Raw genomic sequence first — 72,089 nt, 5'->3', positions numbered from 1 at the left:
TTCTTGACAGTGCTTGGGTTTAGCAGTTATGGCTTTGTTGCTTCTGTGTTTCCTAACTTCTATGCTAGTTGGGTTGATTTTGCCCATACAGGCCAGAGAGCAGTTGCTCTTGATGCTTACCCGGCTATGCACTTTATCTATTGTCATGTACTTTACACAACCACTTATTTGGATGTTGTTGTACAGATACTCGGGCTTTTCCTGGAGCTTGACTCTTGCAGGATTTTTTGCCTCCTGCCGATCTTGGGTTGACTTGGCTTTTTTGAGATGGCATTATGTACTGCAGAGCTATGCTTATGTGTATGGTTATGGGTTGATTTTATGGCTAAACTACATATGCTCTTATGACAGATGTCTTATGCTTTATTGTACTGTGGTTGGTTATGTCATGCAGTTGGCTACAACTGTTCTTCATGTGGGAGCTTTTGCATCCTTGGCTGATGCGTTTATGCCCTCCCATCCGTTGAGGTTTCATGAGCCTTTGCAGCATGCTTCTACCAGCACTGATGTACTTGCAGATGATTGTCTTCATGAGCAGGTTCCCTCTGTTGGGATAGCCCTCGACTCCTTGAGCTCAGTGGATGCTATTGATAGCCCTATTCATGATGACTTGGATTCCTTATCATCTTCTACAGGTTCTTTAGTTACAGATGTTGTATGCTTCCATTGTGGAAATCTTGGGCATGTTAAAAGAAAATGTTTTAGATGGATTAGAGGAGTAGCAGAGACAGAGACGGACTCGACATGAGGAGAGAGTCAGCGATGCAGCAGGTGTTACCACTCTTTCTAGTGGTGAGGTACATGCAGTTACCTAGGACGATGCAGTTGGGCATGCCCTCTTGTCATCTTGTTTCCCTACAACTTACTTGCTCAGTGATCAGGCCTATGCCTATGATTGGCTTTTGGACTCTATGGCATCTTGTCATGTTACTCCTCATACAGCATGGTTCTTTTCTTACAGTGAGGTTGATGGATGTATTGATTTGGGCCTTGAGCAAATTTATGCTATTGTTGGTACAAGGGACATACACCTAGCTTTGCCTAATGGGACTTCTCTTATGCTCAAGGATGTTTTACATGTTCCCATGCTCAGTAAGAGCTTGATTTCTGTCAGTCAGTTGCATGATACAGGTTACTCTGTTTCTCTTCGGGATAGGTCATGGAAGATCTGTCGTGGTTGCTTGGTTTTGGCCAGAGGTTCTAGAGTTGGTTCTCATTACCCAGTGTAGGTCTCTCACGTGGGAGATTCTATTGTTACAGTTATTCGAATACCATATGCATTGTTATGGCATTATTGCCTAGGCCATATGCACGCATAGAGATGGAGATCTTGTCTCGTTCAGACTCATTGCTGCCTCCTATGTCACATGCAAATCTTGATGCTTGCCCTGATTGCTCTTATGGTCCTTGTAGAGCCCCTTTGGCTCATGGTGATCATGAGAGTCATGATCCTCTAGATCTTGTCCATTGTGCAGTTTATGGACCTATGCCTACCCAGTCACTTGGTGGAGCTTCGTATTTTGTGAACTTCGTGGATCATGCTACCCACCGTGTTTGGACTTTTCCCTTGGTACGGATTGAGGATGTTGCAATTATGCTTGACATGTTTATGGATTCTGCTAGTTGCAGGCCTAGGTGCTTGTAGATAGATTATAAGAGTCATGCTATCTCTCCCAACTTTTAGTCCTATTGTCAGCAGTCTGGCATTGATTTCCTATGCCCATAGTATTACAGGACTGCTCATGGCATGTGCGTGACTCTACAGGCAAAGGTTGCTTCCACGCTACTACAATTGAGTTATCTTATGGCTCTTGTGCCAATGCCCTTATGACAGCATTCTACTTGCTTAATAGGGTGTCATGTCTGACTTTGGATGGCATTACACCACACAAAGCATAGAGTGGCGTGAGACCCTCCTATGATTACTTGAGGATGTTTGGCTGCCAGGCTTTTGTATGTATGCCAGATATGCCTATGTCACGTAGATGTATCCTCCTTGGTTATGGAGATGGTGACTTTCAGGCTTATAAGTTATGGGATTTGGATGCCCAACAGGTTATACGCAGCCATCATGTTGTCTTTTAAGAGACACAGACATCTCTCAAGCCTCTTGATGCACGTTCAGTGCACTTTATTGTTGATGCTACAGTATGTCAGTCTTCCACTTCATTGAGGCCGCATACTATCTTGAGACCCCGTTGACATGTGTCCGGGATGCTGGCCCTTCTTCTATGATTGACTTTGGAGAGTCTATGTGCTCTCAGCTATCTCCTATGCGCCACGCTAATGCTATGCGCTACTCTGATGCTTATGCATTACAGCCTTGCACTCATGAGTTGTGCTTGCTTCATGAGAGGCATTCTTGGATTGCTATGTTGTATGGAGCTGCGGGATTGCTTATCTCCTAGATATCACGGACTCGGGGATGCTTGACTCTTCTTTCACAGAGGTTCTCGCTTATTGCATAGCTCGCTTTCCGACTGGGTGTTGGGTGAGATGTCATGATTCCTCACCTTGTCTCTTTTCTTTTTTTCTTTGTTTTTTCACTCCTTGGCCCATTGGCCTTTTAGTGGGAGATTGTTGGGGTAAAAGGCCCTTGGGCCTGCCTGTGTACACTGACAGCCTATATTCTTTATTCATATATATGAGATAGTGCAATAAGGTTGTCATATCATTCTTGACATCACCTACATTGTGTGTGCTCTTCTCTCCTGCTATCGTGATGTTATGAGGACACATTGTGAAAAAGTATGGAATGCATCATCATCCGACTTCTTTATTGATCTAGAGAGTCAATGTGATCCGAGCCATTAGTACTAGTGTGAGTTGCATGGATTATCCAAAAATACTAGATTTTTGGATAATTTTAGCATATTTTTGATATTATTTATTGTAAAAAGCCAAAAAATTTAGAAAAAGCTTCTAGATTAGGATGGCATGAAAAAAGCTAGTTGCTTTTTCAACCAATTAGGGGATTTTCACAAGAGGAAAAGATTGACAAAATCACGCGCGTCGCGATCGCTGTAAACAGGCTGAAAACTGCAGATTGAACTGAAAGAAGGAGTGATCTGGGAGATCCGTGATCAATGTCCTAGAGTTTTACCCCCCTTTCAGAGCCAACGAAGCCATCAGATTTGGGTTCCGATCAGCATAGAAGGAGCTGTAATTTTTATGCATGTTTTGTTCTATGAAGAAGCTCTAGGAGATCTAATGCCTGGAGATTGCTTCTGAAGAGTAGTGCGAAGATTCCAGGTTCTTTCAATACATATTGATTCAATTCATTGTGATTTGTCTTTGTAGTTTTTACCACTTGGGTATTCTCTATCTTCTCTTCCATCTCCAATCTCTACTTCCTTCTACTTTTGATCCTCGGTGGATTCAAGCTTTTGACAAAAACCCCTCTGACATTGGTGAACCCGACGTGAAAGGTCGTCAAAAGAAGAAAAGACAAGATGGGAGAATCTTTGAATACATTCTCCAGTGATGTTTTACAACAGTTGATGCAAAATATGAATATGCTTATGCAGGTACAACAACAACAACAGGTGATGCAAGCTTCAGCTCAAACAGAAAGTGTTGTGATGAATGCTTTGCAAGAGCAGTAGAACATGAGGTGAAGTTATTCAATGGCAAGAATGTATCTGCATATATATATATCTATACTCAGAAGATGTAATTCTTTGGGGTGGCTCAATCTGCATGGAGCCGGTATTTTGTACATGTTATTGTTCATGAACTAAAAGCACGGATTATTGAATTATGCTTGCAGGATGCAAGCTAGGTAGCCTTCAAGAAGACACTCAGGGAAGAATTTTACATTGAGGACACCAGTTTGATTACGCACAAGACTTTTCAAGAGTGGGTTTAACAACCCAATAAGGGTCTTGTGGCTACGGAATTGTTAAGAGAATTTAAAAGTTGATTTGAACAGTTGGATCTTGCAGAACAGCAAGCTCTTGCAAGTCAGAAAATTGAATTAATTCTACAGGCAGCTGATCCTGAGCTTCAAGAGAAGCTTGATGATTTGCTGGAGGATCAGACTACAGAGACAGGTTTGAAAACAGAGTGGAGACATGTCAAGGAAGCTGTTACTGCACTTGTGAAGAAGCATGGAAGAAGAGAAAGATTGCATGTCTCTAGCTTGCCCACTATTACGGGCAAGACAGTTGATGTATCTAGTAAGCCATCTACTTCTGTGGCTAACCCTATGGGTGTACCTGCTATTGTTCCCTCTGTTAGGGAAGATGTCTTAGATGAATTGGTCAAAGGCATGCGGGATCTTCAATCGAAGGTTGCAAAATTGGACGAAAAAGGACAAGAGGAAAGGGGACGGGCAGTAGCCCCTAAGCCTAGAAAAAGATATATGTGGTGTGATAGTTTGTAGCACGAGAGAAAGGATTGTGCTGCCTATTAGGAGGCCTTGGCACGACAACTTATCTTTTGGAAAGATGGCAAGATCCATGCACAAGAAACGGGATTGCCTCTCGCTTTGAATTTTGGAAAGGGAGGTATGTAGAAGTTGTTGGAAGACTTGACTGTACGAAATGCTTATGCGACGGTACATGCTTCTACTTTTGGTCTACAGTTGGATAGAATGCATGGCCAAGTGATGGTTGGTCCAAAGGCTGAAATATGGACACATGCTTTACATGCAACTGAAAAGAGAAAGGTCACTGATAGTGAAATGTCTCATGCAGGGCAAGACATTCATGGCATAATTGGTTGGGAATCACCGGTAGATGCATATTCAGTGTATGCATATTTAGCAAAGGTACAAAACACGGATGTACTTGTGGAAGAAAAACGAAAAAGAGATGAAGATATTACAGGGACATCTAAAAGAATGACAAGAAGAAGTGTGGATCAGCCTAAATCTGCAAATTAGCCACCTCCCGAGCATGTTATGGAAGAGGTTAGTCAAGAGCAAAAGTAGGATAACAAACAAGAGGGCAAAAAGAAGGGCAAGCAGCCAGGATATGCAACTAGTTAGTAAAGTGACCATAAGAAATGTGGGTGCAAGTCCTGTGGTTGATGAATTTGCAGAGGTTTTGCAAGCAGAGCGATCTATTCTTTGGGTGATCTTTACTCGGGTTATGATCAATTTCAGCTTGTAATTGAAAGCAGGGATATCACAACCATGAAGACTCCTTTGGGGTTAGTACGGATGTGTACTCTCCCACAGGGTGCAACAAACTCAGTGGCACACATGACCAATGCTATGAATAGGGTACTCAGGGATTTTATACCACAATTGACTATGCCCTTCTTGGATGATGTTCCAATCAAAGGGTGTGCAATAGATGAAAAGAATGAAGAGATGGATGCTCATGGATGCAGACAGTTTGTTGCAGACCATATTGTGGATTGTGAGAGGATTTTGACACGTCTAGAAGAGGTGCATTTAACTCTTTTTGGACAAAAGTCTGTCTTTGGAGTTGAAGAGGTTTTGATTGTTGGGCATATGTGTGGGCCTTATGGGCAAAGGCCATCACCAACAAAAAGATAGAATACAAGATGTATGCACGAATGTATCGGAATCGCATAGATTCTTGGGTGCATGTGTGTTCTATTTGATATGGATTCCTCACTTTGCACATGTAGCCGATGCTCTTTATCAGCTTCTAAGGAAAGGTCAGAAATTTCATTGGGAAAGGAATCATCAGAAAGCAATGAAAAAATTGAAGCAACTCTTAAAATCTGCTCCTACATTGAGAAAGGCTGACTATACACATGGAAAGCCTATCATTATTACTGTTGATACAAGTCCAATCGGGATTGGATGGGCAATTGGGCAAGATGATGAGGAAGGGCAAAGATATGCAATTCGCTTTGGTGCTAAAGTATTGACTGAACGATAGAGAAGATATCCACAGGTTAAAAGAGAATTATGGGGAATTGTGACAGCCCTTAAATGTGATAAGGAGTATTTTATGGGTGCTCATGGAGTCATTGAGACCGATTGTTTGTCAATATTGGGTATGATTACTAGTTGTGATACTTCGGACATTGCTATGCTCCGGTGGATTGCATACATCAAATCTTTGAACCCTGAATTTCAGCATATTGCAGGAAGAGATAACTCGGGGGAAGACATGTTATCTCGAGCACGTTATGAAAATGAAGATGGGATGATGGATGAGGAAGAAGAATATGACTTTCTTATGGCTGAAAATGATGTTGCAAGAGTGAATTTAGCAATGCAAGGTGTTGCTAAAGCATTAACAGAAGCTTGGACAACAAAGACAAGACACTTTAGATGTTTTGTATCTTGTGCATAAGTGTTTCTAGAAGACAAATATGCAGGAGAGTGGCTGAGAATTGGTAAATACCTCAGTACATTAACAAAGAGAGATTAATGGTCAGATGAGGAGTTTAAGAAAATCAAGAGGAAAGCGTATGGGTTTTTTTAAAAAGATGGATACTTATGGAAACATGCTAAAAAGAAATAGGGTATGCCAGTGCGAGTTTTGGGTGACAGAGCTTCACAAGAAAAAGTAATGCAAGAATTTTATGAAAGCTTGTGGGCTGGTCATAGAGGTGTTTGGGGTACTTTTACAAAGATCAAAGAAGCATATTGGTGGCAGGGTATGTATAAGGATGTTGCTCACTTTGTGGAAACATGTACGACATGTCAAATGTATTCTCTGTGAGACATCAGGATGGATTGCAACCCACATATCCATTGTCTCTTCATTTTAAGTGGGTGTTGGATTTGGTCACAATGCCTATAGGTCTTTGGCAAGTGAGGTATCTTGTGCTTGCTCGTGAAGGCTTGACTAATCAAGTGGAAGGGAAAGCTTTATGTACTAAGACAACAAATGCTGTGTGTACTTTTCTCTTAGAATAGATCTTTTGTCGTATGGCTGTGTGGGAAAAATTACAGCAGATAGGGGTGAGTTGGATGCAGATGAAGCTCATGATTTCTTTGCACAGTTGGGGATAAAGCTTGCTTTAACTTCAGCCTATAACCCTGAAGGAAATGGAAAAAGTGAAAGAAGTCACCCACCTATTGTGAAGGCATTGGCAAAAGCATGTGGAGAGAAGGTAAAAGAGTGGCCAGGATTGCTCCCTTATGCTTTATGGGCCGACAAAACAACTGATAGTGCTGTTACAAGATATATGCCTGCAGAATTGATGTATGGTCAAAAACCTATCATGCCAAGATGACAGTCACATGGAATGTGTTACCTTGGGAGGAGGAGTTGAATCGAGAGGAGTTGTTGGCCTTACACATTAGACAATTGGAAAGAAAGTCAGAAGACATAGAGGCAGCAACTGCAAAGTTAAGGGCAGCAAGGATACATAACAAGAAACGGTTTGACAAAAGACATAGACTGAGACCAAGAACCATACAAGATGGGGATTGGGTATTGGTTTATGATAGCATTTTAGATAACCAGCATAGTGCCATGCGCAAAGTTTCCAAAAGATGGTTTGGACCCTATGTGGTAAGACAGGTGTTTGATAATGCTACTTATGCATTAAATGAGTTGGATGGGATAGCCATCAAACTTTCGGTAGCAGGAAAAAGAATCAAATTATTCAAAAGGAGGGAATCTACTACCTATGAGTTGCCAGAATTGGAAGAAAATAGTGGTCATGATATAGGGGCTAGCCAGGAAGATATGGAAGATAAAGAAGTACAGAATATGGTTGCAGAGGATGAGAAGAACTCAAAATCCGGTGACAACTAGGATTTTGGCACATACCGGAGGATGTGTAGGTTCAGAGGGAGCCATTAGTACTAGTGTGAGTTGCATGGATTATCCGAAAATACTAGATTTTTGGATAATTTTAGCATATTTTTTATATTATTTATTGTAAAAATCCAAAAAAGTTAGAAAAAGCTTCTAGATTAGGATGGCATGAAAAAAGCTAGTTACTTTTTCAGTCAATTAGGGGATTCTCACAAGAGGGATAGATTGGCGAAATCGCGCGCATCACGATCGCTGTAAACAGGCTGAAAATTGCAGATTGAACTGAAAGAAGGAGTGATCTGGGAGATCCATGATCAGGTATCCTAGAGTTTTACCCTCCTTTTGGAGCCAACGGAGCCATCAGATTTGGGTTCCGAGCAGTAGAGAAGGAGCTGTAATTTTTATGCATGTTTTGTTCTACGAAGAAGCTCCAGGAGATCTAATCCCTAGAGATTGCTTCTGAGTAGTGCGAAAATTCAAGGTTCTTTCAATACATATTGATTCAATTCATTGTGATTTGTCTTTGTAGTGTTTACCACTTGGGTATTCTCTATCTTCTCTTCCATCTCCTATCTCTACTTCCTTCTACTTTTGATCCCGGTGGATTCAACCTTTTGACAAAAACCCCTTCGACACCGCATCTTCCTCTTCTCCTTCTCCACTGCCATTGCATCCCCTTCACTCTCACGGAAATATGTGGAAGAGTGATGGAGTGAGCCTGCAATTGTAGGGAATAAAATGAAGATGAATCAATATATGCAAATGATAGATGTGAAAGGTGTAGTGGTGTTCACTACCTCAAATGACTCTAGCAATATGTGAAGCTCATATATGTTGAGGGAGGTATCCATGGAATCATGCAAGATAAAAGGGAAAAGAGCAAGGCATATATGAGGAGCTAGAAATAAAAAAGGATAACATTGGGGGTATGGCTAAGACTGGGGATGGAAATGGGTAACTCGGTGCTGGGCAATGCTAGGTGGAGATGAACAATTGGATCTCTTGTGTAGGTGTGACAAGGAGAAGTACATAGAGTTGCAAGTTGAAAGTGCCCTACAAAGAGGGTAGATGAATTGAAGCTCTTAGTGGGTTGGCAGGAAGAGAAGTGGAGCAAATCACTGATGTTGGAGGTCTTAGTGCCATGCGCAGGCTACTATGCCACCCTAGGCATGGTATTGCAACATCAGAAAGCAATTTTAAAGTAACTATTGGATGACCAAAACTAGACCACACTGTAGTTTCACCATCCCCCATTTGTGTGAAAGTTGGAATTTTGCAAACCTCCATTTTTTAGCACCATAATGGCCATGCCCACCATAGTCGGTCATGCGTGTTTTATATCAATGGTGAAATGCATGCTTGGTTGATAGGTGTCTAAAGTCCATGAATAGGATGGAATAAAAGTAGCCAACCATAGTAATAGATGTTTGAGACTGAAACTAATTAAGATAGTTTAGCTATGGTCTTCTGTGCTAAATAAAAAAATTGGTTTAACTCTCAGTTTAACTCTGAAATTACAAGGTCTAATCATTGCAACCAAATATGGTTGGTCATGTGTAGGAGATATGTCAATGATATATGTATGTAGGTATTGGTGGTGATATGGAATGGTTATAATAAATGTTAGCTAAGGCACTTGATTACCTTTACTTTTGTTAAAAACGATGTGAACTTTTGGATAGGGTGATTACTCAATGGTTTGATTTGTTTGATAAACCCAAGGCCTAAGATTGAATTTAATTCTTGTGGTTGGAAAGTGGAACTTTGACTCCTTTCAACAAATTGTAAGTCTTCGTATTATGTAAGTTTAGGGTGCAATGGACAATAACAACCACTCTCTATCCCTTACAAGCATGTTTAGTGTTTTCCATCCCCTTTTATTTGGAAGTTCAATGTGGCCAATGTTTGATCAAAATCAATATACAATGTCCCCTCATAGCTTGCCATCCCATCCTTAGCAACTAGAGTTCATGAGATATCAAAGACCTCTATTGTTCAACCATTTCAATCCATTGTTCCACTTGGACCACCTACTTCATTTTCATGTGCTACTATTACTTCCTTGAGTTTGCAAAGCCATGTGAATTGGTCTCAATATAGTGCCTCCCCATCCCTTAATGGCACTATTGGCATCTTTTCTTGAAAAATTGAAGAGAGAATTTCAAACTCTCAACCTATGTCTCCTTTGCCTCATCACAATATTGATAAGAAAAAATTGTAGCAATATCTTGGGACTTCGCTGCCTCAATATTGTAGCAATCTCTTGGAACTTTGATGCCTCCTACCAATTAGAGGTCCTTGTCTTCAACCACGCCTACCTACAATACAACTACTAGTAGGAATGTCGAAAGCTCCATATGAGATGCCAACACACCAACTAAGAAGAAGTCAAAAATCTAAACTTCTAGCAAAATTTCAAATTTTCTCAATTTTTACGAGGATAAATGGATTTCCATGAACCTTGGGAATTTTAAAGGAAAACATTGGGGTAAAGTTGCTCAAGATGTTAGTGTTAGGTGTGGCACCAAGCTCACGAGTACAAAATGTAGAAACAAGTGGAATAGTACGAAGAAAGCATACATGCAAGAGAAGTCAAAAGAGTCTATCATATGTGCAAAATTATCTAAATGGAATTTTACTTTGTATGAGTGATTTATTGGGCATCACACCAAAGTTCAATGAAGTTTTACTTTGTATAAGTGATTTATTAGGCATCACACCAATGTTTCATGGCCTTCAAGCAAGAAAGTAGACCCAAACAAGAAAGTGGAGTGGCCTTTAGATGAAAGCAATGCAAGTCCTTCATATAGAGTAGTTTGTTAGCGATTGGCTTGACACATTATCTTTGTCCTTAGCATGATCTATTATCTTAGCCTTTACTATTTGTTGTATGAAGTAGACTTAAAATGTCTCATGAAGTTGTTGCCTCATGAAGTTATAGTTATGTAGGTAGCATGGAGAGATATTTGTGGTGTCATTCACATTTTTGGATCATTGCTAATGATTATGACCTATTTTTTGATGGATTCCTATAATGATATATGAGATTTGACAGTGGCATCATGATTCACCATGTTTCTGTCTATTTTTAGCATATTCCCTGTGTTCTATATTTTTGATTTTTTGAGTATTAGTGTTATAGTATGTATTCTCATGTTTCTATGTCATTATTTTTGAGTTTTCTATGAGTTGCCTGATACAATATTCGATTATTTTTTCACTGCATAATGATGTTTACTATATTCTTGTATGAGGTAATTTAGTCCTATTATGCATTCTGCATAGATTAGCGGCTACAACACTTTGGCGATCCTACCATTGTCATCTTGAACCTTTGGTGTGAAGTTTTATGAAAAATGACTTTGTTTTATGGACAAAAAAATGAATTTGCTATATGTAGTTCAAAGAGTTTTTTGTGTATATACCCTGCCATCGCATCGATGTTTCTCTGTGTTAAAACATTAGTGAAAATGGTAAATTTTGAGGGTAGAAATTTGAATTTCGTGTAAGTAGTGATACCTTTCATACAGCAAGATTATGCAATTTTATCACTGCTGCTCTCCTATATCTCTGATTTTACAACATAACCAAAAATGCCTCAGTTTGATGCCAAAATTTGAATTTTTTTTTGTCACAACCTAAAGCAGTGACAATTGTTGAAGTAGTGACATATTACGTGAAATAGGATGATATAGTTCACAGGGTCAATTTTGTCTTTCTACTTGCATAATAGACAATTACTCTATTATCTTTCGTAAAGCAATGACAACAGGAGTTTCAAAAGATTGTAGGAGGAGAAGCATGAAGATTTTCAATCCTGGATGAAAATAAAGACAAATTGTTCATAGAGAACTTTCAAAATGCAAGAACTATTGCAGGATTACCCTCAAACTATTAGCTAAATCTAGTGAGAAAGAGGAATGCAAGAACTATTGCAGGAATACCATCAAACTCTGACCCAAATCTCGTGAGAAAGAGGAATTACTACATTTTTCTTACTACTACGGGAAGCCTATGGAGGATTAACAAGAGAGCATTCAGGTTTCATTTTCAATTCTGAAGTTTAAAATTTCAAAATGATTAATTGCAATGGGTAAATCAAAGGAGAAGAAAAAGAGTTGCAACATTTATTTTGAGTTTTGACATACTTCAAAGAATTGTTTTAAATATTCATGGGTCTTGTGAAGAAGGAAAATCCTGCAAGTATTTTTGCATGTTTGATTTATGTAATGAGTTGGATGGTATCCACAGGAAGTTTCCATCAGCAAAGAAGGATTCAAGTTTGAAAATGGATAAAGCATGGGAGAAGTTGGATTCTCTTGAGGATATTCTTCATGATGCTTCTGAATGGCATAATGATCATGAAGGCAAGAAATTCAGGTCTTGTTCAAGTGTTAAGCATATTGGGAGATTACTTACAGTAGTTGAAAAGCTCAAGGAAAGATATGAATATGTTTTAGATTCTGATTTAGATTTGATTCAAGTTCAAGTGATGATGATGATGATTGGTACTCTTTACCCATGGCCTTGCCAAAGATTGAGGTAAATGGAGCGAGAAAGGATAAGAGCCAAAGAAGCCAAGAATCCTCAAGTGTCCCAAACCCAACAAAGCAGCTTACCAAACAAGAGAGTGGATCATCACACACATTGCATTAATAATTTCAAGCTATTTTCAATATTTTGGTATCTTTCAAACTGTCATAATCAATCTCCAATCAGCTTTAATTAAGAAGAAAACAAGCTAGTAGTTATAAATAATGAAAATGATCAGATTGGTGATCAAAGAAGATCAGTTATGTATTCAAGAAGATGATGATGCTATGGATGATAAGTTTGAGGATTATGGTTTTTGAAATGAGGATGTCATTGTGGATGATTTTCTTGGTTCTCTTATTGATGTCGAGGAAGATAATCATAGATTTCCATGAAGGAACTTTGTAAGAACTTAAAGAAGTGCCACTACTCGTAGTGTAAAATGCACCATCTCTAGATGTATTTATTCAAGATACTCATGTTTCCAACATGAAATATAATATTTCAGATCATTGCATTGCTTGATATGAAGAAAAGTTAGTGTTCTGCTACAAGAATTGCAGAATTGTAAGATTAGCACTGTAATTCCATTGCGGAAAGAGTAAGAGTACAAGATTGACACTCATTTCCTTTGTAGGAGTTGGTTGAATATGAAGAATTGCATAATATAGTTAGTTTGTATGGTTTTTTTGAAGTTTCACATGAGATGCACTCTATGATTCAATCTTCAATTGAGATGATTCATTGGTTTTCTGTTGAGCTTGAAAAGGAGAGAAATGTGGCCAATGTTGCAACAATTGAAGCATTGTCTATTATCAATCGGCTTCAAGAGGAGAAAATATTACTATAGTAGGACTTTCTCAATTGAGGAATGAAAAGGCTTTCCAAGTTTCTCATTGTTTTGAGGAATGCAAAGGCTTTCCAAGTTTCTCATTGTTTTGAAGTCTCTATGTAAGTAAATCTAGGGTACGCATGATTGAAAGAGTTTCTTAGTCCAGATTTTAGGAGCACCTGGTCCAGAAAGAGGGATTTTCACAACTCTTGGATGATACTTTCTTGCCAAAATCAGTGATCCAGGAGCAGTATATTCCACTCAGAATATTGTCCTTGAAATGTCTACACTTTATAACATGTCTAGTATGAGCAAGTTTGCAAAGCACATATCATATTCTTTCTTGATGTGGTGAATGGATGTGCTATCCTTGGTGATAGAGCGGTTGTAAACACACCTTACAATGGTATTTGGTCTGGTTAAATATGTGGTGTATGTTATTGTACATCAATAGGTAGACAACTTCTCTAGTTGTACTCAAATTGTCAATTTTCTTCCAAAGTGATCTGAGGTTGGTTTTCTGATGTTGAAAAATACATCACATCATTTATGGTAGCCCCTCCTAAAAGATCCATGAGCTTTCTTACTCTTTGACCAGGTATTCTATGCAGAAGTGCCCCTTTCTTTTCTGATACTGCAAAATACATCACATCATTTATGGCAGCCCCTCCTGCAACATCAATGAGCTTCCTTGCTCTTTGATTCGGCTTGCCTCCTACATCAATGAGCTTCCTTGCTCTTTGATTCGGCTTGCCTCCTACATCAATGAGCTTCCTTGCTCTTTGACCAAGCATTATGCTATAGAAGCACCCCTTCCTTTCGTGTGATAGGTGCAGCATTCAGCTCCGTTTGGGTAGCTTTGAGCTCTGCATAGATCACCTGCCCTTACATGGCCTACACCAAATCAGAATGGTCAACATGAGACAAATATAAAGATTGTATGTGGAAAATTGTAGTTATAATATTTTCTTTATACAATATTGCGGTAGCTGGAAGGCCACTGTAACTAGAATTTATGCCAATGTGGGTCAAGAAAAAGAAGCAGCCTACATATCTTGTTCCATTAACCCTATTAGCAATTTTTCTAGCAGCAAGAGATTATATCTCTCTCTCAAACACATCATGCTGCAATGTGGTAGTACTATCAATGCTATATAAGCTTTCTTGATAAGTGAGAGGTGGAGAGAGTTAATTGAGTAAGGGAGTTTGAATGCTCACCACTCATCACCAATATTGCTTTTGATATGACTAGAGCATTCAATAGGGTCTCCCTTACTAGTCTAATTTGAGCTCTTTTGAATATGTACGAAATTTTTCTCTTCATGATGGATTTAACACATGTGAGGTAGACATAAGTAACTAGAATTATAAAGGTAAATGATATGGATAAGTATTGAGGTTGTAATCAACACATCTAGGACATAGAAAGGAGTATAATGATAGCATTTTAATGTAGTGATTGGGGGTTGGAGGCTAAACCACACTCAGAAGGGATAACTATTGTGACGGACTACTCAGTTCTACGGACACGTCCTTCCTATCTATGTCTGGTTTGGCATCTCTAAGTATTGAGATGACCTATATTTATGTTGTTTCTAAACTAGTTTAGGTTTTGATTTAAAATGAAACGATATGGAATGATGCCAATATGCTATATTTGTATGTTCGAGATTTAGGATGTAGTAGTCATTCTTCTTCTCATCGATTCAAACCAAGTAGTGATGTAGCCAAATATACAAATGATCGTTAATGCTAACCATGTGCAATTGGATTTGCAAAACTTTAAGCATAGTTGTGACATTAGTGGGGATGTCATCATTAATGCTCATGACATTAGTGGGGATGTCATAGTAGCTAGTCCATTGTCATAGTGGGGGTGTCATAATAGCTGATGACATTAGTGGGGATGTCATAGTAGCAACAATATTGTCCATTGTCCCAAGGCAAGACCATGTAATCCTTCCATCCGTGCAAGCTCTTGAATGAGTTCTTCAAGTTGATCAATGCATATCCCAAATAATGTTGGTGATAGAGGGCATCCTTGCTGATATTTCATATCATTGTTGAAAAATGTTAAGTATTATCATAAGTGCAAACCATATTATCATAAGTGCAGACCATTATGTTCCAATATTTCTGATTATCTTCTAATTATGTTCCAATCATGACAGAAAATCCAATAAGCAATTAAGTGTTCTAATCATTGTCTAAGTGGGTTGTTTCTACAGGTTTCTTCTCTAGTGGTTGGGCAGGGAGCTTTGGGACTAGTGGCTCCTGAGTTTCATGTCAAACATGAGCACATGGGAGATGGGAACTCCAACAAAAACCACTAAGACATCTACACCATAGGTATTTACTTGTCTCCACTTTAGAAATTTGTGATTTTGAGTCACTAACCCTTTTTTTCTTGGGTATGCATTTTCAACTTATGTGCTTATGTTTCGAGCTTATTATGGGTAGGAACAACCCCCTAACACTGTGCCAATGTTGTATCCTGAGTGGACAACTACTTTCTTGGTTTGCCTACATTGATTTTGCAACATTCAAAGTGGGAATCTCTTGTTGTGTAGTTTGCTGATCTTGGATAAGTATGGCAAGAAAGGAAATATTGATTCATATAAATGAGGGTACAGATCAAAGCCATGTTTTGGTATTTTTATCTCTCAAAGAAGGAGGAACCTATAAAGATTTACAAGAGAATATTGTCCTTGATAGTCTCATCTCAAATGACTTTGTCTTTTTGGGAGGTTCTAGAATGCTTCCTGTTGGAGCAAAGCAAGAGGAGAGATGGACAATTGATGTAGAAGAGGTCACCACTCAATTGAGAGAGGAGAGTGAGTCACCATGCAAGTGTCAAAGAGTGAATTCGAAGGGGGCTAGCAATGAGCCGGAGCCATCCATGGAAGCTAGAGCTAGTGATCTTCATGTATCTAGCAATGGGATGGAGTCGACAAGGGATGATGTGTGCATTCTCCAAGATGTTCCAAAAAATAGACTCAAAAGTCTTCTTGCCATATCATCTGAGATAAAAAGGTGGGAGAGAGATATCAAGAACGCTAAGGAAAAGCTAAAATCCATGGGTCGACATGATAGGTTTGAGCTTATGTCTAAGGATAAGGAAGGGAAAGCTTTGTTTCAAATTTGGTGTGAGGAGTGTGAATGCTCTTATGGTCAAGGAGGGCATGATACTCTCTACAATTTCATACACTCGCATATCAAGTCATTAACTCATTTACGAGCTATTGGCTTGGATAAGAAAGGGAAGCAAAGGCATGACATGCTTGGGGTCACACCATCATTGGAGGAGATAAAGACACAAAATAAACAAAAAATAGATGGAGCAATGTTTGATATTTCTTCTTTTGGAAGTGAGAATGATCTAGAATTTCAACTTGTTCCTGAAACTATCGAAGACTACACTACCTTGTCAAAGGTTTTCATAAGGTGTCCATTGGATGATAAGTGGCTACCATTGTTCCCAAAGACAAGTTCTTTGAGATTGTGCATGATAGAGCACATGAAGTCAAAGCTTCATGTGAAAGCCACTACTAAAGGAAATGGTGATGAGCTTAAGAAAATAGGCCGCCCAAGTAAAGTAATGGTCTTGGACAAGAATCAAAGAAATTTGATTGGTTTTTTTAAACCAATCCAATCCACATGTACTTAATTCAAGAAAAGGGTGTTTGTTTTTTTTTACAATGAATTTTTTTTTCTAACTAATAGTTTTCACTATGTTTGATATGTAGATGCTTCCAATATATCAGGTTCTAAGTTGCCACAAAGACCTTCAAGTATACAGCTTTAACAAGTCTTGGTATTTTTTGGCATTATGATTTTTTTTATTTCTTTTAATAATCATTATTCTATGAAGAGAACAATAGAATTTATGTATTGTGCAGAGGAGAGTTTTCTTGCTACTCTTTGTTGGGGATTTTGGCAAGGATCATATAAGTTTAGAAACCACATGATCAATGTAAAGTGTTTCTTGGATGATAGTAGAGGAGGTGTGCATTGGACTTGTGAGCCAAGCACAAAGGCAGTGATTTTATTGGGAACATTTCTCCAATGCTCGTCATGTGCATCCATTCCCAAGGAGAGAAACTTTTGCATGCGTGTGTATCGAGACATGCACTCTAGAGGGGAAAGAGGATTAAGAGACATTGGAGGTGGTAGAAGATTGGATTAATTGACTCATTCTGAGATATTGAGAATTGCTAGGACTAAAAACATAATGGTTCGATGACTCAAAAAAGAAATATGGTTCACAAGGACAAAGGTTGCTACTTTGAGTGAAAAGGTGAGGAGTCTTCAAGAAAGTGTTTCTGAAGCCTTGGTACGAGGAGATGTAAAGAAGTTTTGCACTGATATTGTGAATGCACATAAGCATGGCTTATTTGAGGGGAAGAAAGCTTTGTGGGACTTTTTCATCGACATGTCTCAAAACATAGGAAGAGTGGGTCAAGGAAAGCGATATTCTAATACAACAAAAAATCTCTTTGAAACTGTCAAGATTTGGGGAGGTACAAGATTGCATAACTTTCTCTCCATAAATCTTCAAGGTCCACATCTTTCAACTACATCTAGGGCTATGAGAAAAGCTCTTTGTTACAGGACTGGATTGAGAGAGGATATAATCAAGCATGTGGCAGAAACATATAAGCATCATATGTTGAAAAATGGGCTTTGCATGGGAAGTGTACCTGTCATTGTTGCTGAAGATGAGACTATGATCAAGAGGATGGTGAGATGGATAGCAAGAGATGACCAACTTGTTGGTTTTTGTGGAAAGAAGATAGATCACACATGCATTTCAAATTTCGTAGTACTTGTTGGAGATGGTGAAAATGGTTATCATAGAATTGTTGATGCAAGAGTATTGATTGCAAATCCTCTTGCTGAATGCTTGCCAAAGTTAGTTCTTCTTATACAACTAACTTGTAATAGGTTTGAATCTATGTCCATCAAGGAGCAATGGAAATAAGTCAATTTGCATTGGAATATGTATGTGAAGGATGTGATTGGACCAATACTTGGTCATGCTTCTGATGGAGATTCAAGGTGAAGAAAGCTTATGGTTGAAGATTATAGCTCTCTTACAGGTGTTCGATACTCAATTCCTTGGAAAAGTTGGCCATTCACAACTTCTATGGAAGATGATGGAAGCATCATTGGATTACATGACCAAGATTATATACATAATGGAAAGAAGATGATTAATCCTCTAGATAATGCATCTAAAAGATTAGTGCTTGGTAATGATCTTGTCACCTTGAATCATGTAGCCTTGATATATCAAAGTTTCAAGGTTGATGATCATGGTTTGCAAGAAGGAGATACAGAGAGAAAAGATAGACAAAATTGGAGATCAGCACACAGAGGATATCCGGACGTAAAGTTCAAAATTGTTTAGAGCTCTTGCAAATGGGATCCAATCATCGTCATCATCGTCAAGAGCAAACACTTGGTACAAATGTGCATCTCTCAATTGTGGCAGCATACATTGATATTTTTCTATCTCCTACGCTCAACTTGTATGAGCGTGTGAAAGGTTCCGGAATGGTATCCTTCTTTTTTAGGTACAGAATTCATGTTATCTAGTGAACATATATAAATAATTGACTGATATTGTATGTTCATGTTGTTGCTATTGTAGCACCATTATTAATCAATTGATTTATGATGTTTTATTAGGATTTGGCACATGTGGATCACCAAGCATGATGTATATACGCTCAAGCAGAACTACATTAGTAGAGAAAATTTCGTGGACATCCAATCGTCATGTCACTTTGTGGTTCTTCTCATAAAGATCTTCAGAGACAAATATAGTCACTTGCCAGTTCCTTTATCTTCTACGAGATCTAATGCTTGTGAGAATTTCTTTAGTAAAGTAGGTGGAATGGTTAGCAATGAGAGGTGTTATGATGGTTGTGACTTGTTGAGTAGTGCAGGAGAATTGAATAGAATTTCAGAGTTTCAAATATATTCAAATCTAAGTTTTCGAGCAGCTCACTCAAAGCAAGAAAACGTATGGGTTGATATGAATCATATGCATGGCATTCCTTCAGCAAATTCAAATGACTACACAGTTGTGAGTACTGATGAGTAGATTGTATATGCATTAAAGGAGGGTTTAGCAAAAGCAAAGGTCATGTGTCGCAAGCTTGGTATGGAAGGTGAAGCTTCATGGGGTGCCTCATGGGAAGAAAAAGATATCTTAGAGCATCTTGAAAACAATGCACATGACAATCTTGAAGAATAAGAAGTTTCATTGGATGATTTTGTTGGAGATGTAATCATGGATACATTATTGGATGTTGATGAAGAGGATACAATTGCACAAAGTGAGCTTCGCCATGTCATGGATTCTATAGTTGACAATGAGGAGAATGTGGTGAGCCAAATATCACCTTTTGTGGAAGTTGATGGGAAGACTTTGTGCAAGAGCACACTTGTGAGCCAATTGAATGGAAATCCAACGTTATCAAAGGATAGATTAACAAGGGTGAAAAGTGGTGTATATTTCTCATTTGAGATGAATTCAAAGCCTCAAACCAGTACTTGCCTTGGAATAGGATATGATTATGCAGTTCTATTTGAAGATATTATACTTAGAGATAATACAAAGCTCAAAAGAATAGGCAAGGTTGCAAATACTAGTTAAGGGGTCAAGAAAGGCATATGGTACCTCGGAAGAGTAATGAGCATGAGAATGAAGCTAAGAAATGGTATGAAAGAGACAAGGGCCCTTTTGATCTTCTAGATCGTCCTCCAAATGTGGAGATTCATCTAGCACGGTATCAAAACACCAAAGGAAGCAGATGCTACACATATGATCTTGTTGATAATCAACCAGTGTCCTTGGAATCTATAATTGCTCTAGCAAATTTGAGCTATGATCCAATATCAAAGAAATATCAACTTGATCCCAATGACTATAAGATCTTCAACGACTATGTAAAAGATACACAAGGTAATTTGAAGAGCATAGAGTAAAATACAAATCTATAATAGTTTTAATGTGTTGTCCTTATGCATTAGTATTAAATTAATAATCTTGGTTTTCTTTGTAGGTTGAAAGCCGCTATGTATACATCATACATGCTACCAAGAAATATCAAATAACTTTTGTGATCATTTAGTTATTGTGTAATTTGAGTTTTAGAGTCATAAACATTTATGACCATTTTGGGTGTAATTTGAGTTTTAAGGTCATAGACTCTCTCCATCACTCATGTGCACGAAGCAACTTGCAACCACACTTGGCAATAGCCAGTAGTTTTGGGTCCATCTCAGCCACCAATATGCAATAGAAAAGGCATATGGCTGCATTGGCAATCCTTTGATGGTGAAGAAAAGTATGTGTATTGATAATCTTATGGTAATGAAGCAAAGTACATTGCAACATTATAGTTTTGGAGGTATCTTCAACATGTATTTCATTCAAGGATGTCTATGAAGGGAAGTACTTTTAAACACATACATGTGATGCTTGTGTTGTTGCTACTCTTTGCTAAGTTCACTCATTCATGTGTACTATAATTTGTGACTACTAACTAGATGTTAATATCAGGAGTTTCAAGGTGCTTGGTAAGAGGTTAAACCCAAGTTTTTCTAAGAGCAAAAAATTAAATCTTTAATTTTTTTTATTTTTTTTCTTGATTTGCATTAATCATAGTGTGGGAGGGGGGAGTTGGCACTCTTCCATGGTTTTGGTAGAGAGATTCAACTCCCCTTCTTCCAAAGAGAGCCTGGTGTCCGCTTGGTGTAGTCACTTTAAGTATAAAGGGGTTCGATTCCCCTACTCTCTCTCCTCATGTGGTAAGGGGGCACGGGCACTCAAAAACATTGTGACACATACTCCAATGGTATCCAAGTGCCACTACATAAATTACTTTGTGATATGACCATTTTGATACTTTTAATTGCTTATGATAATTCCAACTTTTTAAAAAAACGTTAGTATATGTTCTATGAAGACTTACATTTAAGAAAGGGGATACATAAAAATTCATACGTGTATATATCTTATAAGCTTAAATAGGGGGATATATTAGTCTTACAAGATTCATAAATAGGGGTTTTTTTAGAAGTTCTTGCACGCAGGTGACATGTCTTCTTTACTATGAGTGAACCCCCCGTGCTCCCAATCCACCTAAGGCACAAGTGGTTGGAGGAGGACAAGAGAAAGCAGCCAAGCAAATTGGAAGCTGAAGAACGACAGAAGTCCCGAGACCTACCTAAGTGCTTCATGAAGTTCAAAAAGGCTGACACGTTAGTGATCTTGTTAGGAGCTAAGAGGCAAGGGCAAGCAAATGAATCTATCAAAGGGCTTGCTAAGGTCAAGGAAGCCAACTTGGCAAGGAAAGGGGAAAAGTCTCGACCTGTGTTCATAGTTGACGACCTAACTAAGCAAGAGGAGGCTCATCTCATTACTCTCCTACGAGAGTACATAGATGTATTCTCTTGGTCCTTACATGAACTCAAAGGATTCGATCCGAGGGTCGTAACTCATAATATGAATCTATCAAGGGCAAGCAAATGAATCTACAAAGGGCTTGCTAAGGTCAAGGAAGCCAACTTGTCAAGGAAAGGGGAAAAGTCTCGACCTGTGTTCATAGCTGACGACCTAACTGAGCAAGAGGAGGCTCATCTCATTACTCTCCTATGAGAGTACATAGATGTATTCTCTTGGTCCTTACATGAACTCAAAGGATTCGATCCGAGGGTCATAACCCATAACATCCCGATGACTCAGCAGGAAATAAGCGCATATCACATAAAGCATCCATCTCAGTGTGTCGTACATGGCCTAGGCGACAATGCCATAACAATGCATGTGGTATCTGCATAACTGGAACCATAGAATCTCCCACGTGAGAGACATGCACTACATAATCATTGCCATATCTAGCACATCTGGCCAATACCAAGCAACCATGACGGATTTTTCATGAACTATCCCCAAGAGAGACATAATATCTTGCGCCATGCAAATGACAGAGATCAAGTTCTTACTGAGCATAGGTATATGCAAGACATCACGGAGCATAAGAGAAGACCCATTTGGCAAATCCAAGTGTATATCCCCTGTACCAATAACATGACAATCCTGCTCAAGGCCCAAAGAAATACATCCATCAACCTCCCTATAAGAAGAGAACTAAGCTCTATGTGGAGTAACATGACAAGACACCATACTGTCTAAAAGCCAATCAAAGGTATAGGTTGTATCACTGAGCAAGTAATCTGCAGGGTAATGCGATGCCAGGAGTCTAGGCTCAGCTGCATCATCATGGGTAACTATATGCACCATACCACTATCAACAATGGTCTCACCTACTATATCACTGACTCTGCTCTCATGTCTAGTGTGGCACAATCTTTTCTGCTCTCTAATCCACTTGAAGCATTTACGCTTCACATGCCCTGACTTTTCACAATGAAAGCAAACAGGACCTGTAAAACCTATAGAAGAGGACAATTGCTCTGTAATAGCATGAATAGGGCTATCCAATACATCCAAGGAGCTCAAAGAATCAGGGGAACTCTCATCAAAGAGAACAGTCTCATCAAGAGGACTGTCTGCATGACTAGAAGAGCTGGAAGTCGTCATAGCATATTGTAAAGAGGACTCATCCAAACTAGAAGGGGAGAACACAAAGGCATCAACCACGGATGCAAAAGCTTCCACACGGACAAGCCTAGCAGACAAAAGCATGACATATCCAACCACTGTAGCTCGCAGCCATAAAAGCATAAGCATGCCTTAGAGCCATAAATGCATAAGCACCCCCGAAACATAGGAGTATACATAACTTTGTAGTGTCTCATACCATGTACTGACATACATGTCCAGCCAAGAACGGTAGGTGGCAAATAAACCTGCAAGAATCAAGCTCCAATAAAAGCCCAAATATCTGCGTAAAAGCATCCAGGTAAGAGGCTCTGTAAAATAGCAGCAAACCATGTGCATACACGGGTGGCCATAAAGATCAATTTCTCCCTGACATACACAGGCAATAGCAGCCCAAATAGCATAGATACCATACAACAAAGAAGCAGGATGGCCATAACTGTAAATCCCAAGTACTATCCAAGTCCATTGATCAGTAAGTATCCCACATATCAAATGCAAACGAGCAATCATAGCTCAATAGGCAACTGCCAAAACAGGGGAGCAGTTCACTGCTCAATACTTGTAAGTGCATCCAAGTAATAGCCAAGATCCATAATCAGAGCATCAAATCCCATATAGCATCCAAGGTCGTAACGGAAAAAGCCAAGTCGTAATGGAAAAATCCAAGTCAATGTCCAACTGCTCAAGGGAATACTCAAATGAATATTGAGACGAGCTCAAACAACTGCCATGCCAAAGCATAAAGCATTCACCAAGACATCATAACCCGTACTGGGTAGCCTAGGCATAAACCATGTCATAGATGAAATGCCAGTTGCAAAGAAGTGATATTCAAACCCAAATTGAGCTCTAATCTTAGCTCAAAAGTATTCTGGAGCATAAACAAGACATGTGTCATAGTCCAAATACATCATGACATCATACCAAGTAGCCGGGAGCACCCCATGACCAATAGGCATAACCCAACTATAGCATAAATAGCTTCAGCCCTGAATTTTCCAGCACATATAACCTCTATAAACTGAGCAAATCAATGCTCAATCCAAGCTCAAATCCATAGGCAAAACATAGGCATACATTCCCGTATGTATAGGCACCAACCGGGCATAATCGGGCATCAAGTGCCAAGACCTATAAGCAAAAATTGAAGTAACAGGTGGCTGCCCTATTTTGAACAGATCTGGGACTATTCAAAATAGTCAATGGCTGATTTGAATCAGCTCCAAATGCGTCTCACATAAGAGGCATAACATCCACAAGTGATCCGGTATCAATAGACATCAGTAGAAGCATCACATAAGCCATAGTCATACAAATACATGCTGTCTCAGACCTGAAATCTATTGTAGAATATTTTGTCATCAGAATTTGGCAAATCTGACATCACCATCATGTTCTGAGCGTGCCAAAACCTCAATATAGACTCTTACCTTGCCTAAATCGAGTTCCGAACGCCCGAGATATGACAAAAAGAGTGATTTTTTAGTCATTTTTGCAAACATGCACAAATAAAACGTGAGCATGCTGCTATACTTGAGGGGAAAAATCGGGGTGGGTAGGGGATAAGCAAGAGCCCAATGAAGACCTACAATAGGCCTACACAAGCCTAGGACAAGTCCAAGCAAGAGGTGAAGAGAACAAGCTTCAATGATGGAAGCTATGGCTGCCTCTTCATGAAACCCTATTGTTCATGTCAAAGAATGGCTAAGAACTAAGTGAGAAGCAAGCTCTCATACCTCGTATAGATGTCAGGAAGAGCTTGCAAAGGAGTGGCTCTGATACCAGTTGAAAGGGATGCAGGAGACGCGGGAGAGAAGAGCACACACAATGTAGGTGCTGTCAACAATGTTATGACAGCCTTATTGCACTTTCATATATATATATATATATATATATATATATATATATATATATATATATATATATATATATATATATATATATATATATATATATATATATATATATATATATATGAATAAAGAATATGGGTGGTCACTGTACACGGGTAGGCCCAAGGGCCTTTTACCCCAACACTGTGAAAAGGCAAGACACAAGAGCTGGTTTGATAAACATGTCAAACAATGTGACTTTGAGCAAGGTGACCTAGTGCTACTATACCCTGTAAAGGGCTATAAGCAAAAGATGAAGTTCAGAGGATCGGGGCCTTTCAGGATCTGTGATATCAGTCAAACTAGCAACATAGAGCTTGAGACCCTAGAAGGAGAGGGCATAGGCTTCTTCAATGGTAGTCGCCTCAAGAAATACTACCCTCCAATGTGTCCAATGCACAAGCCTCCTATGCTACCCCCTGTAAACGTAAGAGTAGCTACCATCACTGAGATAGAGGACGAGGATGAGGAAATGGTAGAACTTGCCTACCTACGCATATCAGTGACTACCTCAAAAGACATACACCTTTGAGGCACTTATTGATAAGGGAGCTGACTTTAATATCCTTACACAAGATCAGTGGACCCTCATTGGTCAGTCCCAACGGCAGCCTACTAACACTAAACTTAACCCATTTGGGGGAAAGTCCTACTCACTACTAGGAAAGTGCAAAATAGTGATCTCTATCAAGACTGAAGCCTACCTATGATCTTCTATGTGATGCCTAATACTAAGGAGGCTGCTGATAAGGAATCACTGCTAGGATGCACATTCAAGAAACAAGCATACTGCAATTTCAACTATGACTCGCAATGCATTCACCTCGCCATTGGCAATGTTTAGATAGTGACAACTTTTAGCAAGGGCAGCGTGGCTCCATTGCAACCTGCAATGCAATTGGTAGAGGAACCAAGTGCAAGGTCTAAGGAGGGGGGTCGTAATTTGTCCCACCCTGCCAAGACAAATTGCCCACAACCTAAAGGAGCCACACCCAAGACCACTAAGCAATAGCTTAAATGGATGCCCAAATGCCAATTGCAGTTGCCTAGAAGCCAAAACACACGAACTCTAACCATAGAATATCACGTCCTAGGTGTAGGAGGAGGCAAAGTTGGTGCTACCAAAGTAGATGAATGGTCCGCGATGGGTGCCAAAAGACCTATTGTGCACTCAAGGCTACTACGAAGGCAACAACTAGATTTGGTTGCCCAAGACTATGAGTGACATGTGTGCCCCTCAATCCAAGCCCTCCATTCCATCTCCACAAAATGATAAGCCAACTAGGAGTGAGAAATCAATTGACTCCAAAAGCACCAAATCCATAGAACCTCAAAACATCTATCAACCATAAAACCAAAACTAGCTGCCCCTAGGTCAACTTAACCTAACACTCCTAGGATCCTAACTACTCGATGGGTAGAAGGCAGTGCATCATCTGAGCCGCAAGACCAATCCATCGCACAAGTGGCAAACAAACACCCCATTGAATAGCCCAAGAGGCAAGCATCAATAGTGGAGTTATCCAGGTCAACCAAACCCAACCTCCCATAGACCTTAGACCCTCCTATGAGTGTAGATGAATCCTTATATTGGCTTGACCTAGCCACTACTAGGGGGGACCAACTTAATCACCTACATTAGATGATTGGATGCTATCTTCACCATGCTAGCCAGGAGCTATGAATGGATGTGGTGGACTTAGGCCTCCTTGATGAGACATTAGCAATGAAAGTATGCTCCTTGCCATGAACTTGGAAGGAATACGAGTTTGTGTTTGTCAAGATTCCCAAGGTAGCCAAGGAATTGACCACCAGTGAGATCTCTCGAGAGCAAGCTCACAAACAACGGCCAATCACGTCAAATAGCAGGAGCAAAGTCTTTGCAACAAGCCAAGAGTTCGAAGAGTTGAAAAAGCTAATCAACTCTGACTCTTCTTTTTTGTGCAAATGGTATATTCTTTGTCTCCAATGGGAACAAGAGGGTTGCCAAAATATGACCAATGCAGAGCAAAGATAGGCAATCAAAACCTTCAAGTATGACCCAGCCTATGTAGCCCCTACCTCTTTCAAAGTTTTGGCTATCGGTGGTCACAATCGATTGTTAAAAGGCCATGTCATGGCCCACCCCTATTTCGATCGAATCTTGACCGAGGAGGAATTGCATATCACTAGTAGGATGAACTCCAGTGACTTCCTCATCACTGATATCCTGACCTACATTACACACATAGGCATTAGACCTCATGACATGGACCATCACGCCCACTTAGAGTATAACCTAAACTTCTATGATTGGCTCAAATGAAGTAAACCACATCACACATGTGCTTCATGCCCTTAACCCTTCATCCCCCAATCCTCAAAAGGATTTTTATCACTTTTGGGGGGGAGGGGGTAAGGTGGAAAAGAAGACACGACTTGAACCTTAAACCAAACCTTAAAAAGCAAAAAGGACCGATAAAAGTCAATTCGTACTTAAGGGTTCATGGAATTCTGGGTTGAACTATGTGGACTGCTTGAAGCAAAAATTTTCATTCTATATTTGAGCAATTTATATTTCCATAGAATATATTTATAACCCCCTCATCTTTTCGCAAAAAGTCATTTCAAGTAAACTAATAGTAAGATGTTGCATCATGACAAGAACTCAAGATGGCCAGGTACAACAAAGGCAACAAGCTCCCATTCATGGAAGAAGAGCAAGCCAAATACAACCTAACAATGAAAAAAAGGGCCTTTAATCAACTTAAGTTCAAAAGCATCCAAAACTTAGAAATCATGGTGCTAAAAGAGCAGGTGGTAAAATAGATTGTCATCCAAGGTAATCTTGGCAAATATATGGAGAAGGTTGGTCAAGCCATCAACTATAGCAAGTGCACAAAGTTCCTATGAACTTTCAATGCAAACAAGAACTACAGCATTGTGGCAGTAAGAGAAAGAGGAGAGACTCGCAAAGTAGAAGTGGAGTTGAGCCTCGAAATAGTGGAAAGTGCTATAAGGCTAGTCAACAAGCTCGAGAGGCGGCCCAAAAGAAACGTTTATAGTATGCTAGGGATGAACATGGACCAAGTGTACTCGAATGCTGGAGTTATCCTAGCCGATATCCTTGACACCAACATCAGACTACAAGCAAAGATAGTCCATGCTCTATTCTCCAATCAGAGATACAATGCCTTGACGAGCAGGATTGGAGTGCCACTGCTGCTCAAGAGCCTCGTGGCCAAGTCACTGGACAAAATCAATTGGAATGGCTACATGTGCAAGACCATGGAAACCTCAACGAAAGCACTACCCACATGAGCCAAAGCAAGTCTCTACCTTTCACAGCTAAGACATCAAGGAAAAATCCAATAGTTAAGGCCTCCAACATAGATTTTGGAGACATGCTCACTATCATCACCTAGGAGGCCTTTAGGGACTTGGAAAGATAGAAAATGGTAGAAGAAACCCTCAGCACTCACTGACCCATAGATCACCCATGCAGTCACCCAAATAGAGGGAAGCCCCACCCCAAGTCCAACAGCAACAAGAGGCCTCAAGTGAGAGAACCATTAGTGAGAAAGGGAAGGAGGGATCAGTCCCATTGAGCCAAAGCACAAAAAGAAAAATCAAGTTGAGCATCCCAAGAAAGAGAAAGAAAACTATGGCACAAGAAGACAAGGAAGTAGAAGCTACACAAAAGGAATCAAGAGAATTAGAAGATGAATGGAGAAAGAAGCATGAAGAGAAAGAGGAAGGAGTAAGAAAGCTGGAAAAGAAGTCAAGAAGGGAGGAAGAGGAATGAATAAGGAAGCAAATAGAAAACGAAAAAGGGCTGCAAAGAAAAGAAGACAAGCAAATGGCCCTAGCCTTGCGGTTGTTGGTAGAGAAAGCCTCTCGACGACCCAAAGAACTCACAAGGAGAAGCCCAAGTGATGAGCCAAGCTCTAGCGCTGCAGAGCAGAAGAAATAGCTCAAGGGCCCGTTCTACTAGGCAAGGGAAAGGCCCCCATGAACCCACCGCCATTGGCTTTGATTGCCACACCAGTCACTACCCAAGAGACCTTAGAAGGGGGAGTGGACCAAAGCAACATGATGGTGTGGGTGTAATACCTGTTGAACTCAATGAAATAGCTTGGCCCAGTGGCCTGGCCTAGTGGCCAATGGTGGCGGAGCACCAATAATAGGGACAAAGAGACCTACTGTTGTGGATGCAAAATCTAGAAAGGACCCAAAGAAGTCCAAGGTCAAAGCATCCACAATCTCTATGCTATTGCCCATGCCGGCATTGACCAACTATGATGAGTATGTGTAGGAGCTCCTAGGCCAACTTGAAAAGATGAAGAAAGACAGGAAGGCTGTGATGGAAAAGTTAGAGGTGAAAAAGGATGCGTTTATTGCCTATCAACTAGAGAAGACAAAGCAAATAACCATCTATTAGAGGGAGTTGAACGACCTAAAGAAGGAATTAGAAGCAATGAAGAAAATGGAGGAGGAGAAGGAAGAAGAAAGTGCAAAAGAGCTACAAGTGGAAAAGATAGAGGGAGAAATGGGGCTAGAAACGGACTTTTCAAGCCTCATACAAGGGCAAAAGGATATGGAGGAGCAATTCAAACAAGTAAAAAACCTAGGAGAGGAGCTCACCTAGGAGCTAAAGAGGGTAAAGACATGAGCCCATGCAAAGTTCCAGAAGGACAGGAGGCAAAAGGAACAAATACTAAAGGAACTGCAAGAGATTAGGGCCTAGAAGGACATGGAGTCAACAAAAAAGCTCCTAGAGGTGAAGAACCAACTCCTCGAGACCCTCCAAGAGCAGGAACAGTTAAAAGAAGAGTTGAATTGCCACAAACAAGACAAGGAAAAGATGTTGTCAATATGAAAAGGACAAGAAGAGGTGGTGACAACACTGTCATAAGAGCTGTGTCTAAGTCAACGCAAGATGGAGGAGAAGCCCGAGACCTAGGAAGAGAGGAACCTTGGAAGAGTCAGGTACCTAGCCAAGCACCTTGCCCTAGCAGAAAAAGTAGGAGAATCATGGCGAAAGCAAGGGGGGCCGAAGCAGTTGAAGGCAGGGTTAGAGGCATAGCAACATGCCTTTCTCAATACAATACTTCATGTAACTCATGCCTAGGATGATGACCTTGTGGAAGGGCTTAAGAGAAAGTTGGAGGTCTCAAGGAGAGCCATAAATTATGGGCTCCAAGAGCACACCCAAGAACAACACTAGCCCAATCCTGGTGCAACAAAGGCAACTTTTGCTACAAAAAGCGGGGCCCCCGATAAAGGAGTTAGAGCAACTTGGAATTGGCGAACAAGAGCATTGAGACCAACCAACCACAGCAGCAGCACCCAGGCAGAACCACCAAGGGACAAAGGTGTTACCGTGATTCCCGCAGCACAGAGGAGCGGAAAATGGAAAAAATGGAAATAGCAAAAAAGGCGCAGGATAAAAGCAGAAAAAGGCGCCTTGACCGGTAACCAGTCCCCCCGAAAAATATAAATGTTTGGGCACGACCCTCAGAAAGTCACGGTGTTGGCCTGAGACAACAAAAGAGAAAAAGGGCGCACCATTAAAATGTGGGAGCACCCCCAAATCTTTGTAAAAGAGTGCCAGGCTCGCTCCTGTGCAAAGTGTACGCATTACTTGGGAATAGGATAAATTAGAATGGTGGGAAATAGGAAAAAGGGCCTAGGCTACGGCCGACCATGTAAAAGAGGGAAAAGGGGATGACCGCCCAAAAAGGATTTAGGGCTTTGTATATAAAGTTGAAAAGTGAATGAGAAGCTTATTCTTTGGTGTGTGGCAAAAAGAGTCTTCTTCTTCCTCTCTTCTTCTCTCCTTCTTGCTTGTGTGTGCTCTTGAGAGAGGGAGTGTGAGAGTGTGAGGGAGTGAGTGTGTGTGAGAGTGAGGGATCAAGAGGATGAAGCTCTTCACCATCTCCCCTTCTCTTCTTCTCTTCTCTTCTCTTCTCTTCTCTTGCGTGCGCGGCTATGGAGGATGGAGCTTGGAGATGGAGGAGGCTTGAGGATGCTTGAGCTAGCATCAAGAATCATGGAGCTACCGGAGTGCAAGGGAGAGGAGGTACTCGATCAAGCATCAAGGTAAGCTCACTACACTTGTAGGATCGACGGTGCGTCGGCTAGGTGAGAGATAGCCATTAGAGCTCGCTTGGAATGCTTGAAACAATAAGCGGTCCGTGGGTCTTGGCAGTTGAGCGAAAGCTCCCACATTTTGGTTCCGTTGCCGGGACAAACGGATTCAAGCTTGAGCACTTGCGCGCCTCATATCGAGTATCGAAGTAGAGTATTCATCCCCGAAACGGAGCTTGAGATAGGTAGGAAGTTGGGCGTTTTTTATCTTCAAAACAGGTAAGTATTTTGGGATTTTCTGGTTGTTTGATGATTGGAAAACATGGAGAAATTAGTTCAATGCTTTGCTTTCGATTTGTGTTGTGTTTAGAGTAGGTTAATGGTAGGAAATCACACCCGAGAGGCATAGGGTTTGTTGCTGTAAAACAGGGAGAAAATCGGGGAAAACAGGGGAAAAATGGAGGAAATGCGCATTTGAATGTGTAGGAATCGCTAGGAGAGTGATCTATAACATCCAGGGACTGACCAACAGGGTTATAAGTTCTGGAAGGGCAAGGGAATCCTCATTTGCAACCAGCTGAGAGTGAGAGAGAGAGAGAGAGAGAGAGAGAGAGCTTGGGCGACCATTCGCGATCAATCAGGGCACGGAGTGACGTTGCATTCGACGATCCCCAGGTACATAGATCTCTCCCCCACCACTCCAACATCATTACTGGTGAATTTTGTGGTCTATAGTTATAGATATCTTGAGATTTTGGACAAATCCGTGCTCAAAAGTTCGTCGGGCCGGCGGAATCAGACACCCGACTCAGTGTCCGATTCTCAGGATCGGACGTCCGATTTTGAGACTCGGATGCTTGGACAACCGATCGGACCAACCCGTCCGACTCGGACACTCGGATGCTCCGACTCAAACACTCGAACTCGGACGCTCGAACTCGGACCAACCCCGTCCGATCGGACGAATTAGGACGCGTCAACAATCGGACCACCCTGTCTGGTCCGATTCCCAAAATCGGACCAGCCCATAATCGGACCAGTCCATAATCGGACCACCCAAAATCGGACACTCGGACCAACCCTGTCCGATCGAACCACTTGTCCGATTTTCGAAAATCGGACACCTAACCTCCGTCCGATTCTGAGACTTGGACTGCCCAAACTCGAACCCACCTGGTCCGATTCCCAGAATCGGACCACTGGTAAATCGGACCACTAGTAAATCGGACGTCCGATTCCCAGAGCCGGAGATACCCCGGGAAAAACATCAAAAATTGACCCCCACGAGCGACTGGAAGCGCAACCCGCTCCAGGACAACATGGCGAATGCCTTGTAGGCAGTTCCCGACCTAGGAGTCAAGACCAAGGGACAGGGGGACAGTGCTGGAGCACTCCCCAGCGACCTAACACGTTGAGAACGGAAACCCAATCGGAGGACCTGTGATCGACCCCCCTAGTGAATGGTAAGAAGCAGTGCAGACCCTAGAACCCACTAGAACGGCCAGGACTTGAGCAACAAAGCGAGCGAGAGTGAGTAAGACGCCGAGGAATTGCTTGCGGCACTCACATTGAATTTCCGCACTTGAAGTACACTTAAGAAAGCTGAAAGCCTGATTGGGCACGAGTGGACGAGAACCGAGGCACTCACCGACTGACCATAAATTGAGGGTTGTATTCAATAATCAAAGGAACTCACTCAGATAAATCACTCAAGGAACCCACCAATAGGAGAGGACCCAAGACATAAGCAAACAAGTGAAGTGCAGGGTAGGACCAAGCAAGGAGCGCCAACGACAAGGATCTGTCAAGACTATTCAACTTGATCAGCGCAGCAGGGCGCAAGAATTCGACCATGATAGAAGAAAGCTCAGACCATCGGTCAAATGAAGAGCTCGATTTGAGTGTATTCCCAGATGCTATACAGCAGATGGTGAGCAATTACGACGCGCACACCCGATACGAGCACCGCGATAGGACGGCAGACACAATCATTGCAGACCTAGAGGAGAAGAGAAGGCTAGCCCGCAAGGCATTGCAGGGCATAGCTGATTATAATAGGGATCAACAGGCTAGGAGCCAAAGGCAAAGCATGGAGCTGCATGGGGTGCAGCGAGTGCTGAACTTGGCCGGCCGAATCCGAACAGATCACGAGAGAGCGCTAGAAGGAGACCTGACATTGAGCGAGCTCCTCATGAAACGGCTACTCGATAACACTGCAGTAGAGCAGAGTGTCACCGCACTAGCAACGTCTCTGCTTGTAGGATTAGGGGTAAACCAGGGCTCAAAGAGCCAGGCCAAAATACCGATTGTTGCCAAGCAACTCGATAAGTACCAACCGCATGACGATCCATACAGCTTTGTTGAGCAGTTTGAGCAAGTTTGTGAAGCCAACGGCCTCAACGACCAAACTCAACGTTTGCAAGCATTCGGGCTTTGCTTAGGCGACAAGGGTAGGACGTGGTATACAAGCCTAGATGTCGTGGAACGAGCCAACTTCAATAATCTCAAGGATCTCTTCGTCAAGAGGTTCGTCGAGCCCGGATACTCCGATAACCTGCTAGTACGCTTGATGAATGTCAAGCAAAAAGAGAATGAGGACATCCGCGACTACGTGACCCATGTGAGAAGTCTCTTTAAGAGAATCCCTCTAGGCGAGTGACCGACTGACAGAGCAGTTTCAACTATATTCATCAGTGGAATTAGAGACGAGGAGTTATATAAGGCATTGGCAAGCAATTCAAGCTTGCAGCGGGACGTGGTGGCTAGAGTTTTTGAGGAAGCCATCAGAGTCGATGACCAACTGAAAGAGCGGAGCTCTAGGAGCTCACATCTAGAAGAGACCAGCCCGCGAAACTCAGAGAGAACGTCAGCCTCTAGTGAGCGGTCAATCCCATCATCCCAAGATAAGGGGAAGGCCGCTGAGACTTGGCTGAGGTCAAGATGGAATTAGCCAAGATACAAGGCATGTTGAGACAACCAATGCACCCGCACATCCAATGCGTGTACTGTGGCGGAAAATGGAAAAAATAGAAATAGCAAAAAAGACGCAGGATAAAAGTAGAAAAAGGCGCCTTGACCGGTAACCAGTCCTTGAAAAATTTAAATGTTCGGGCACGACCCTCAGAAAGCTGTGGTGTTGGCCCGAGACAACAAAAGAGAAAAAGGGCGTACCATTAAAATATGGGAGCGCCCTCGAATCTTTGTAAAGGAGTGCCAGGCTCGCTCCTGTACAAAGTGTACGCATTAGTTGGGAATAGGATAAATTAGAATGGTGGGAAATAGGAAAAAGGGCCTAGGCTACGGCCGACCATGTAAAAGAGGGAAAAGGGGATGACCGCCCAAAAAGGATTTAGGGCTTTGTATATAAAGTTGAAAAGTGAATGAGAAGCTCATTCTTTGGTGTGTGGCAAAAAGAGTCTTCTTCTTCCTCTCTTCTTCTCTTCTTCTTGCTTGTGTGTACTCTTGAGAGAGGGAGTGTGAGAGTGTGAGGGAGTGAGTGTGTGTGAGAGTGAGGGATCAAGAGGGTGAATCTTTTCACCATCTCCTCTTCTCTTCTTCTCTTCTCTTCTCTTCTCTTCTCTTGCGCACGTGGCTATGGAGGATAGAGCTTGGAGATGGAGGAGGCTTGAGGATGCTTGAGCTAGCATCAAGAATCATGGAGCTACCAGAATGCAAGGGAGAGGAGGGTACTCGATCAAGCATCAAGGTAAGCTCACTACACTCGTAGGATCGACGGTGCGTCAGCTAGGTGAGAGATAGCCATTAGAGCTCGCTTGGAATGCTTGAAACAATAAGCAGTCCGTGGGTCTTGGTGGTTGAGCGAAAGTTCCCACAAAAGGGACCAATTTTGAGCAACTTGTTGACACAGAGGCACAACCTAGTGAGCAAAGCCCTCCCCCCACCTCTAACAATGAAAGTAGAAGGCGAAGAAGAAGAAGATCTTGCCATCACAGAAAGAATCATCGAGGCCAAAAGGAAACACAGAGAGTTGGCTGACTTCACAAGGAGAAAGTTTAATGCCAAACCACAAGACATGCATGATGTCCAAATGCCCCAAACCGAGGAACAACTACCTATCAACTGAGCATTGGAATTAAACCATTGGGAGCAATGGAAAAATGGATGCATGCCATTTGATTTTAAATTCTTCTACCCTTCTACCTTGAATTGAGTGTTACCCCCTCAAGTGGTTGAAGGAGCTATCCAAATTGCAAAGAGGTTGGGAAAGTGGTAGCTAGACGAGAGGACTAGAAATCCCATGCTATGGAGAAGAGAGCTTGTAAGGTACTGGGAGGATAAGGTCACAAAAGAGACAAGAAAGGTCAAAGGCTATGAAACCCAATCTAAATAGTGTCAAAGAATTTGGGACACCAATTTTGAGGCATGGATGTCCTTTTGCAACATGTTACCATACGAAAGGGATGACCTCACCTACATGGCTTATCCAAGGCACCATGGTGTGGATTTTGACCAAGGGAAGCATGGCAAGTATGACTTCCCTTTGATCTACAGCATCCATGCGGCCACTCCTGAAGAATGCCTGACCTTAAACCACAGAGTTAGCCTCTGCTAAAGACACTCTTGCCGATCTGTTTAAGTAGATGGACAACATACACAAAAGATTGAGACCCAAAGAGAAGAAATATCTTCTTTGAAAACTCAATTAGCAGAGGCTCAGTCAGAGGTCACTAGAGTTTCGGAAGAGAAAGAGAAAATGTCCAAAGAAGCTCAAGAATTTAAGACTCTTTTGGATACGAAACTGTCAACTTTGCAGATTGCTCACAATACAATGAAATCCCAAGCTTCCCAGATTAAACAGTTGAAGGACCAACTAGCGCAGTCACGGTCCATTCCTCCAAGTCCCGGTGTCCCCATGATTCCTTCTATATCTCAACAGGACTTGGCAGTTCTCTAAAGACATGCCACATTATGTCCGTTGTTTCAAGCTAAAGTGGAAAGATTGCAGTTTAAGATGGATTTATTATGGTCTACATTTGAGCAATTTCAAGAGTATGTTCCTCCCGACCATTCCTTTTTTGTCCACTATCAGCTGCAGAAGTTGGCCTTCTATATTAAGCTCTCGACGATGGATCTCCCTCTTCCAGAGGATGGTTGGAGTGGAGCTTGGTCTTCTGATTTGCTAACATAAGTTGTCCGTATGGTCTTTGAAGATTCTTTGACAACGGATACCATGTTGCTATCTTATATGTATCTACGAGGTGATATGTTAATTTCAGATGATGTAGATCTGGCATGGTATGTGGGGGATGTGGTCTTACAAGCTGTCTTATATGTCAAGCATTTGGAGTTGTGGATAGATGACATGTTCCACTGCTATTCTTCTAAAGTGGCTACTTGCCCTGACACTTTATGGCATTCAATGATTGATTCTGTAGTCCTGAACCAATGCCAAAATATAGCTTCTACTCATGTGCATACCACTAACCAACTGAGGGTGGATCTCCTAGCTTATCTTTCCAATAACCATCCATTTGATTCATCCTTCTTTGATGCCTACCATCGACGATCTGTGTTAGGTCCCTCTGTTCCTAGCTTATTGTATTATCAACAAATTGCCCATCGCTATGATGCTTATTTTTCCCTTTATCAATCCAACTCAGCATCTATCTTACCTCTCCTTTTCTAACCTCGGGGTTTTCCTTAAATTCCAATATTTACCTATCGTTCTTTCATTGAAGATTGAGTCTTTTCCCCTTCTCTGCCATGTCCTTCTCCATCTATCCATATACCTTCTACTTTTCCTGCTTATCAATTGACACCTTTCCTAACTAATTCGCTTAAATTTTCAGCCACTCGTTCTTTAACTTATTTCTCATTTTATGATTTTTCCTACCCATCTCTTCATCCTCTTTTACTTATTCCTCTTCCATCTCCTGCCATTTCTATTTCTCAACCCCCTCAGTTGGTTAGTGGGTATGAAGGATTTGATCAACAGATTCCGAGAAGAAGAGGATGGAGCTCAACTAATTCTCTCACGGGACCACAGATTAATTGGCCGTTAATTCCAGGGGATTGGACAACTGCTAGTCAAGCATACCAAAATTACCTCCATTTTTCCCAACAATATTCACAATCTCTAGATCCTTCAGTGAGATTGACAGCCCATTTTGCTTGGTACCTAGCATATATGCATAGAGATTCCCATAATGATCAAAAGGCCATTCCAAAGCTTTGTATGAATGTCAATGTGAACATTGATTCCCAACAGTTAGATGTCCTATATTTTCATGCCCTTTGTCTCCCTAGCAGATACCTTGTTTTGCTAGAACAGATGTGCTGCCTTCAATTCTTTCAGAATCCTCAAAAATCTATTGTAGATGAGTCTTTATCCCTGGATCTCTTTCGTAATTATCAAGCCTTCAAGAGTAACCATCTTCATTGATACCCCTGAATGTATCTTCTATGCTTCTGAATTAGATATTTTTTAGAGGTGCCATTCAGATGGTTGTGTTTGTATTTGTGATATAATAATTTGTATGTGATGAGTTCGTGCTGGTTGAATAATTTGTTCGAGAGCTCTCTTTTCAACTATTGATGGTGATGGTGGATGGCAAGCCTATGATGCAAAGCTGAAGAACCTCTTATATCCTTTACAAATTTGTCATGACTTTTTATTGTTTATTAGATGTGTTAATGAATAACGAAGTTTTCCTTTAGTAGTATTCTTTCCTAGATATAGGTGATAAGTTGGAGTCGTGGTGGAGTGATTATTGAAGATACTATAGAAGATCAAATTGAGCTCTTTACTAAACTTATATTCTTCTTTTCCTTAGGTCATGAGGATGTTTCCTTTCTAAGTGTGGGGATATATTGAGAGTGGAAAAAGACTGAATTTTGGACTAATTTTTGTTGTTTTTGAGGTCTGAATGGTTGATTTTTTATTAATTTAGAGTGATATATGGTTGTTAATGGAAGTGTTTGAGAGTTTTTTGGATGATATTGATTATATTTTGGAAGTTAATGATGATTCTCAATAGAATTATGAAGCTCTGTGCTATTCTGATAGGTTCTGTTGAGGTTCTGATACCTTCTGTATAACTTCTGTTTTGTTCTGATTTTCTTTTGTATGAAGCATGGATTGATGATTGATGAAGGTTGAAATATTTTGAAAGCTTATTGAATAGTTTTTTATAGTTTAGAATGGTTTTAGTATGAGTTATGAGGATCTACTATTCTCTGATGGCCTTCTGTAACCCTCTGTAAACCTTCTGTAGAGCTTTTGTCTCTGCTCTGTTCCTGTTCTGTAGATCTTCTATAAGTGTTCTGTAAAATGTATGTGTGACTTTGGAAAATTTTTCTAACTTTTCGAAAGGATGAATCTAATTTCAAAAGAGTTAAAACAAATGGAAGAAGCAGCTGCTGAAGACTGAAGTGACAGTGACAGTAGTGAGTTATGAAGAGACACTGTAGTGGCTTTGGTGCCCTTTCATACCTCCCATACCTCTTGGGAGGTGCATCCACGACCTAAGATGGATTATTAAGTGTCATTATAGAGTATTGTAGTAAGGAGATGATGTATTATTGAGAGAGAGAGAGAGAGAGAGAGAGAGAGAGAGAGAGAGAGAGAAAGAGAGAAAGAGAGCCAGAGATAGCCAATTCTATCAAAATAGTGTATCTGTATATGAGAGATTGAGAAAGAAAACTATGAAGACATTGAAGATGAATACTATGTGATTGATTTCCATTCAAAAATGATGTATTATTTTATGTTATTTTTTCTATTGATGGATTCTATGAAGATGTTGAAGATTATGGTTGATTCTATCAAATCCGTGGGAGATATCTACTATGATGCTGCGTGAAGAATTGCTGTTTTCTTTGTTTTGGTCATCAAAAGAATGAAATAAAAGCTTGTTGATATTACAAGATAGATTTTCTTGCAGTAGAATCCCCTTTTCCTTGGTGTTCCTCTTGGGGCTCCATGTGCCTACATCCTCACCCACTCTAGGTCCATTGTTCGTAAACCTTGCATCCAACCTCATCTAGCACACTTGTGTGTGCTTGCATGCACTTGCACTAACAATAGCACATATTGACACTAACATTGGCATGCGCAGCCACATGTGTACTTGTGTGCACTTGTACAAGCACCTCTAAACACCTTAAACCTAGTACATTAAGCTTGCACTAAGCCAATATTGTCTATTTGTGTATGCTTGAGCCATTTGTGTGTGCTTATGCATGCTTGAGAGGACTTGAGTACACTTAGGTGTACTTGCACTCATGTGCACTTGTGTATGCTTGACTACGCTTGTACTTGCATGCGTACCTGTACTTGCACATAGTCCACCATAGTGCACTACACTTAGAATTGCACATAAAACCCACCATACTTTCACATAGTCACATTTACGCATAGTGCATGTGCATTCTGTACCAACCTAGTGCACTAAGTTCAGTCCCTTAGTGCATCTTGGTACACTCTTCTTCTTAATCTGGCACAATAGGAAACCCATAAAATCTTAGTGCATTGCAATGGTGCACTACCCTTACACATGTGCATAAGCACACACACACTAGTGCACCATTGTATCACCCTTGCATGCATAACCTCTCATTGTAGGAGCTTCTCGCTTGACCGCCAAGACCCACGGGATGCTTATTGCTTCAAGTGTTTCAAGCCAAGTGCAATGGCTACCTCTCACATAGCCGTACGTGCTCTCACACTTATGAGTGTAGTGAGCGTACCTCCATGCTCGAGAGTTTCCTCCTCCCTCAAGCACTCTGGTAGCTCCACAATCCAAGGTGCAAGCTCTCCATGCTCCATTGCCATGCGCGAGACAAGAGAAGAGAAGAGAAGAGAAGAAAAAGAATAAGAAGAGAGGAGAAGATGGAGAGCTTCTCCACCACGGTCCCTCATCCTCACTCACTAACTTCTTCACACTCCATCTCTCAAGCACAAGCTCAAGCAAGCAAGAACAAGAAGAAAAAAGAAGAAGAGAGCTAGTTTTGGCCACACACAAGAATGAGCTTCTTCATTCACCTTTTGTCTTTTAAACAAAAGTCTAATTACCTTTGGGTACCCATCCCTTTTTTACATGCCCAACCATTTTAGCCTAGGTCCTCTTTTCCTATTCCCTTCCTATTTGCATTGTGCCTTCACCCATGTCCGTTTACATTTACAAATTGCACAGGGGGGAGCCTAGCACTCTTTTACAAGGATTTAGAGTGCGCTTTTACATTTAAATTATGTATTTTCTCTTTTGCACTTGCCTTGAACTTTTAATGTTGTCCTTGTGCTTTTGGCCTTTTTTCCTCCTATTTCTTTAGTCGAACCAACTTTTTTTACTTTGCCATGTATCTTTTTAAATTTCGTTTTACTTTCTTTGCACTAGGGTTAAGTTTATCCCCCTCCTAGTTGACTGCCAGTCCCATGGCACTTGTGGGCACTTGTTGATGAGGGATCGAGTGGCTGAAGGGTTGCCATGTGGGTTGGTGATGGGGCTCCGTGGAGATTGGACTGGAAGAAGAAGCATCATAAAATTGGATGAGAGATTGCAAAGGTCGAGGATAGATTTGCTAGGTAATGGGGGTCTCTGATGTCGATGGTTGATCACAGTTGTTGAGTGTACTTGAAAAAGAAAAAGAAAGTACACTACGTGGGGGGTGTGCCTACCTCACTGTGTAGTGCATGGTGTCCATGCTACTAATGAGACTAGGAGTTGGGTCACAAATAGCAGGGGAGCTTGTGGTGTTGTCCCATACTTGAGGACCCAATTTGTGTATGAGGGGAGGTGCTATGGATGTGACTTAGGGAGACGGGCCTACTATAGGCAAGTGCAAAACTCCCTAGGTGTGTCTTGCTCTTAAGGTGTTCTAAGGGTAAAGTGGGGAGACATGGAGGGGTAGGGGGTTAAGCATGGAGCCAGCCGATTAAAACCATCGAATGCACCTAACTTGAGAACCCCTAGGTATGGTATTTGTGGCACTCCGATGTTACATGAGAATATATTTGTTCCTTTCTTTTTACTTCATGTGGGTCATTGTTTTTTTTCTTTTTGTGAGATATATTGGGAGAGAGCATGCTAGCCATCATTCTGACACTCTTTGGTAGCTAAATTTCTAGGGGGCCTAAGAGATTTGCTAAGGAATGCATAGCTTTGCATGTAGCCCTTTTAATTAACCCTTACATTGAGAGGGGTAGTAGAGAGGAAATGATGATTCCATTTTGAGAACCTACTATCACTCATATCTTCTAAAAGGCACATGCAAAAAGTTGGCAAGAGAGCGGCCCTTAACATTAGATAGGTCATTGCACAACTGTCTATCCCTACATTGATATCAAAATAGAGGGGTGGCAGGCACTCTTCTTGGGCTATCGGTTTTTGTTTTAGTAGAATTTGCAAGAGGTAGAGGTAATTACAAGCTTATGCATCTGGTCTTTGGATTGCATCAATTCTTCATAGAAAGAAGCATATAACTGTTGAACACAAACTGTCACTAAGAGTTCAATAGAACTCTGGATGTCGTTACAAAGGAAAGGAATGGCATCCCCTGACACTAAGTTGTTAAGCGAAGGAACTGATATTTCCAAAGAACCCTCTCGATGTGCCTTGAATAAGTTGTTGCATGTGAGATAGGCAAGGTGGCCACTTCCAGAGGTGGCAAGAACTAACACTGAAGGAATGACTGGTGGAATTTTCTCTGCTACATGCTTCAAGTGCTTCCGCTGAATGACCAACAGAGGAGGGGAGTCAATATCCTCTATGCCAATGGGTTCTTAATCTTCTGAAGGTGGAGGGGGAGGGACTAGATCAGATGGAGGAGGAGGTAGCACACCCTTCTTAAGGCCTGAATATGTCAAGAAAGCATATAAATATGAACCATAGGTTACATTGGTAACATTCCCTCTAGTCACTTTGACAAAATGCTGGTCCATCTTTGTAAGAAGATAAGTACTCCAGTCAATGGCAACCCCTTTTAACACCATCCTAGAAGCTGTGAAGAGCTCCTTGGGTAAATAGTAAGATGGTGTCTTGGCAAAGCATGAACTTGTCCTGGAGAAATTGGCAGACTAGCTTCCAGAGAGAATCAGTGATCATTGAGAAAGACACTCCTGAAGTATTAATCAACTTCTTGACATCGAGAACCTCTCTAGTCTGCTTCTGTATAACAGCTTGAGGATCTCTTCATTTGAGAATAAATGTCTGGCTGTAACAAAGGGTTCTCCTTTGTAAAGAAGAGACAAAGCCTTCCCTAATCCTCTAGGTGTCAGGACCATGGAAATACCACGAACCAAGCCCGATTTCTTACTGTATGATGCAAGAAACTCATCACAAAGGGCTGGATCGTCTGGAATCAAAGGAAGTGAAGCAGACACAAAAGATGCAAGACCAGCTTTCGCAATAGGCTCAAAATTCAGTAGGGAAGAATAATCCCTACTAATCAATGGGACATACTGAACAGGAGGAGGAGCTTGAGGCGCCATTCAGATGGAATATACACACACACCACAAACACAGAAAACCAGAACTTTGATAAACAATGTCAGCTTAAAGGACTGCACGTGCCCATCCTACGAAGCGTATTTATTAAAAAGAAAAAAAAGTGTAGTGAGGGGAATGATTTTAGTGAAGGGTTTGTTTTAATAAATTATTAACAATGGTTGAAATTTTATTAGGTTGTAAATCTTAATAAGAAAATGACGGTTCATTTTTAAATTGTTAGTTACAATTTATTAATGTGAAATGGTGCTTTTAACGAAACCCAAACTTCGATACCTAGACTCAGGTCTCTAAATACATATTCATTGATTAAAAATTTAATGTGTCTAAAGTGCTCTTCTTTTTTAGCGCATGCATTTTCGTGACGACTGGTTTATTTTTATTTAAAATTAAAGTGCCGCTGAAGCACACGTAGCACTACAAAGTAAACAACGGGTTGATTTTAATTTATTAGAAAAATGTGTGTTTGGCGCGAGCGCGCGTGGAAAAGTAGGTGAATAAGGTTCATTTTAACAATTAATCGTGGTTAAGGGATGACCAAAAATAAATAAATCATGAAAGATAAATACCTGGTAGGGATGTGTATGCAAGAGACTAAGGGCGTAGGGAGTAATCCCAAATGCAAGGAATCCAACAAAAAATCAAAAACCACTAACTTGAAAAAATAAAACTAAAAAAAAAAACAAAAGAAATATCAAGACGATGTTAGTGGGATCACATTTGGTTTAGTTAATATTGATTAGTGTTTGGGTATTATTATTATTATTATTATTTAATTATAATTTAGGTGTGTTTTTGTTTTTTCGTTTTTTATTTGTTTGTATTATTATTATTATGTTTTTTAGATGTATGTTTGATTTATTAGGATATCCATCAAACCTAAGTGAGAATGGAACCATCTGGCTTCAACAATGAATCTGTATTTTTAAAAAAAAAATTGCAGTCTATTTTTGGCATTTAAAATGAATTTTTTATGAATTTAGATTAAAAGTTTATCATTTGGGTCTAAAAATAATAGGGTGATCATGTGCCAAGGCTTTTTCAGCTTATGAAATATTCCAAAAATAATCAAATGCATTGATGGATTTTTTTTTTTAATTTAATTTTGATTTTTATGTATTTTTAATAATTTTTTCTCAATTTTTAATGAATTTTTAAAAAAGATTGTAAATATTGTTAATTTTTTTTGCAATTAATTCTCTGTATTATAATGAACAAGATAAACCAAAAAATTATCCAATTTAGTTAGGAATTTGTTAGCAATTTTTTCTTTTTAAATTGATTTTTTATAAATTTTTAATGTTTTTAGGTATTTTTAGGTATTTTTCGCGGGTTTGTGGAAAATCAAAGAAGATACCCGGGCTTCGTGTGAATAGCTGCGTATGCTCGGGGACGGCACGCACCACCGCACGGATAAGACCAAACGCGCATCCTCGCGTGTGAACACTCACTAGCAGCTCACGTACGCACAGGCACATATCAACGCTCGTGCGAACACATGCACACAAGGGACCACCGGGCAGAAAAGGACCCGTGTGTGGGGGGCTTTGTTGTGGTTGGTGAAGTCGGTTTCGTGGTGTTGTTGAGGGTTTGGGGTGTGCGACTACGGGTTGAGGTGGTGGGAACGGGGGCTAGGAGGGGGGTAATGGGGTGGGTGTGGGAAGGGGGGGTAGGTTAGGGGTTATGGGTTAGGGGTGGGAAGGGGGGTTAGGGTAGGGGTGGAAAGGGGGTTAGGTTAGGGGTGGGAGGGGAGGTGGGAAGGCGGCCGACGGGAGGGGTGGGAGGTGGGAGGGTTGGAGGAGCAGGAGGAGGAATGGGAGGAGGAGGAGGAGGAGGAGGAGGAGGAGGAGTGGAAGGAGGAGGAGGCGGCGGAGGCGGACGATGAGGAGGGAGGGTGGAGAGGGCGTGCAGGGAGAGGGCGCACGGGAGGGAGGCGGTGCAGAGAAAGATGGCGCGCGGGAGATGGGAGGCGGAGAGGGAGATGGTGCGCGGGAGGGAGGAGGTGGAAGATGGCGCGCAGGAGGGAGGAGGTGGAAGAGAGAGATGGCGAGCAGGATGGCGCGCGGGAGATGCTGGAGAGACACAAGCGGGAGGAAGAAGAGGCGCGCGATGACATGTAAGTAGTTATGTTTTTTTTTTGTGGTTTTCCTCTTTTGTTTGTTTTCTATTGGTTCTTTTTGGTTTATTTTGTTCTTGTTTTTGTTTTTTTCCTTTTTTTTTGGTTTTTTGGTTTTTGGCTTTTTCCTTTGTCTGTTTTTTCCCTTTTGTGTTTTGTTTGTTCTTTTTGTTGTTTTTCTTTTTCTTTTTTCCTTTTCTTTTTGTTATTTTTTTCTTTTTTTTTGTTTTTGAGTTTTTCTTGTGTGGTTTGTTTTTCTTTTTTTGTTTTGCTTTTTCGTGTGCGGTTTTGTTCTTTTTTTTGTTTTTTCGTCTTGTGGGGGTTTTTCTTTGATGGTTATTTGTGTCTTTTTGGTTGTTTTTTTTCTCTTTTGGTTTTTTTCTCGTTTTTATTATTATTATGGTGTTTTTGTATGTATGTGTGTGTTTTTTGTTTTTCTCTGTTTTTGGTGGGTTTTACGAAAGCCATTAAAAGGTGAGAGCACCCCCGTCCCGCGCGCATGCGCAAGGCGGGAGTAAAAAAAATTTTACATCGGTAGGATCAAACGGGGCGAGGACGGCGACACGCGAGGCGCAGAGGCCACGAGGGCGTCCCGAGGTGCTTAAAACCAAAAACATACATGTTCACGCGTGACACAAGAGATGCGACCACACGTTAAGAGAAAGAAAATTTAATAAAACCCAAACCATACAACGGATCGAAAGACCATAAAAAGAAAAAATATGTCGGGAGACAAGGGAAAGATGGCAGAAAAATGTGACATGGGTGCCGGGGCGAAATCAGGGTGTTCACATGGGAAAAACACGAAAAATAACTCCAAAAATACATACAGGGATTAATATAAAAAAATTCGTGCGTCGAAATGCAAGGCAAAAAGAAGGCAAAATGTGCCAAATAACGTGTCCGACAAACTTATCATGTCAACACGCAGTTTCGACCGAGAGAGGACACGTTCATATGGAAAAAACCCAAAAAATGAACTCGAAAATGGTCTCAAAGATGAATACAGAAAGAACCGAGCAGCGAAATGAAGGTTAGTAAAAAGAGAAAATGTCCGAAGTAAGGGGATGCATAGGCTATCACATCAAAACTTGCTTTTGGTGGAGTTAGAAGGGGTTCACATGCAAAAAACACAACAAAAAAAAAAAACGAAACCGAAAATATATTGAAAAATCAATAACGAAAAACATAGTGGTCAAAATAAGGTTGAGAAAAAAGGAAAAATGTGGGGAAAGACTACGGGACACAACAGTCAGATGAAACTGGAATTTCGGTGAAAATAGGGCATGTTCACATGGAAAAATGTTAAAAATATGTACAAAAATGGTCCGAAAACGCGCAAAAATTAATATCGGATGAAGTATGCGTCGGATGGACAGGGAGAAAAAGGAAAAAATGTCATGAGGAAGGTGGAGGACAGCTATCACGTCAGATTGTTGTTCGGAAGCAATAAAGGTGCATTCACATGGAAAACCATTCAATTTATGAGAAATGCTTCAAAAATTAATAACTCAAGAACCGCAGTCAGAACAAGGGTTGGTAAAAAAGGAAAAGTGTACATGCGAAGGGACGAACAGGGTTGTAAGGTTGGATGGGTGTCTCGGTGAACGTAGGATGCGTTCTCATGGAAAATCATCACAATAAGGGATAAATGGAAAAAGAGAAGGAATGGCCCCAAGGGTGGGTTGAACATGGACGAGTGGGTGGGCAAGGGATCTCATCAGGGTAAAATCAGGTCTGAGCATACATGTAGGATTAAAGTGAGGCATATGCAGGGGGTATGCATCATAGATGCGCAAGGACTCGTCCCCACACTGAAAACCTTAACGGACAGGGTTAGATGCAGCAACATAGCCTAGGACTCGTCAACCGACTAGAATCGGATGTCCCCACACTTAAAACATAGTGTACACTTGCAATCATAGGGATAAGTTTAGAAAGACTTGGCCTGTTTTGCGTATGGTCAAAGGAACCGTCACTACTACAAAAGGGTTGGAGTCAGTACAGGAGGTACCACGGTTCGCTCCAACATTCAGCCAGCATGGCAAGGACTATGCAGCAGCACCTAGGGAGGCAGCTGGTTGATAAACCTTGTCGGGGTAGGTATCATTGATGAAGGATAGTCACGCAACTCACGGGCACTCAAATGGGATGAGAGAACAGTCACTCGCCCCATAACTTGCATCACACGAGTGAATTTTGATAGAAACCCAGATCTCACATCCGGTTTAGGAATCGACAAGGGAATGCTGCAGAGGGAGTATGTCAGGGTGTATAATTGATGGTGCACCAGTGCGTACAACCCATCTGGCATAGGTGCAAGGAGGAAGGCCATGGAGCCTTGTAGTGCAGTGCACAAAACAGAGTGGCGTGTCCTGTGACGATGGCAGAGACCCCTCCCGTGGGTGCATAGGAAAACAGAAACGTACCTGATGTCAATTGTCGTAACGTCTTTCAATCCTCACCTCTCAATAATTGATTGAAAAAACACCAATCACACTCAACCCACCCTTTGTCTCACTCTTTGTTGAAAGATCCAGGAGGGCAACCCGTTCCTGAAACCCATTGATGTAATCTTCACTACCACTTGTGCTGAGGTTGTATGCCTTGTGCACATTTGATGGTGCAACTATGCATTACGCCCTGTGTTGACATACAATGCACGAAGGAAGGCCAGGGAGCCTTATGATACAGTGCACAGGAACAGATCATGCGTTGTGCATTGAGAGGCCCATCCTGTGAGTGCAATACTTAAGTCACACATGTCACCGCTCATTTGATTTGAAGGGAAATATTGGTCACTCAACCCACCCTCTGTCTCACGCTCACTGTTAGATACAGAGAGCAGTCCATACTCACATCCCCATCCTATTAGGATGAAAGCTCACAACACTCAAGTGGTTGGTGATGAAGATCGTCAGCAATTGCTCTCATCAGGATATTGAAAATGAGGCGTATCCAAGGAGGCAGCCAACAATTCTGGTACTTCAATGATTTGTAAGAAAGGTCGTCTGTTAAGAAGGGCTGACTGACTGATATTACAGAGATAGCGCACCAAGGGAGGTGGCTTCAAATTACTTGCTAGAAAGGTGCTGCTGGTGAGTCAATTATCCTGAACTGTGGGATGTTACCACCTTTTCCACAATCAGCTTCCCGCCCAAGGGTGTTTCCACCTTTTCTTGGAACAAGGCATGTTATGACATGGAATTTCTTTCTTTTCTCCCATAACAGTTTTGTCTGTTTTATTTTTTGCATTTTTTCCTCTCTTTTTTTTCGTTAATAAAGAGAATGGTAGAAATACCATGTGTTAGGACCAACCTCGCCACCGTTGTTGGATCAGACGAGAAGAGAACAAGGTAGGATTGAGAGGTATTTATAAGGGGCTAGCACAACGAGACCGCCTCATGAGGAAAATCATAAGGGCTATTAGAAGCACGAAGAGAATGACAGTGCGACGCCCAAAAGGGAGAGGGTAGGTCGACTGTGATTGTCAAGATTCCCAGGGAGGGAAATACTTCTTCAGACAATAGCCATTGATCAGAAAAGGATCATCAGAGGCATCAAGGGTCGGCACCTGAACAGAGCCATTAGGATTGACAGCAAGTACCTTGTACGGGCCCATCCACCGTTGTTGAAGCTTTGCCAAGAAACTTGCCAAATCTCGAATCATAGGCCAGGACAAGATCACCTTCTTTGAACTCCTTGTGCTTGATGAAACTGTCATGATAGGCCTTGCATCGCACTTGAGTGGTTTTCATACACTGTAGGGCCATCCGCCGAATCTCATCCAAACATTCCAAGTGTAGGAGGCGGTGTTGCAGTGACTCATCATCTCCCAAGCGTTCTTTAACTGCCACTCGCAAAGAGGACAATTCCAGTTCAACAGGGAAGACGGCTTCTATACCATACACTAGCTGGAAAGGGGTCTATCTTTTAGCTGCCTTATGGGAGGTTCTGTATGCCCAAAGGGCCTATATAAGTCGATCATCAGGGAAGACGGCTTATGTACCATACATTAGCTGGAAAGGGGTCTGTCCTGTAGCTGCCTTATGGGAGGTTCTGTATGCCCAAAGGGCCTCTGTAAGTCGATCATCCCAGTCGTGATGATGTGCGGCAATCGTACTTGTCAGGATCGAGCAGAGGATGTGATTGGTGACTTCAACCTGGCCGTTGGCTCTAGGATAGTAAGGAGTGGACTTGCGATGGCAGATCTTATACAGCTCTGTCAGCTCCTCCATGATTTTGTTAAGGAAATGAGTACCTCTGTCACTTACCAGCTTGAGGGGACTGTCAAAATGGGTGATAATATTTTCATACATGAACAGAGCTACGCTATTACCATCATCCTGCTTCAGAGCTTTAGCTTCACACCACTTTGTGACATAATCCAAACATACTAAGATGTATTTGTTCTACTTCCGTCTGGTGGGTGGATCAATGGGACCCACAAAATCAATCCCCCACTTCTCGAACGACTTTAGGGGAAGAATAGGCTGCAGTGGCATGGCACTTGTTTTGATGGATTTCCCCATTCGCTGACAAGCATTACATCTCTTGCAATAGTCATGTGCATCCTTGTGGAGGGTCGGCCACCAGTATCCTACCAACAGAGCCTTCCTGGCTATCGCTTCTCCTGCGAAGTGTCTACCACATGGTTCGTCGTCATAGTATGCTTTCAATACTATGCCGATTTCGTCCCATGCAACATATCTTCTTAGCACTTCATCTTTGCCCGTCTTGTACAGTGCACCGCTTAGCAAGGTGTAGAGAGCTGATTCTAACAGAAGCTTATTCTTCTCACGACTTGAGATGCTAGGAGGATACTATTGAGTTGCCATAAGGTTGGCTATGTCTGCATACCAGGGAGTAACTGTTTCAACTAGAAACAATGAAGCATCAGGAAGGTCTGGATCATCATGTTCCTCTCTTACAATTTGAGGGATCCGTGATAGATGATTGGCTAGGACATGGGAATTGCCAGGCTTAGTGACCACTTCAAAATCGAACTCTTGAATAGGAGAAACCATCTCATGAGTCACCCTTTGATATCTACTTTGTTCATCAAGAAGGGCAGAGCTTCATGATCCACGTAGAACTTGAAATGTGTTGACAATAGATAGTGTCGAAACTTCTCCAATGCAAACACTGCTAAGCACTCAAGTTCTGTCACTGTGTAGTTCCACACGCGATTGATTACTTTTCGACTTGCATAATAGATTGGTTTATCTAATTTAGAGGGGCCATTTTAACATAGGACATCACCTAGCTCTTCAACTGATGCATCTGTGTGTACATGAAACTCATTCGTCCAATCAGGAGGCTGTAAGATAGGTGCTTGGATAAGGCACAATTTTAGGGTATTAAAGGCTCCTTCACAGTCATCAGTCCAAAGGAGATCCGCATCTTTCCTTAGGAGCTTGTGCAGAGGGGCTGCCTTGGTTGCAAAATGCGCAATAAATCTTCTGTAGTAGCCCACATGGCCAAGAAATCCTCTCAATCGCTTGAGGTTTGTTGGTGCTATCAAGGCGGCAATCTTCTCAATCTTCATCGGGTCTGTTGCAATCCCTTGTGCAGAGACAATATGACAAAAAATAAATCCTGATGAAACGCCAAAGACACATTTGTCGAGGTTGAGAGAAATCCCATACTCTCGGTATCTGTCAAGACATTGCTCTAGGTATCCCCAGTGCTCACGGATTAAACTATAGACACAGAAGTCATCAAGATACACCTCAATGAAATCATGCAAATGATTCTGGAAGGTAACCATCATTACTTGTTGGAAGGTGGCAAGAGAATTATAGAGCCCAAATGGCATCACTCTATAGGCATAGGTCCCCCATTCTATGGTGAAGGTTATTTTGGATTGGTCATCTTCTGCGATTTGGACTTGGTTATATCCTCTGAATCCATCCAAGAGGGAATACAACTCATGGCCTGCCACTGTGTCCAACAGTTGGTCTATAAAAAGGATAGGGAAATAATCCTTCTTCATCTTCGAGTTCATCTTCTGAAAGTCCACACATATTCGGAGTTTCCCGTTCTTCTTAGGTATTTTACCACAATGGGCGAAACCCATTCACTGTTAGCCACGGGATAAATGAACTCGGCTTCAAGAAGTTTCAATAATTCAGCCTTCACCAAAGCAGAATAATTAAGATTCATACGCCTTTGTCTCTACCTCATCGGTTTGGCATCAGGCTCTAGGTCAATGTGATGTTGGCATACTATGGGATCAATCCCCTTTAGGTCTTTATATGACCAAGCAAACATGTCTAAGTTCTCCTTTAGTAGATCTCGCAAGACCACTAATTCTTCTTCTGGAAGATTGAGACCCACTTTCAAGTGTTGTTCAGTACCGTCAGTATCCAAGAACGTCACTTGTCTTTCACCTTCCACTTCATGGATAAATGTCCCATGGATTGCTGGATAGAGGTCTGACTCTTTCAAGGGAGTAGTGTCATCGTATAATGTTCCACTAGAACCAGTGTCCTCCTTCTGAACAGATGACTCATTTGTCTGTTGAGATTGCTGGAAGGGTATCAAAGCTTTGTTTGCTTCTGTGTGAGTGGTGATTTCTTTTGGACTTAGGGATTCATCTTCAGAGGATGCGTCCAGGAATGTCGCATAGCACTGATCTTCTAAAAGCCGTGGCTCTGATAGCTCTGGCTTCTGCTGACAAGGGGCATCATCATCATCTTTTCTCCAAAATGAATGGTCAGGGTGATAGGAGCCACTGGTGAACTTAATTTGTATGCCTTTGATCCATTGCTTATGCAGATTCTGCATACTTTGTGATCCATTGGTCAACCCAAATAGAACCATGGTCATTCCATCCAACACCCCAAGATCTTCGGCCTCTGAGGTCTCTGTAGGGACATCAACAAGATCATCTGCTATCAGAGGATCTTCTTCAACTGCACTTTCATAACCTACTTTGTTTCCTTCTTCATAATTTTCATCCTCTTCCTCTGGAGGCTATGTCTCTGCTTCTATAGAGGCTCTGTAGGAGAAGGACAGATCCTCCACCTCTGTGTCTGTTTCTGTTTCTGCTTCTGCTTCTGTCTTTGGCTCTATCTCTACTTCTGACTCTGTGACTGCCATGTAACAGGGAGAATAGTACATCCATGCTTCTATCTCGCTGTCAGAGGTGATTTCAGAAGTCAATTCGAGTTGAGACAGGAGGTATTCTCCCATGAACAAGGACTTTACTTCCTTAGGTAGTTGGCTTACAGTACCTATTGTTAGGGACTGTGCCTCTATTTTCTTAGGAAAGATTTGTTTAACAGCCTCTTCGTCTCCTGATGTACCATCTGTTACTTCGTTGGAGGAGTCAGTTATGACTTCGATGGATGTGGATCCATTGCCTTTTTGCGATCCATACAATTTCAACACCACTTTGTTCGGTCCTCTACCTAGGGTTAAGGTTCCTTTGAACTAGTCCGTCCTGGCTCTCACTTCAAAAAGCCAAGGTCTTCCCAATAGCAGAGGGTATGAGGTCCCGTAAGAATTTGGTTTGACCACCAAATATGTCAGTCAATAGTCTCTTCCTGCATAGGTTAAATTCCTTGCAACCCTAAGTCCTTCATTGTCACATCTGTCATTATGTTTACTAATGAGCCTCCATCAATCAATGCATCTGAAATAAAGCATCCTTCTATCCATACACTTATCTTTGGGGTTTCAGGATCTAGGAAGACTTTAGCCACATCTACTTCCTTTACAGGTTCTGGGGCCTTATTGGTCTTAGTCGTTGTTGAAGGAGAAATCCTTAATCCACGTCTTCGAGTCAAGATGCTTTTGAATTTCTTTTGATAGCTGGGAGGTAGCATCAGCAACTGCCGGAATGTTAGGTTTGGTTTAAAGGTGTCTAGGTCTTTGACCAAGTCATATTCTTTGATAGGATCCAGGGCTTCTCCAGCCTGCTCGGGAATGGAGCTACACCCATTTTCATCTTTCCTTTTTCTTCTAGCAATGGCAACATCGGCACTTCCTCTGTTTCTGGAGGTGCTTCTGTATCGTCTATCTCCTGGACCTCTTGTCCTGTTTCTGGGACTGTCTCTGTGACTCTCCGTGGCACTGCAGTGCTTTGTACTGCACTATTTTGTCCTGTACTGCTCTGTCCCTCTGTTGGCAAGTTGAACTTCACAGTCTTGGCAGGAGAGTTATTCTCTTTCTGGACAATTGGTTCCTTCTTCTTCTCCCTTGCCAAACAAATGCATGCATTAAAGCATAAATTTGAGTGAAGCCTTACCTTTATAAGGGTTTGAATAAGGCTCCCATTGGCTTTACTTGTGTGGCTCTTCCTCTCTTATGGTAGTTTCTTCCCTACACTTAGTGGCTCTTCTTTCTTCTCAACCTCTCCTCCTTCCTTTTGATAGTGTTGTAGATATGGCAGCCAAATCCCAAAGAGTATTAGAGAGGGGGATGGGAAGAAGAGGGTACAAGTGGTTTCAATAGGAGAAGAAGAGGCTATGACCTTAACAATAATTGGAGGAGTTGAAGACAAAATTGTTGTTGCAATCTCCAACACAAACTCAAAGTGGGTATGCACAGTTTATAGCAAGCATCAACTCTTGGTGGAGATGATGAAGACAAAAAAAGTACTTTTATTAAATGAAGATTGCTTGTTTGATGTTGCCTCATGCGAAAAAGATGAGGGTGATTGATGTGTAGAAGAAGAGAGAAGTGGTAGGGGTAGAATATGATGTGGCTGGCACCTTCTATCAGTGTCAAAAGCCTAGAAAGAACATGGGCATGCAACAAGAGGACTCATGGGTATTAAAGAGTGGCCAACCTTACTATTGCATAGCATGGGTAGCAAAAGAAGAGCGTGCTATTGCATAAAATGTGGATAGCAGGAGGGAGATTGCTAGTGGTGCCTTCTAGTTGTGATCTATGATAGGACCAACAAAGGACTACAATTGTAGATGTCACCTTCTATTGACAAAACATGGCAACAAACAGGGCAATACTTCCTACCATAAGGATATCCCATATTCTTCTTCTAAAATCATTAGGAGAAGTTTCTATATCTACATTTGGTTCAAGATTAACCTTGGCTCATGATGCATTGATGGATGGAATGTCCCTTGGTGTTGGTTTATCCTCTTGCACCTCTTTATCAACATGCACTTTTTCTTCGACTTACACTTCTTCATCAACCTATTCTTCAAATTCTGCTTTGAACAATAGACATTGAGCCTCCCTTCTTAAATATTCTCTCAATTTACATGCTCTGGATCTTGTAAGAATCCAATCCCTCTGCTAAGGAAGTTGCACTAACATAAATACTACCCATCCAAGGCACCTTAGACATCATGGCTGCCATTATAGTCTTGCACTTCCACATGCTATTCTTGGAAATTCTTTCCTCTAGGCTTGATGCCTAAATCATGAGCGTGTTACAACATGAACTAGGTAGGATCTCTAAAGTGTAATGGCCTAACTTATCAGACATCTTTAATTAAAAGGCAGCAAAATAGATCCAGACTTGAATACATGATAATATCTATGTTTCAACATAAACATTACTTGAATTAGAAAGCAATAGGAAACAACAATGAATCTTTAGGAAATTGACACAAGATTTTAGTTCACATCATTCATAGCCCAAAATAGACATTGTCCTAAATATTCTATTTCATGAGAACTCAAAAGGCATGAATCACAATGTGTTATATGGGATAGGCACCTTTTTGCTAAACACAAAGGGATGCTTTACATTAGACCATACGCAAGCATAAGTACTAAGGCTCTAAAGTATGTAATTCAAGCCTCAATACCAATATATGACTTTTGTAACTTAAGATGGAGGCTTTGTGCTCAAGGCTTATGCAAGTGAATGTGGCTAAGATGATGGACCTATTGACGTTGACTAATTGTGTGGATAATGGGTGTGACCCTAAGAGATTGGACCTATATGTGTGGTTTCTAGTAGAGCATACTACACTATGTCTTAAGATACAACCTACCATGATGAGTATGTATGAATGTGGTTGTGTAGCAGTGATTGGCGGTTTGCAAGGTCGACCAAATGTTCCTAAAATGAAATGGGAAGTTATACCTAAGTTATATGGCATGCACCTAATGCATAGTGGATGGTGTTGACCTAGGCTAAATGTAGTCATCCTAAGGTAATGTAGAGAGAAGAAGGTCCAGAGGTGAGTGGTGTTGGGGTTCCTAAGGGTCTATGAATCTTAAGGACAAGTTTGATGAAGGGTCATGTATAGAGGATTGCCCTTGACTTCATAGGGTGGAGATTGGAGTTCCTACAAATTAGCATGTGCCTACAAATTTCACACATACAAAAACTGCACCTTTATCTATCACGTTAAGATAGACTAGGAAGACTATTTGGCCAAAAGTGGACTTAGGTGTATGGGACACACCTAGGTCTAGTTGCCCTAGGCAAGTCGACAAGGCACCAAAAAATGAAGGAGAGGAAGCAAAACTTGATTTTTTAAAGCCTTTGGGCCCATTGATGAGCACCTATCTTGCAACTCTAGAGAGTTGATGTAGTCCCTCTAAAAATGGAGGGACTACATCAACTTCTCGAAGTGCAAATGACATGGCAATTGCTGATTGGAGGAGCTAACTAGGCAACAATTTCTCTCTCCTTTTGTATTGTACCAGACTATTCTCTTTCCTTAGCATAGTTGATTCCTTATGAGGCTGGTTACACACCAAATGGCGGACGCCCACTTTGCGAGTATTAACCAATCAAAGTATTTCTTTAGGGGTTGGACGTCCGCAGTCCTTTACACATTGGAGATGACATGATCTATTGTTTACCTCTTAAATAGGTGAACTCCCCGCCCACTTTTAGACGGAGAGTCTCCTTATCTAGTTTGTAAAGTGATGGACAAGAATGCACTTTTGCATTTGCAACTAATAAAAAATATAAATATAATTATTTTTACTTTTTTGTAAAACGTATCGTTTTAGTGTGTAAAGGCTTTGTAAAATTGTAGGCCCCACACTCTAGCCGGGTTGGTGGACATCCACCACTTGGTGTGTAACCAGCTTGAGTTGCCGCGTCGGAGCGGGGCCGTAAACTTCGAGTTTATGAATTTTACAAGTACATGTCGGTTCAAACACCCCTGACTAAGCTATTTGGCAAGAAACAGAACGAGGGTTTTGCGCTGCTGCCTGAAGGAAGCAACAGGCTACAACAGCAGCAGGCTGCATACAGGGCTTTGGGGGCTTTTATCGTTATCTACATCATCTGGCCTTGTAGCTTGTAGTCGTCATGCTGATCCTACTTATGTAGCTTGCCTTCCGCCATGGTGGCCCAGCACAATCTATAACCGTTGCCCTAACCTTAACCCTAACGCAAAATCTAAAGCTAATGTGAGGCTTGATTGCAGATGCAGCCTCGTCGAGCGTCATCCTGCGCTTGCCACAGCCTTGTTCGCTTTGTTCTGTCTCGAGGATTCGTGGACGGAGCGGACCAGAAGCCAGCAACCCCGTGCAAGCGATTTTTTTCTTCCGCTACCAGCTACACAGTGCTGCATCCGGAGCTCCAAACCTCTTCGAGAGAGGACACAATCTGCCGCCTGCGGCAGCTTGGCTTCACAGATGGCCCCTCTCTGGCCGTTATCTCGTCCATGCCCAATCTGCCCCCTGATCTGCCTCAGAAGGTTCAGATCTTCCTTTCTGAAGGGTTCCCCTTATCTGCACTCAAGCGCATGCAGACGCTACCTCGCTTCTTCTCATACCTCTGTGGTGCACCCCTGAGCAAGGTGGCAGGGATGATCGAGCTCGTGGGGCCTCGTGTCGTACGCAGTGCGCCAGGGATTCTCCAACTCCGGGTGGAGAACGTCAAGCAGAAGCTGCAACTTTACAAGGATCTCGGGCTTGATTGCACATATCTTGGTGGAAGCATTCTCCAGTTAACATCGAAGCTGGAGACATTAAAACGGCATCTAACAGAGTTCCAAGAATTAGGGTTTCCTGAGAAGGTGATGGCCACGGTTGTGAAACGGCATCCTTCCATACTCACAACTGATGTTCAGAAATACGTCAAGCCTGCTATGGCACTTATTGAGAAATATACTGGATTGCAAGGTGAGGCCATGCACAGATTCATCATGTTTGATCCAGAAGTGATTTCGCATTCAACATCTGTATTGCAGCACAAATTTGAGTTTTTCAAAGGCCTTGGCCTGGATTTGAAGTCCAAAACAGCCAGGTATGCATTTTTCCAGCTTTACAGATGCAAAACAGACACTCTTTTTGAGAAAATCAGTTGGCTGATTGCATGTGGATTGCCATGGGAAGTAGTTCTGTATCTCATATCGAGTAGGCCTCGAGCAATTGCTTGTCGACAAGAAACTTTGGCTGAAAAACTGAGTTATCTGCTGCATGACCTGAATCTAGACGTGAAAGAGGTTGCTGAATGCCCGATGGCCTTGTCACTGAGTCTTGAGAAGTGCATCAAGCCTAGGTTTGCTGTTGTGTCTAAGTTGAGAGACAAGGGTTTGTTGAAAAAAAATCCGCGTCTCAGTTTGATTTTATATCCATCAAACGCAACATTTAAAAGAATGTACATAGACAAGTTAAATGCTGAAGCAAGCTAACATGAGTTGAATTAATAATTCTCTCAATTGTGTTGTTGAGAAAGTAGAGCTGCCTTGCCTCTAACCTAAACCTTCTTATTTAAACGTTGAAGGTTTTTTTTTGATATTTTGGCAATTCATTTTACATCAAACCTTGGTTTTATTGAGCATTGTGACATTGTGAATACAAATCACTCTGCAAAGTGGATGAAGATTCGGATATGGATTATTCAGATATTATTTGGTAGTGAAAGGGAGGGAGGCAGAGAGGGCTTCCTGCTGCAGCAGCATGATGGTTTCAGAGTTCTCCCAAGTTAATCAAGCAAAGTAGCTTACAGTTATCATGCCAATCCAGCCATTGTAGCTTGCCTTCTGCCATGGTGGCCAATTTCAATCACTAACCTTTACCCTAACCCTAAATCTAAATCTAATCTGAGGCTTGCCTGCAGATGCAGCCTTGCAGATCATCATCTTCCCCCTGCTGCAGCCTTGTTCACTCCATTGTGTGTTGAGGATTTGTGCACAGAACAGACAGGAAGCCAGCAAACCCGTGCAGGCGATTTTCTTCTTCCGTCACCATCTATACAGTGCTGTCTGTGGCACTACAATCCGCTTCAAGGGAGGACATGATCAATCACCTGTGGGAGCTGGGCTTCACGGATGGCCCTTCCCTTGCCTTTGAGCAAAGTGGCAGGGATGATCAAGGTTGTGGGTCCTCACATCATTCACAGTGCACCAGGGTTTGGAATTCTCCAACTCTGGGTGGGGAATGTCAAGCAGAAGCTGCAGCTCTACAAGGATCTCAGATTTGATCTTACATTTCTTGGTGGAAGCATTTTCCAGTTTACAGTTGTGAAATGGCATCTTTCCATACCCTGATGTACAGAGATACATCAAGCCTGCTATGGCATGTATTGAGGACTACTCTGGGTTGCAAGGTGAGGCCTAATCATCATACTTGATCCAGAAGTGATTTATGCTATTCAACATCCTTATCATGGCTCAAATTTGAGCTTTTCAAAGTTCTTGGCCTGGATTTGAAGTCCACAACAGCCAGGTTTGCATTTTTCCAGTTCTATTGATGCGACACATACCCTTTTTGAGAAAATCAGTTGGCTGGTTGCATGTGGATTGCCATGGGAAGTAGTTTTGCAGCAGATCTAATCTCAAATAGGCCATGAGCAATCAGCTGTTGACAAGAAACTTTGGCTGAGAAACTGAGTTATTTGCTGCATGACCTGAATCTTGACGTGAAAGAGGTTGATGAGTGTCCCATGGCCTTGTCACTGAGCCTTGAGAAGCGCATCAAGCCTAGGGTTGCTGCTGTATCTAAGTTGAAAGCGAAGGATACATTGCAAAGCAATCAGCGTCTGAGTTTGATTCTATACTGGTTAATTTGTCATTTGAAAGAGTGTACATAGACAAGTTGAACGTCGAAGCAAGTTAACACTAATTTAGTTAATTATGCAGGCAATAATTAGTTGGAACCAGAAGTTTCAATAGCTCAATTCTGAACGTGCAACCTAATGGGCGATAAGTATCATGGTGCCACAGAAAAACAGTAGATACTTTAACAAGTCATGGTACAGTGAGGGTGCTGGAGCTACAAGTATGTCGGATGCTTTAATAGTGACTCGTCGGACATGGTGAGTGTAAGAAATATCTATGCTACTTATAAAGTGCTGTTGGGATCTTCTAGTGAGGTGCTGATAGTGAGTCCTTTTGCCTTGGTCATAACTCACATAATGTTGTATACTATACTCATTGGTTGCTTGCACTTGGTTGGTAGTTTGCTCTCGACTCCAATTTGTTCCGAGTCTTCTTAGTGGCTCGCTTTGAAGCATCTCTTGGATGATCATCATCATTGAATTGCTTTCCATTTGCCCTAATTACTCTCATGTATGCTTTCCTTTGTCTCGTTACTAAGCACAAGATATTGTGATGTCACATGTACACGTGTGTGTGTATACCCCCTCTCCCCCCACTCCGACTTGTGTGCGCCTGGGAAGAAACCTTTGTAGTATAAAGTTTCAACAAGCAAGCTTTAGATTTGCCTAGTCAAGATTGGTGGTGATATAATTGTGTTTTACGTTGTGTTGACATCACTACCAAACAATGGCAACAAATCCCACCAAGAAGTGTTATACGGTGAACAAGCGTTCGCACTCATGTATAGGAAAGTGCCATGCTTAGTGGATTAGACTAGTCCACAAAGGGGAATTAGCGTAAAGATTTGCAAAAAGCTTCAAAATTCTCATGGGGCAAAGCCTTTGTAAAAAGATTTACAAGGTTGTTTTGTGTTGGCACATAGACCAAGTTGATCTCTCTTGTAAAGAGTCTCTCCCGAACATAATAATAGTGTACCTCAATGTGTTTAGTATATGCATAGAACACTAGATTTTGTACAACTACTAATGTGCTTTGATTGTTAGTGAAGATAGTGAAGGAAGAAGATTGTTCAGTTCCCAAATCAACCAAGAGGCGTTTGAGTCAAACACACTCGATCATAGTTGTAAAAGTTGCTCCATACTCGGCTTCATAATTGGAAATTGTTATAGTGGGCTGTTGCTTCTTGCTCAACCATGATATGCATGAGCTGGCAAGCATAAATCAAACACCATTTGTGGATACAAGGGTATGTAACAACCATCTTAGTTAGAATTTGAAAAAGCAAGTAAATATGGCAGTAATGATCTCTCTTTGGGATAAAACAGCTCGAGGTGTCTAGTACTAAAGTAGTGAAAAATTTACTTCACTTCTTGCCAATGCTTAGTGCTTTGGTTATACATAAAGTTGCTCATTTTTTAGATTGAAAATTGAATGTTAGGCCTCATTGAAGGGAGATGAGCCCTAAAGTGAAAGCAAGGAGCAGAAGGTAGAGCTATGGTGGAAGGAGCAAGAGCAAGAGAGAGAGATATATAAGATGTGGGAACTCCAATAGTCATAATGTGTTATTTGTCTTCCCTTTATTTAAATGCCATTGAAATAATAAAGAATGAAGTGTTAATGATGGGCGTCCGTCACCTACAATATAGATGTGTGGGGGCACTATCAGTGTAACTAATATATGGGGGTGGCTAGACATAGGCGTTTTTATCCCCAATAGTCTCCCACTTAAAGGCGAATGTGACCCTAGTGAGAAGAGAACAAGAAAAAAGTGAAAGTATAAATGTACATAATTATAACAAGAGGAAAGATGTCATCTTATCTAACATCCATTAACTTTCTAAAAAGGCAAAACGCTCTGTTGAAAGACTTTTAGTAAGCAAATTTGTAAGATTTTCGTCAATTAAGATCTTGATAAGCTCAAGAGACTTGTCCTCAATGACCTCTTGTATAAAGTGGTAATGCACCTCAATGTGCTTTGGTTTCATAAGGAAGACCAGATTTTCGATCAAATGTATAGTACTCATAGAATCCAAACGTAGTGTAGGGACTACATTAGTAATGCCAAGATATGCCACTAGACAATCTAACTAGAGAGTCTTCCTTACAAGCCTCGTTGGCTATGACATACTTTATCTTTGTAGTAGATAGGGTAGTGCATTTCTGCATCCTGGACATTCAATAAACACCACATCTAGCAAAGGTGAAGGCATAGCCAGAGGTGGACTTCCTACTATTTGCATATCCTACATAATCAGAGTTGGTGTATCCTATGATTGCTATATCTTGGCCACCATAACATATACATATAGTCGCTATGCCCTTCAAGTACATCATGATACCCTTGACGACATCCCAATGTTGTCGGCCAAGTGTAGCCATATAGCGTGCCACAACTATCACTATAAATGTTATGTCAGGACGAGTGGCTATCGTGGCATACATCAAACTGGCCATATAGATGCATAAGGGATCTTGGCCATCTTGGCCTTCTGCTCATCAGATTACGGATAATCGGCTTGACTAACCTTCACGTGAGAAGGTAAAAGACAACCAATAGGCTTAACATCTTGCATACGAAAGTGCTCATCAAGGAACTTCTGGATGTACTCCTTTTGTGACAAGTAGAGGAGCTCCTTAGAGTGAGCTCATGTAATGCGCATCCCAAGAGTATGCGAGGCATGCTCCATGTCCATCTCAAAGCTCTTCTTGAGCTGACCTTTCAAGGCATCCAACTCAGCATGAGCACTTCCAACAATCAATATATTATCCACATAGATGATCAAAATCATAAGGCTCCTATGACAAGCCTTCTTCATGTATAAACACAGATCTATATCACTGCAAAAATATCCATGTGAATGCATAAAGGCATCAAACTTATGACACCATTCCCTAGGTGCTTGCTTAAGGTCATAAAGGCTCTTTCGCAATTTGCACAGTAGGTGTTCCCTACTAGGGTTTGTAAAGCCCTTAGGTTGCTCCATGTAAATCTCATCATGCAAGTCCTTGTGAAGAAAAGCTTTCTTGATATCCATCTAATTAAGATCCAAGTCAAGTTGTGAGTAACAAAAGCCAGTACCAAGCGGAGGGTAGTCATCTTCAGAATAGGATAAACTACTTCATCAAAGTCTACACCATGTTCTTGCTTGAAGCCCTTAGTAACCAATCTGGCCTTGTATCCTGGCTTGGGGCATCCAGGGGCACTTTTCAACTTGTACACCCACTTGCATGGCAAAGCATGCTTGTCACTAGGCAAAGGAACCAAATCCCATGTATGATTTTTCTATAGTGAGTCATACTCTGTTTGCGTGGCCCTCTCCTAAGAGTGAGTATCACCTCTTCGCATGGCCTCATAATAACTAAGAGGCTCACCAACATCTATAACCATAACATGATCCATAGAGGGCTGTACATCCCGTGGAGCATCAGGGACCTAGGCCACTAGGGTATCAGCTAGTTGCTGTGGTAACAAGCTATCTAGCCAGTTGCATAGTAACAGGAGGCTTCTTCTAAAATATCACCATGTATATCTCAATAACATGCTCAAGTTGTTTATGCATTTTCTCATAATGGAAAACAACATCATGGATGTGGATAACCTTTTGAGTCTATGGATCTCAAAGGTGATAGCCCATCTCACCTGCATCTCCATAACTAAGAAAGATGCATTTCCTAGACTTAGGATCCAGCTTATTACGCTTGTCCTTGGGTATATGGTAGAAAGCTTGACTACTAAAGACATGCAAATGAACATATGAGGGAGGCTCTCTAGACCATACATCCTTTGCAATCTGATAGTCAAGAGTAATATATGGGGACCGGTTTATCAAGTGTACGGTAGTAGTAACTACCTCATCCCAAATGTCCTATGGTAAGCCTGCTTGGCTAAGCATACTGCGAACTCGTTCCTAAATTGTCTTATTCATGTGCTCAGCTATACCATTCTAGGGTGGGATGTACAAGGTGGTCAACTGATGCTTAATATTCCTCTCATTACAAAAGAGCTCAAAGGCTTTAAAGACATATTCACCCCGTTGTCTGACCTTAAGCATTTCAGTAAATATACCCAGATTGGTTCTCAATCAAAGCAAGCCAACGTTTAAATAAAGCCAAGACTTCAAATTTCTGCTTAATAGGATATGCCCAAACCTTATGAGTATAGTCATCAATGAAAGTAACGAAACACTTCCGTCATCAATGAAAGTAACGAAACACTTCCCATCCATGTGTCAAGGGTGATGATGCCAAAGAGATACATGTGGAACTACATCCATTGCCAAAATATGGTTAGATACAATCACAGGGTAGAGAGTATTGGACTTAACACCATGTACAACGACAAGATTCCCACAAGTAATCTTCCATGAGGAATCACCAAAGGAAACTACATAACTTGCATAATCCAAAGTGCCAGTAGAGATAAGGCTCTTCGTGAGAGTTGGTACATGATGTGTATCATGAAGAGTAAACATGCAATGTGAACCACAATGTAGCTGGACATCACCAATACCAACTATCTCCAATGCTAGGTAATTCTCCAAACGGATAGATCTTGTCAAATTGCAATAGGAGTGAAACCACTCTCTATGAGGGTCACAGAATAGAAAGCCCTTGAATCTCTGAGTCAACATTGAGTATACCTTAAAAAAGAATTAGTTAGTTGTGAAGTATCAAGAGAAGAAGCTGCAAGTATGAAATGATCAGTAGAATAAATCTGCACAACATTAATCTCTTCAATCTTAACACTGGACTTGCTCCATACCAACAACAACAAAAGTAGGAGAATGATAAGGATGTGAACTACGGTAGCCATAGCCTCGGCCATAGACACTAAGGTGTATGATGGTGCTTCATCATGGTTCGGGCCATCTTGATCACATTGCAATTTTTTTGCTCCAAGATGCCATTCTCTTGAGGGGTGTTTGTATTTGCAAACTCTTGGTGAATACCATGATATGCACAAAAACGAGCAAGCTCATTAAAAACAAATTCTCGGCCCTTATCCAATCATAAGGTCTTTAACTTTCGGCCCAATCAGTTCTCCTCAAAGAGCAACCAATCCTTGAAATTGGAGAAAGCCTTGGACTTTAGCTTCAAGAAATAAGCCCATGTCATCTTGTTGTAATCATCCACAATTAGCATGAAAAACGAGCTTCCTCTAAGGGACTCCGCCCTCATCGGTCCACAAAGATCAGTAGAAACAAGCTCCAAGGTTGCTGAAGACCGCCTCAAAGTCTTGTTGGGAACAACATCACGAGTCTGCTTTCCACAGATGTAGGATACACAAGGCTGCTAGCTCACCACAATATCTGGTAAACCTCAAACAAGTTGCCCCTTGGATGCCTTCCGAAGATAATCATAATTAAGGTGACCAAACCAAGCTTGGATTGAGTTTGTGAGGTAAGAAGAAGAGAAGTCAAGGCAAAAGAAGATCGCAACTTGTAGACTCCATTTTCCTCATAACCTGAAGAAATAACCTCTCTTGATCTATGATCAAGAATCTGAAAAGAATCCACATCAAATTCAGCAAAGAGATCAAGGGCACAAATCTTGTACACCGAAAGTAGATGGTACCTCAGGGCTGGCACATAAAGCACCTCGGATGTATGGGCACCACCTCGTCCATCTAGAATAAGATGCATGTCACTCCATCCTTATAATGGAATAGACGAGGAGTCATGATGAGAATCTAGCCATGTAAAGGCCACAAATGAGCAACACCTGTTGAAGTAGTCATGTGCCATGAGACACCACTGTCCATAATCCACTCTCGAGTATATGGGGCCATTAACGCAGCATCAAAAGCCGTCAGGGTCGAATCCTCAACTACCTTCAAGTGGAGGAAAGTGGCTGACGAGGGAGCAGCCACCGCTCCGGAATTCTTTCAAGATTTCTCATTCTTCTCCTTCTTCTCCTTCTCAGGGAAATCCTTCTTCTAGTAATTGTTTTGCCACAGATGTGACAAGTAGGCTCTTTTTCTTTATCCTTCTTAGATTTGTCCTCCTTTTTGTCCTTCCCCTTCTTTTGAGAGGATTGACCAACAAAGGCCTTAGATTTAGAAGCATTGGTCCCTTTCAATCACTCCTCTTGGTCCAAGAACATAGGAACCAACTCTTCCCATTAAAGAGTCTCAAACCGCCCTGAAGCAATCAAGGCGGAATAAAAACCATTGAAATGGGGTGGTAATTATGAAAGAAGAGTTATTGCATGTCTTTAGAAGTGATCATCTTCCCTACATTTTGAACTTCCATTTGAAGCTGCCTTAGCTTGTTGATATGCTCTCGCATAGAGGATAACTTGTTGACACTCATGGTCCGCATTTGCACTTCCAAAGAAACTCGCTTCATGATGATCATTCGAATTTACATTTGATTAACCTCTAGCCATATCTCGTGGTAGTGCTATGCACTCTTTTTGAGCTTGATTATGGGCTGAAATTTTTTATTTTAAAACAGGGCTGAAGTTAAAATTATGCTCCTTCAATGCATTTCATGTACCATTGGCCCAAATCTTGAATGTATTTGAAGTCTACCAACATAATACTTGTTTCCTAGAGTTGAAATCCATCTATGTACTTGAGATAAAAGCCATTAGAGCTTGCATTTGATATTCATATTTGGATTAAGAATCTGAGTAAATCCTTTATGTTATGGATTATGTGTCCAAAAGCATTTGATGTAATCAAGATAGAGTCATTTATTCCATTCATGTATGCTAAATACATAGAAAAAGCTTGAAATCTTCTTCCTCATCTAAATCATTTCTAAAACCCGAATCTTGTCAAACTCCAATCCTTTTCTCTTCCCTGAACCTTGAATCCCATACTCCCAAGTTGATTTGGGGCAGCATTTGGCCAGCCAAGGGTCAAATTGGAGAAGAAGTCTTGGGTGAATCAAGGGGCAAATGACCCAAAAGGCTTGTTGGTTATTTATGACAGCAAGAGCAATTGGTTAGCAGGAGGAGATTGAAGAATCTCAAGTTGTACTCCTTCCAATTGGATAAAAGCTAAAGAAATACCACAAGGGACGCCAATTTTGGGGCCAACAGGGTGTCTATTGTCCAAGAATGTTATGCTAAAGTGTATTTCATTTTATGTGCATTTATTTACTGGTGCAATTAACTCTTAAATTAGGTTATCACCACCCATTCCAAGGGGGAGGTCTGTGGGACGTGAAATTTTGAGATGCTTTAATCTTGCTAGTAATATTTGATTAAGTTACTAATCAAATGTGCAAGGTTGTTTAGCACATGTGATGCACATGGCAGTTATTTCATGGGAATGGGCATGTTTAATTTTGGGCAGGGTCAAAAGGGCTAAAATTAATTTTCAGAATTGATTAATTTTGAAAATTAATTTAATGGCTAAAAATGCATTAGGAAGGCTGCCACTTGGCAAAACTTTCCCATGCAACTAGGGAGAAGGCTGTTGGAGAGTGGTGGAAGCTGAATGGCAGCCATTCGGAGCTTGGTGGAGGGAGAGGAGGTGATCGGACTTGGCTCTGAGAGGCGATGACAACTGATCGCGCGCCGCGATAGGACAGGGGGCAGCAGGTTTTCTCTTCCGTCTCAAGAGAGGCGGCGGTAGGAGAGGAGGGCTCGCCAACCAAGCTAGTGTTTTACCCCCCTTTTGAAGTTGTTGGTTCCATCATATTTATCATCAGAGCTACGAAACAGAAGATACATTTCAACTGATTTTCTCTCTTTCTACAGCATTCTCTCATCTCCTCCAGTCTATGCTTAAGTATTCTCAGCAATTCTCAGCCATGGGTAGGAGAGTACATCCAAATTTGGTGGACAACAGAGAGTTTACTACTGTAAACCCTAAATTACAGTAGTAATTAGGGTCTAGTAGCTACCTTGGGACCCGTGCCATCAGCCAAAGGCATTGTACACTGAAATCAGCACTGGAAATTCGTGGAATTGTGAGGATTTCAGATGCCAACCCATCTATTGTGAATTTGGGGCAACAATTGACAAGTTGAGGTTTCATTAGAGCAAGTCCTGGGTGAAAATCAAGGGGCAATTTGCCCGAATGCTTTGCTGATTATTGGAATAGCAAGGGGCTTTTGAATCAACCAAGGAGATTGTGAAATCTCGGCTTGTAATTTATCCATCAGCAATTGAAATTAAAGAAATATCGAAAGGGGCGCTAGTTTTGGGGCCAACAGGGTGTCCACTGTCCAAGTTTATGAAGGTAAAGTGAGCATTTCAGTTTATGTTCATTTGCTGATTGCTGTAATTAAGTGCTTAATAAGGTTAAACCACCCTATTTGAGAAGGAAGGCGAGTTTCAATGGCTCTGATACCAATTGAAGAGAGGTGAGCCCTAAAGTGGAAGCATGGAGTAGAAGCAAGATCTATGGTGGAAGATGCAAGAGTAAGAGAGAGAGACACACACAAGATGTAGGAATTGCAATAGTCAGAATGTGTGATTGGCCTTTCCTTTATTCAAATGTCATAGAAAGAATAAATAATGAAGTGACACTGATGGGTGCCCACCACTTGTAGTGTACAAGTGTGTGGATATGGGGGTACTGTTAGTATAACTAATATACGGGCAGTTAGGCACATGCTCCTTTCCCCCAACACTCATAATGCATACATAAATCAAGTATCCAATAGCTTATTGATAGAGAAAGACATCAAAACTATCTCTCGCATCATTAACTTAACTTTAATCTTGTCTCCAAAGGAGTATCAATAGTCTTGTAGTCTTTAAGACCAAATCTCTACAATAATACCACAACATACTTTGTTTGATAAAAGCAACACCTCCATCACATTACTTAAATTGAATGTTCAAATAATGATGCAATAGGACCAAATTTGACATGTCAAAAGTTGAATTTAACTCAGCATTAAACTTAGCAAGATGTATCTCATTAGGTATAATGCCACATGTGCTTGACATAAACTATAATGTTTAGAGGCATATCACTCTTATTTTTAATGTATGATGTGCTCTCAGTGGGACTATTATGAAAATGATTGTAGTCAAGTGTATACGTAACTTCTCATGCCAAGCCCAAAGTGCTTGCTTCAGACCATACAAAGTCTTTTTCAATCTGCATACTTTATTTTCTTGCTCCTTCTACATAGAACTACGAGGTTGAAAACCATACACTAATTTATGTAAATTAGCATTCAAAAAGGCAATTTTGATATCTAATTGATATACATTTCAACCATTATGAGTTGGTAATGCGTAAATGCTATGAATAGTTGTCATATGGTAAAAAAATGTCTCATAAAAATCAATGTTCTTTTGCTAAGCATAAACCTTTTCCACAAGTCTAGCTTTGTAGTGATCAACACTACCATATGGCTTGCACTTTAACTTGTAGACCCACTTGGTATCAATGGCCTTCTTGCCAAGAGGCGAATCACATAAGAACCAAGTATCATTTTTTGATAATCACATTATACTAAGATTGCATGGCAACTATCCAATTTTCTTACTTTTAAAGTCACAAGCTCATCCTCATCACATAAAATATAAACAATCAATGTATAACAAGTTGATGCATAATAGACCTATGAGAGCCCAAACGAGTACAACTAGCCAATAATACATCCACCTAACTATCATGTAATATTTGCACCAACCATTTTGGGATGCTCCTAGACTGATTAATCTATATTCTCTCTTATAACAAAAAGTGTATAATTCACATTTGCATAAAAAATAAGCTAATTTGTATTGTCAGAAGAAACCTCCATATGCTGAAAAACTATCTCATTTGCATTGCATGTGACTGTATATAATTTAAAAGAGGCAATATATTATCATAGATATCTTGTGAGCATACATTTGTCTCTTTCATATATGAGGTAAAGACTGAACATCATCTTCCACAAATATAACATCATGGTTGATCACAAGACACTTACTTTGTGATGGATGGTATAACTTGTAACCTTTCCTTTCATTATTGGATCCGAGAAAAATACATTTTACGTCCTTGTCATCCAACTTCTTGCATTATTGCAATGGAACCAAAGTATAAGCCAAGCAACCAAAAATATACAAGAGCGTAGCATATGGTTTTTAAACCATGTCAAGCCTCATATGAAGTGATAGATTGTAAAGCCTTAGTGGAACACTTGTTAAGTAAATATGTTGCACATAAAATGGCTTCAAGCCACAAACTATGTGGCAAAGCTTGACTCTTAGCCATGTATCATACCATCTTCATGAGCGATCTGCTTTTTCTCTTAGTTATACCATTTTGTTGTAGTCTATATGGCACTATACATGGGTATTTTATCCCATGTTCAATGAGATATGCATTAAATTCCTTAAATATATACTTTGCTCCTTGATTAGAACAAAATATATCACTTCACATCTTGACAAATTTCAGCCATGCTAACAAACTCCTTGAAGCACAAACATAATTCACAAAACTTTTAAACCAGATACCCGCGTATGCTTGGAATAGTCATTAATGACAGTCATGAAGTACAGTAGTTGCTAAAAGATGATGTGTTTGCATTGGACCACAAACATCATTATGTCCAAGCTGTAGTTTTTGCAAATAGCTCTCACTGAACCATCTTTTGGAAATGAAGCATGCTGCATTTAACCTAGTAGAAAGTCTTTACAAATGTGTTTTCCAAGTGCTTTAAGAGTAGCCAATGAAGACACTATATGAGATTTCTACAAATGTAGCAAACTGGCAAAATTTAGATGACCAAAACACACATGCCAAATTTTTGCATCTAAACTTGCCTGCAAGGTTGCAACAGCACATGCCATGTCTTTTACATATTTTTCATAGTTATTGAGATTATATAGCCCACAACATGGTGAATCAGTTGTAATAATTGTATCACCACAAGAGAGATAGCTAACACCACACTTGGTTTGAAGAGAGTGGAGTTGTCTTTTGCACTTCCATGACCATTAGGACCTATACTCAACTACACTTTGGTCTAATAAAACAATATTAAGATGATTAACTATCTTATTAAATTGGGGGGAGAGGTTATATTCTAGCAGATTTATCTAGTGTTTAGAAAAGTTACCCAATCGATCGAGTCTATCCAACCATAGACTCTTAGTCATTAGGATGATTGAGGCCTCCGACCTTCCTCAATGGGTTTGTTTTAGTTATCTAATTATCAAAGCATACTACTACACTATGAAAATGTATAAAAGAAGCTTCCTTTTATGATCCCATTACATAAGGTTCATTACATGCATTTAGATTGCATACATAAAAAAAAGCAAAATCAATCATTTATTTCAAACATGTGAAACTGCTTTGTGCCAAGAAAAAACAACTTTGAAAAGTCAATACTGAGGAAAGTGCTCTAAATTGAAACTATTTTGTATGGAGTGTTATCTTGGATAGATTGATGGATACCAAACAAACCACTCTGCACTAGAACTATCATTCGCATGCCTTCACCATATTCACTAACTAGTATTGGGATCTTTTTGAATTCATTCAAGCTTGTAAGTCAATGATCTCGTCTTGGACTCGTGAAAATCTCCCTAGAGCCCCCTAGTTATTACAATCTTAGGTGTGATAAGAACCTCTCATCTACGAGCTTGGCCCAAGTACTATAAATGGAACTAGTTCTTGAAGGTGAAACTCAACACAATGTGCTTGGGATAGCCACATCTACTCAGTCTATTAGTAGCTTTCTTATTACTTCACAAGCACAACCATAAAATAGACATATTGAAACAAGGAATACAATCTTTTCCAATCAATAAACAAGATAAAATAAAGCACTACTTTAAACTCAAATAAAAAAATAAAAATTAAAATAAACAACTCAAAATTGATTAACATGACTCAGTATGATATGATCTCCATTCTTGATGTCATATTCTAAGTTTTTCATTGGAGTGTCTTCCCCCATTCTCGAGAAGTACCTTCTCTATGACCTCCTTTTCTTCATGATGTCTCTTAAAGAGCCATTGTTTGAAGTAATCTGATAGAATCTTTGCAAAAGTATGAAAAAGAGAGAAAAAGTCAGGTGGATTTTGGTAGAGTTTTTTCATGTTTTTAGAGAAGAGAGAAAAATCTCGATAGATTTTACTAGAGCTTCCATGCAAGTGTGGAGAAGAGGAGATAAGCTCATGGATTTTAGAAAAGCTTCCACATGATTGAGAAGAAAAGAGGAAAAGCTTGACACATTTTTTAGTAGATCTTTTTGCACTTGTGGAGAAGAGGGAAAAAGCTTGATGAATTTCTAGTAGAGCTCTCGTGTACGTGCACAGAAGGGGGGAGGGAAAAACTAGGAGAAATAGTTTCTCTCTAGCTTCAGCCATGCCTACAGAGTAGTGTCTCCTCCAAGAGAGTTGCAATCAAAGCATGAGCATGTGCATCTCTTCCATCCCAATGAATGTGCTCAGGAGTAGGTGATAGAGTAAAACCTAAACTTGCAACATCTTCAACATCACTTGTTTCAGTTGCATCTATTGCACTTGCAGCTTTTGAAACACCACCATGATGTCTTTCAATTCCATGTAGAATGTTAGAGAGCCTCTTTGAAACCAATACATGATGCATCATATGAGCCCATAGTGAATTGATAGTTCTATCAAACTTGTCCTCAATAGCAAACATATAGAATACACCATTGTTTCTATCTCCATTGACTCTATTTATGCAAAAATTGCATATAGAGAGAAAAATATGCATGAAATCAACATGTGCTATGTAACACAATATAAAGGAGATTCTAAGAGCTCTTATGTGCAGACATGACCGAGATAAAATATTCTACACAAAAGGATGGAATAGCCTACACAGTGTTGGCAATAGTGCAAATACAGGTCAAAATGGACCTAAATAAAAAAATTGACCAAGAGGTCGAAGCCCCCTTTGATATCATTTATTGGATTTTGGGTTGCAATAATGCAAGTACATAGCTTGGAGAAGAAGAAGCTTGAGAGAGCACAACTCAAAGTGCCAATAGAGAAGATTTACAAGACTTAGTGAATAGGCACACATATAAGGCCAAGGGAAAAAAACCCCCTAAAGAGTGATTTGGAAATCCTAAATATGTTCACACACATCACTACTAAAATATATGTATTATGACCTCTCAAGCTTCTTTCTCTTCAAGCTATGTCTGTATACACCTGCAATCCAAAATCTATAATTTGGTATCAAATTATGCTTTATCTTCATGGATAGAGTCATCAACACACTTCGTTTCATCTCCTTTGATTGGGATGAATGTCTTGCTTATGCTTGATAGTGGGGATTGACAGAGTCTTATTCTTTCAATAGTTTCAAACCTACCTATGACTCAAACTACCTTTGACATAGTCCACTTGTACTCTAGCTTTGAATGATCTATATCTCTCCCCTCACTAAGAAGCAATGGAAGAGCTAACTTGTTCAATAGAATTGCAACACGGGGCAAAAGGTATAGATATTGGCCCTATTAATGAAATTACCTCAAGAATCAAAGAATGATGTAGGGAGAAGTGAAAATTTCTATTTATATTATAGCCGTGTGACTTGTGTGTAGATCCATGACAATCCCATCTCGAGAAATTATGTCTTAGCAACATTCCTCCTTTTAAAGCAAAGACACTTTTCTTTAGGTTCAGGCCCACCAAGCTAACATCTCAACATTTGGTGAGACATAACCAAAGATGATGAATGTGAAGCATCATGGCTCCAAATACAATAAAATCATAAAAAAAAACTCACATGAAATTTGTTAAGGAGGATCAAAAGATCTCCTATATGTCCCATTGAAATGAGATAGGTGTGTTCTTTAACCCAAACCACATCATAGTATATACAAGTACTCCTCATGCAGTGATAAATACCATCTTCGATTGATCTTCCACAACCAACTAAACTTGGTTGTATCCATTGAACTATCTAGAAAGGAATACATTTCATCCCCTGCCACTTCATCT

At 40.9% G+C, this 72,089-nt stretch overlaps 1 protein-coding gene and 2 pseudogenes across 1 annotated transcript; all 3 read left to right on the top strand.

The window, feature by feature from the left end:
- Nucleotides 1-17,026: 17,026 nt before the first annotated feature.
- On the top strand, nt 17,027-18,043 carry LOC148024686 (uncharacterized; annotated as a pseudogene).
- Nucleotides 18,044-18,763: 720 nt separating this feature from the next.
- Nucleotides 18,764-20,140, top strand: LOC148024685 (uncharacterized; annotated as a pseudogene).
- Nucleotides 20,141-55,319: 35,179 nt separating this feature from the next.
- LOC148024684 (transcription termination factor MTERF8, chloroplastic-like) lies at nt 55,320-58,781 on the top strand. Its single transcript, XM_087694334.1, has one exon. It carries the CDS (start codon nt 55,614-55,616, stop codon nt 56,823-56,825), a length of 1,212 nt encoding a protein of 403 aa, XP_087550460.1. The 5' UTR covers nt 55,320-55,613; the 3' UTR covers nt 56,826-58,781.
- The last annotated feature ends 13,308 nt before the right edge of the window (nt 58,782-72,089 follow it).

Source organism: Lygodium microphyllum, chromosome 15 (assembly GCF_053477565.2).
Source record: "Lygodium microphyllum isolate KBCC chromosome 15, Lygodium_microphyllum_v1.1.10, whole genome shotgun sequence".
Classification (NCBI taxonomy): Eukaryota; Viridiplantae; Streptophyta; class Polypodiopsida; order Schizaeales; family Lygodiaceae; genus Lygodium; species Lygodium microphyllum.
The sequence above is the reverse complement of the archived record's forward strand: the minus strand, read 5'-3'. Positions and strand labels throughout refer to the sequence as shown.

What these genes read in the sequence shown, in the direction of transcription:
- LOC148024684 (XM_087694334.1), top strand. Translation starts at nt 55,614, where the DNA reads ATGCAGCCTCGTCGAGCGTCATCCTGCGCTTGCCACAGCCTTGTTCGC.